The 71,787-nt window shown below is 46.9% G+C and overlaps 1 protein-coding gene across 1 annotated transcript; it reads left to right on the top strand.

The window, feature by feature from the left end:
* The first annotated feature begins 48,806 nt into the window (after nt 1-48,806).
* Nucleotides 48,807-71,025, top strand: DMBX1 (diencephalon/mesencephalon homeobox 1). The gene is given in 6 exon segments (XM_054833876.1): nt 48,807-48,926; nt 48,929-48,985; nt 64,089-64,254; nt 68,436-68,614; nt 69,800-70,154; nt 70,625-71,025. Coding segments are annotated over 6 exon segments (1,278 nt in total).
* Nucleotides 71,026-71,787: the final 762 nt, after the last annotated feature.

Below are 71,787 nucleotides of genomic sequence, written 5' to 3'. Positions count from 1 at the left end.
GGGCTTCTTATCAAAGGAAGGCTTGGTGGGTGTGGGGACCTGCTTTGAGACCCCGCAGCCTCACATCTGCAGAGGGTTGTATTCAGGGTGTGGCATGATGGAAGCCTGTTCCCCATCATGAGGAAGGAAAATATTCCCCCTCCAATTTGTTTAACGCTAGATTGGGCAAAGCGTTAACCCCACAATGCAGATTTACCTCCAAGCCTCCCCCACGCTCCTCCCAGAGAGGAGGGCTGACGGGCGTTTTATTAAAATCCCCTCCTTCTGTATTTACTTCCTAACCCAAATGCCAGGAGATGGTCGACAGCTGGCTTAAATCTCTGCAGCTCAGGAGATCAGCCCTCCCCCTCCGCCTTTTCTAATAAAAATTAATTTATTATGATCCAGAGAGTTGAAATTAATCTGCCTCCGGAGAGGCTGTGTCTGGCAAGGCCCGGTGAGGAGGGAGGCAGAGGGCTCCGGAGGGCACATTAACAGTATTGTTGTGCTTAATGTTGTGTAGCCGCAACATCTGCTAATTTAATGCACGAGCAGCCAGCTGCCTCCGACAGCTCCTAACAAGAAGTGGGCAGTAGGGAGAGGGGGAACAAGGGGAGGTTTGCAAGAGGGTGAAGGTGTGAGGGGCTGGGGTGCCTCTCCAAGCCCCCCTCTCCAGATGCCGTGTAATGGCAACGTTTGCTGATGTGCCCGTGATTAAATCCTTGGGGGATCGGCCCAGCGTGGACGTGCTTGTTGCTCCCGCAGTTGGGATCTGGGAGACGTCCATGCTCCGCAAGGGCAATGGTGAAGGGGACACTGGTGGGTTGAAAGCCTCGTTTCACCCTCCATCTGATGGGACAAACATAGCAAGTAGTGAGGCATGTGCTCTGCTTAATCCAGCTGCACGCAGAGCAAATGGAGTGAGGGATGGATGTCAAGCCAAAATGTCATAGAGATGGTGTAAAGAAAATCACACCTGTACCGAGCCAGGTTTGGTGTTATTCCCAAGCAGTTTATCTGAGCAGTGGGTTCTTGTGAGCTATTTTTGCAAAAGTGATTCTTCTTCTGCAAAATGAAAGAAGCTTAAGGAGGAAAAAAAATCCCAACCCTCAGATGACAAGAAAGGTTCCCCACTTACGGGATGATAATCAATATAAAGGTTTTCAGTAGCGTCATGAAAGCAATGTCGTCATCTGGGACTCGTGTGGCTGGCATGTCTCTGAGCTGGATACACTGAGCCTGCAGAAATACATATGGAAATTTGCTGGCTGCTCCAAACTTCACTCCCTGGATACCTGGGTGTATGTGGCCCCCCACTGAGCACAGGCAGGGACCTCAGAGGCTGCCCTGTGCAGGGCTCAGGCCGATGCGGGCTGGGGGATGGCTCGGAGGTTTGCACAGGGCCCAGGAGTGCAGCCAGGTGACCGTCCAGCTGCAAACTTTAACACGATGGCACTGCAATGATCAGGGAGGAGTTTTTCACTCGTTATAGCAGTGCGAGAAGGCTGCAAAATTCAGTTGCAGATCTTGCTGTGGATGAAAGGAAAGGCAGAAGGGAGATTTTGAATCCTCCCGTGAGATGAGTTGCTCCAAGAGTGAGTCCAATCTCCTTTCCTAATCACACCCAGTGATGCCAGTGTCCATGCCAGATCTCCATCATCTAGGAAGAGCCTGAGGGTTGACTCCGTGCCTCCCATCACCACAGGATCCAGCACACATGAGAAGGTATCGGCCATTGGAGAAGAAGCCAAGGTTGGGCAGCAACCCTGATTTCCACTGGGAAATGGAGAAAAAGCCCTAGGGGTTTGAAAACCAGGAGTAAAGAAGCCATGGCATGTTCTCTGATACTTGGTGGTTTCAGATAGGAGATCTGGGACAGGTTACCTTGCAGCAGCTGCTCTGCAGCAGCTGTGTGTGGACAGGCTCTTACCCTCAAAAAAGAGGTGATAATTCAAAGGTGCTTGCTGTGTTGTGGAGGAGGAATCAAGATTCATATCTAGTAGGAAACAGCCAGCAGTAGCTTCACAGGGAGAGTGGGTGGGAGAAGCCAGGGCTGTGACACCCCAAGCAGTCAGACTGCTCATACCCATATGGTGAACCCCTATAGGAATATGAAGTTCTTGGTCCTTAAAACTACTGGGACACCCCCCATGTCCCTTGGGCAGAACAACTTCAGTGCCCTGGCAGATCCTGCCTCCAGGCGAACCAAGAGCAACACAAACAGAGTGGGAAAAGATATTGCATTGGGCTAAAAGAATATGGTAAACCTCTTAGGGAAGGGAATGAAATGATTTTTCTCAAATAACCAACATAAGGATTTGGAAATGAACATCTCTTAGTATTAATTTAATTAAAGCAGCATGCTGCCGTTACTTATAAAGCTAGAAGAATCAGTCTGTTTAATGGGTTCTCAGCTAATCAAAAATTAATTAAGCGTTTAGTGGGGATTCCAAATCCCTGAATTGGATTTAAAGAAGCCTGTTTCCATGTCTTTTTCAAGTGTTGCTTGTTTTACTATAACAGGAGACGTGTTTGATTGTGCAGACCTCCCATTATCCCTGGCTTGCAGGTGATCAGCCTTGAAATTCATTCTTGTTAGTTGATAGCTGCTCCGTTCCCGAAATGACTGTGACAGAGCATCACTAAGTCTCTGCCAGCCCTAAAAGAGGGCTCAGAGCTTTCCTTTGAGCATTGTGCCATGCATCTCCTCGCTAGTTCACAGGTGATAAAGAACGAACAGCAGAGCGGGGCTGAGAATGGGGAAATCCCCCCCCTTATTTCTGAGGCTTTTTGGTTATGCAGTGAGGAATGGCAATACATTAAATGGGCTCTCTCCCTTCACATCTTTGCTTGCAGATGTCCTGATGCCTTTGCTCTCAGTAAATATTACCTATTTTACCTATTGCACCCTTATTCCCTCTCTCAGCCCCTTAACAAGACAACATCCACCACTGAGTGGTGGGGTCCACTTGCCTGCAGGCAGCAGCTACCATAGCCCAGCCCTCAGCTGGATGAAGATGACTTTCAACATCAATGTGTCTCAGAAATGCCTTCTACCCAGTCCCTTTTCTCCCTGCCCCTTGCCACCACCTCTCCTGCCCACCACCCATGTAATCCCTTCTGTCTCAATGCAGAAAACAACCCCAGGAGCGGATCCGGCTGAAAAGCAGCCTGTCCATTGAAAAGAAAAAAAATAAAATAAAATAAATTTTAACTCCCATCAGTTCCCCAACCCATTTCCCAGTGAGAACAGCAGGAAGGGCAGATGGCCCTGGGAGGGAAGGATGGTGCACAGGGAGACGTGCTGGTTGCTGCCTGAGCCGGCTGCCTGCAATCACCGCTCGCCAAACTGCACCCTGCGATGGAAACCATGGCCCCAAGCCTGCAGCTGGAGACAGCTCGATTTGCCTTTCATCTCCAAAAATCTTTTTTTTTTAGCTATTCAGCATGCTGACAATGTAAATAATACCAAAAGAAAAAAATGCATCAAGTGTCAGGCAGGATGCAAAATTTTCTTGCTTTTTTTTTTTTTCGGATGGGGGTAAGGGGTGGAAACTTAATAATGCTGTACCTGAACCCCTTAAAGCACAACATCTTTGAAGTAGCAAACTGGCAAATACACTCAATCAATTATAAATGAAATAATCTTCTTAAAATATTAGAGATTTGGGTGCTAAGCAATACTGGAAGATTATGGAGAGAAAATCAGTTTTAGAGCTTCCTAAAGTGACAGAAAGAGAATAATCGGAAGAAATGGTGAGAAGTTTAAAACGATTATGTAGATTTGTGTCAGTGAAAATGTCCCAGCAATCCTTAGCCGATCTCTCGTACGCTGGAAATAGATTACGTTCAATCCTTTCTTAAAGGGGCAGGTTTCTTTCAAGTGTGGGGGTGGTTTAATTTTTATTTTTTTTGTTTTTCTAAGCACCTTTGCGTTATTTTTAACCTCCAAATGAGGCTGGGCCCAAGGGCACGTCTGTGTATCTTTGCCTTGCTGTACTGGAGGTGCACGCGCAGGAGCAGGGTTTGGGGTACGCTGATGGGTATGGTGAGCCCCATCTTCACCTTGCAGCATGAGGCCCCGCACAGAGCAGCCACCAACTGGAACGAGGTATCAAGCCTGAGATACCCACAGGAGCGGGGCACTCAGTCCTGCTTCTGCTTGGGCCAGGCAGATATGGAGAGACCTCATCAAAAACAATGGTTTTTCCCCACTGGAAAACACCTCTGAAATCAAGATTAGATCCGTCCTTTCAGGGAACAAATGCTTCTTGGGTGACTCTGGAAAAACTGAGGTACCAAGGTTTGAGCGAGACTCATTCCCTGTCCCGCTGTGGCACGAGCAGCACGAAAAGAAGAAAGCAGAAACCTGGGAAGGGAACAGGAGGACCCAAGGGGCAATTTGACCCTGGTTTTGACACAAGCGGGTTATGGAGAGTCTGCACTGTGTTTCCTTTTGTTGGTGTTGCGATTAAGATCCTGTCTGCTCCTTTACTGGCTTCTGCATTTACATTTACAGCCTCAGTGCAGATTGTTAGAATAATTTGGGGCTTACCCTTCACACACTCTTATGCTTTTTAACCAAAACTCCAAATATATACCCAGCACAAAGGACTACACGACCTGGAAAACAGCTATTCCATACAGTCACCTTCTCTGGTGTCATGGCACCGCTTGGGCTTGAGATATGAGACCAGGAGACTTCATGCCACCGGTTTGATGCTTGCATGGGTGTGGGGAGGAAACTCCCAGACCCAAGAGAGGAGGGCGGGAGCCCATCAACCCCCCAGGTCCTCAGTGCTGGTGTTTGCAATCAGAAGCAACAGAATAATTCAGAGGAAGAAATTAAAATAGGAAAAAGGCACGTCAACATCAGGGCTGCTTTTAAAGATGGTGCAATTAAGCCGAGGGGTTTGTGAGAGCTGTTGTTAATTGATAGCAAAGGAGAGGAGGCTGTCTCCAGGGAGAAGTAGGTAATGTAGGTAATCTTCAGAGAGGATTTGCCTAAAGAGATGGAGATTTAGGAACGGAAATTCCTGGAGTCAAGCGGGGGTGGAAGAGGAAGATGAAATCTGGTTTGTCAATAGCCAGCAAGAAGATGTGGAGCCATCAAAAATCAGCCAGGCTCTCTAAGAAGATATTGCTGCCTTCTCTTAGGACCCGCACATCAGTTCATCTCTGGAGCCATGGATATTTTCAGTAAGGGAAAAAAAGCTTTTTTTTTTTTTCTAAATCAGATACTTTTTATTTAAAAAAAAATTATTTCTGACAAAGTGTATTTTTTTCACTTAAACAAGAAAAATCTTTATTCTCATGTTTGGGCTTTTCCCCCCTCGTCTACTTATTGCTTTCCCTACCTTTTTTGCCCTTACTTCTTCCTTTCCTAAGGGCCAAAGTGAAAAAAACAAACAAAGATAGAAAAAAATTCCCAAATGAAAACCTTTCCTAGAGGTGCTTGCAAAAGGTAAACGTAAAAGGCTTTCCTAAAGATGCTTGCAAAAAATAAAAGTGAGCACAAACCATAAGATTTTTAAAAGGTCCCTTTTTTTCAGCATCTCTGAGCACTGGAGGTGTTTTTCTTTGGGTTTGGGGGGATTTGGGGGTCATTCCAAATTATGGCCCCTCTCTCTGCTGCTCTCCCCTTGGGTGCCTGTGGCTGCTGCGGTCTCACTATCTACAGCAGCTTCCCCAGAGCAACTTTGTCTAATCCCAGCTCTCCCCAGGGATTCAGACAGCTGGAAATAACAGCCCTTACCTGTCGCCGATGGAGAGGGTAGGCAGAATTAGCTAATGTTTGTAAAGCTCTTAGCAGATGACAGTGCTGTTGTGTGGTACTACTCCCATATTATAGCTGGATGCTGCTTGATAGTCAGGCATGGAATCAATTTTTGAATAATGGATATTAAAAATGTCAACTATGACACCCAGCCATAATGCCTGCCGCGCACTGAGTGCCTATATATTGTTTCACACACTTAATATACAGTGGAGGCACTGTAATTACTCCTTGCTAATCCCCACACTCTATAATCTGCCCGTACGTACAAAACCTGGCCGCCTCTTCCCACCTCTCTGCAAAGATTTCAGAGCAGAAGCTGCACCTAGCTGTCACTGTGCTAAGACACCGCTATATTTTTTTCCCCAAAATATTGTGAATTGCCAAGCAAAGATTTACTAATTGCACTTATCTGGATCCCTAGACCTGCTCTCAGCCTGCATCTATTACCGACAGTCACTTAGCATCAGTGGGATGGAACAAGTTGTCTATCCAGACAGTGAAAGGCAGAGCTTTCTTTGCAGAGGCCCTCGGATAAATACCTTCAGAAACAATGCACAAGGGAAATATGTTTATTTGCAGCCTAAGCTGTGGGAAATGTGGGCACGGAGGGCTCAGTCTCACTTAGAATTAGCCATCTGAAAACTGAACACGGAGTCTAAACAAATCTAGGCAAGTTGTCTCGACTTTGTAGTTACTTGGGCTACTTTGAGCCAACTTCTGCTATCAGCCTTTCCTGTCAGTTTAGGGAGATTCACCCTGTTTCTGTTAGACCCATCAGCAATATACATGAGGGGTAGGTGAGGTCGGGACAGGGACACTGAGTAGCTGGGAAGTAACCATGAATATTCCCAGGCTGGGAAAGAAAAACCTTCTCACCAACAGAAATAGTTTGAAACAGTCCTTCCAGTTAGAGCAGAGGGGCCTGAAACAGCCAGGCTAAGCTTCAGGTAGAGCTTGATGGGATGATGGGAGGGATAACAGAATAATTTAGATGGGTAGGGACTTGTCCAGCCTCTAGTACAGCCTCCTGCTCCAAACAGGGACCACTTTGAGATTATATCCAACATCAGTGTTAGGTCAGGTTGCCCAGAGCCTTGTCCAGCTGAGCTTTGAGTATCTCCAAGGATGGAGATCCTGCAGCCTCTCTGAACCCTTTTGTAGTGTTGCCAACAGGACTGCACAACATGGTGCTTGCATACAAAGAAAGATGCCCAAGAAGCCAGGAGGTACCATCCTGTACCTCCAAACAACTGGATGTGGGAGAAGATGGCCAGAGAAGGAGCACAGCTATTCAGAAACCCTTTGCTGCCAGCTGGTCCACCTTTCAGTGGTGTACGTGGACCTCCTAGAGCAAGGCTGTGCTGGCCTCAAAGAACAAGACAATGCAGAGACAGGTATCTTGTGCTGGACTTTCGGATAGGCCTTTATATTAACGCAGGGATGGCAGGGATGGCAGTGGAGGGGGGAGGGAAAGGGGAGAAAGCCCAAAATATCAGCTTCCTGCTTCTGTCCAGCTCACCTGACGCCCCCACTCTGCTGCAGGAAAGGGGGTGGTTGTACATCTTCCATCCCTTCGGAAATGACCCCGTCTCTCCTCCCGTCCTCCTCCATCTCATTGCCTCCAGGCAGCAGCACAGGCTGCAGAGGAACTGCTGTTAGGGAAAATATCTTTATTAATTAGATCGCGGCCCAGTTTCCTCACAGGAGAAGGAAATTACCTGTGCTTGAGCTGAGCAGGAAAAGCTTCTTTTCTGGTCTTATTGCACATTTCATCTCCCCCTCCACCTGTGGGTTTTATGCTGTGGCAGAACTCCTGTGTGGACAGATCCTGGATCCCAGCTGGGGCTGGGGCACCGCGACACCCCTGCCCACCGCACGGGACACCACGCAGGGGAAATGCTCCTGGAGCATCCTGCTTCAAGAGCTGCAGTAACAAAAGGGACTTCCTGCCAACAAGGCAGAACAGGGAGAACTTTGCTGGGATGGTGCCTGGATTTTACCCCTTGAGCTCCATCTCAGACAACACTCCACTCCTTAAAAGTATTAGGACTCAATCAAATTTTAGATCAGAAATTCCACAAGATATCAGGCAGAGCCGCAACACTGGTGACCTGAGGACCTTGAGGTAGCCTTTGCTCACAGTCACCCTAGGTATGAAAACCCACCTGGCTTTAGAAAACAACCTGTGGCTGTCATGCATGGAAACACCACAGAGGTACCACCTCTGTTTCAAAGCAGGGGAATAATAGTGTTTACTTACACATTGTAGAGGTAAACTGAGGCATGCAGCAGTGGAGAAAGAACCATAAGCTGGACCCAAAGCCTGAGGGCTACATCTGCAACCCACCTCCTTTTCTTTTTAGTGGAACTGCTTGGACTTCTGTCTCTTATCAGCTCCAGGAATGAACCGGGGCCCCAGGATACTCTGGCTGACACACAGCAGAAAGCCAGTCTCTGCCCAAGAGTCTCTCATTCCCCAGCCATATTGATGGAACAGGGGTCAGAGAATAGTGAAACCTTCTGTTTGCAAGAAAGTCACAGTTTAAAAAGAAAAAAACACATTTATAGGCCTGTGCAAAATGTGCTGCTTCTGCATGTGATCTGTTCTCCGTGTTCAGCCTCTGCCTCCTTAAAGTCGCTTATGGGGTTAACCCAGAGTTGCAGCAGACTAACACCACTAGGTCTCAGTTCACAGCAGCGGAGGATCCAACTTGCTTTATTTTAAACCTAGGGAGGGCTGGTATCAGCACCGTGGTTCCCTGCGCACACACGGCACGGTTGCTGCCCGCTGTGCCGGGAGCCAGCCGGGACCTGCGCCGACCTGCCACGCACAGACCCGGCATCGTGGCCCCAGAGCTCTGCGAACCTAGCGAGACAGGCAGCACGCCAGCCTGAAACGGCTCTGAGCCCAAAACTCGATTATTGCTTAACTTTCCTGCCAAGCCTCCAGGTCCCTCTGTGCTAAATCATTCCCCATCGATCCGTTCCCATTATAAAGCTCCTGTCTCCCCCACGAGCATGCGACTCCATACGACTCGACTTCCAGCACAATTGAGCTCGAACCCTAAAAATCAATACTGCAGCAACCCAAGGATCAGAGGCCAATGAGGTCTTTAACAAACGTGTCTGGTGCTCTTGACTTGAGTAGGCTTCAGCCTACTTTGAGGTCCTTTCTGATCCATCATGGGTTTGTTCAAGTTGTCATAAAGCAAATTTGCAGTCATTGATCCAGGCAGAATGAAGTTGTGAATATCAGATGGGGGAGGGAGGGGGGAGAATAACCCTAGAGAAAGAGTTTTAATAGCTTATAGGCAACACATGTCTGAGCCAGAGGAAAGCAAATTAGGAAAATGCAAACGAAATAAGCTTTTTGTATTTTTTTTTTCAGTCTTTCTTCCCTCTGGAGAGAGAAGCTGCCTTGGCTCTTAAAAAAAACACAAAAGGAAACAATAAATATTATTAACTATAATATAGGGCTGAGTTCATTCTAATGGATGAGGGCTATGGCTACATATACTTGAGATATTAACCATAGACCATGCTATATAAGGATAATTTATAAATATATAGAAAATAACGGGCCAGATCCTTCCCTGCCATGCAACCATGTGGCTCTGCTGAAGCCAGTTCAGCTCTTGCCAGCAGACAGGACCCAGGGAAACTCATTTCAGAGCAAAATAACTGCAAAGGGAGGAAAGTTGCTTTCCATAAAGTGCGATTCTGATGACAAATGACCCAACCACCTGCAAAATGTATTAACGAGGCTTCACTATGCAATAAATTGCACAAAAGCCAATTGAATTTAATATAAGGGTCATTCATCTCCCTGGCTTTTTGTTACTCTTAATTCAGCTCCAAATCTTTTCAAAACTCATTAAATGAAACATAATCAAAATTCACATTTCTGTACCTTTCCTTTTAAGTCCAAATCAGGACCCTAGATCCAACGCTCCCAGCTTGGCTCAGCTCTGCTTTCAGAGCCACCACCCATCCTCCACAGGAATAAAGGTATTGCAAGGTTTGAAGATCACTTGGAAATGGGGATGCAGAGCGGGATTTCTTGTGCAGGACATGTCCACTTTACTTTCACATTACCTAAAATATTGGCATATTCAGAGCAAATATGAGATGTTCACTGAAATTTTAGTGGCAGGTCTGGAAAAGGAGAAGGAGAGAGCAAAATAGCAACCCTCCTGAGCTCTGCTCCCTCAAGCCCTGGGGAGAGGAGCAATCCCTGCCTCCTCGCCCACAACCTTTGCCCTGGTGTTTGCCAACTGGCCTGTTGAGATATTCAAGACAAGTCCCAGTTATAACCCTCGTTGGGCTGCAGTAGGTTTGCTCCCTGCCATGCTGGGCTGGGGGATTCCCGGCACCCATCACTCCCACAGCGATGCCGCAACAGCAGAGCTTAGCCAGGCAGCAGCCTGGGTTGTTCATCCCTCTCCCCATCACCACTACCCTCCCTGGCCAGCCAAATCCCTACCCCTCTGAACAGCTCTGGGTTTGGGAATCTGCAGCCTCCTCCAGCCGGAGCGGAGGCAAGGCCAGGTGAGCAGCAGAGATCACCCTGATGTTGGTGGGAGCCACCGAGTACCGAAGAAAGACAGCTTGGCCCTACGGAATGCTGGGGGTGCTGGGAAGGGAGCTATTGCAAGCACGTTGGAAAGCAGGGGGTCTCCATGTAGTTCAGCAACAGAGTCATCATGGGTTACCCCGCGGATAATTTCATTCCCCAAACTTATGCACCCATGAGCATCAGCACTGCTGCAAGGGGTGCGCTGTCTCTGTGCACGCCGTGCCGTGTTCATCACATCCCCCAGCTCCCCATTCATTTCCAGGTGCGATTCAAAACTGTCTGGTACCGCAGGGTATCATGAGCTTGCTCCATCCTCTCACCTGATCTCTGACTAGCAGCTTCTGTCTGCCCGCGGCTTTCCCTGTCACTCAAGATTTGTCCCTTAAGAAGTCCCAGTGAAACTACCCTTGAGTTCAGTCGTCACTGGTTAGGCCCAGAAATCCCAGTCCGAGAAAGCATTTCAACTTTTCTCCTGTCACTCACCATGGCTGAGTAGTAACAGGATTGTCCCTTTTACAGGAAAACCCATGATTTTATTTTTCCTTCCAGACCAAACCCTAATGAAAACAAAATGCACTGAAATTTCTCATGCTGCTCTTCCTTAGAAAGTAAAAGTGAGTTGAGGTGGCTGAAATTAAGTTTCCTTTCCAATTTTGTTCACATTTTTCACAGAATAGTTTTGGTTTGATGTTTATTTTAAACAAAAACATGAAAAAGCTGTTCTCTCACTCGTGCATTAATGAGACTAAAACACAGTTTCCCCTTCCGACTTGTTCTTCTCCTCTAAAACCTTTTGCTCTTCTAATATCAACATTATCCAGCAAAAACAGGCTCAGAGAGAAATTTCCAGCTGGGTGCATTTGCATCTTCACATACTTGCCCATTTCCAGGGAAGTCAATAGGGTAATGCAGCGATTTAAGCACTTCTCTGGAGCGGAGCCACGGTGCCTGTGCTGTCCCCAGCTCTGTTTCATATTGCAGTGATGGAAGAGCAAACAAGATCTTCATTCCCGATGAACAGAGAGAATCAAAGTTGCCTTTCACCGCCCTTGATCCATTTGTCTGAAAACATCCCTCCCTTGAATGCATTCCCCTTTAGAGCCATCTTTCCTCAATTGAAATTGCTCCTTAATTCCTCCTTTTCAAGCGCACCTGACTACAAGCTTTTCCTCATATCCATCAGTTCTCATGCTCACCATAATAGTCTGCATGAATGTTTGCTTATATTACTGCTGCTTCCAAGTTATGCTGCCTCCACCTTGTACTCTCTGCTCCATCTCCATCTATTGCTTTACCCCGCTGCCTGTCTGAGAGCGGCTGCACACACTTCTGCAAAGCGTTATCTCATTATTTCAATTCTATCTGCTAAAGCGTTTGGAGAGACAGTGTATTAAAGACACTATATAAAAATAAATTGAATTGAGAGGAAATCTATATACCTAAAGTTGTAAAAAGGAATAGTCTCCGGTGATGACTCCATTTCCAGCAACGGCATGGTAACAAGCCGGAGCCCATCTCCCGGCTGAATTTTGAATAGATCTGCTCAAATTGAGCAGAGCTGGCCAGGGCTGGGGCTGTGTCCCGGCGAGTAGGGGGCTCAGGGAGACCTGGGAGAGGGGTGCAGGGAGCAGGGGACCGGTGCCACAGCCCAGCCTGCCCCTCTGCTCGGACTCCTCCGGACCACATACCCACCAGCACAACTTGCCCAGCTCAGCTGGGAGCTGCAAAGAGGGACACGCTGCCTCTCGCTCAGCCGATCCCTTGGGCATCATTCTCCCCATTCGGCATTCCCTCCATCGCTAAGGTAGCTCCACAGTGCCAACCCTGGTAGTTGCCCATGTGTTGGCCACTGAAACACAGCCCAACCTTCCTCCCTTTGCCTTGGCAAAGGAGACAGGCACAGTCCTTACGTGTGGAAAAGCAAGGGACTGGCGGTTTCAGATCCCTCTACAACCGCAACGTACTGAAATGTGTTTGCCACTTGGCTAAATGGCTATAAGGCAAGAACTTGGGTCGGACAAGTGGTCCAACAGGGACCCAGGTGCAGGTTTCTGGGCCACGCTGCCAACCCAGAGCCAAAAGAGGCTGATGCAGTTCCTGGGTCTATAAGGGATCTTATCTCTGCATTGCGGAAGAGAGCTCTGCTGGGTTGTGGAGAAAAAAGGATCGGAGGTCCCAGTAAGGGGCTTAGTAGAAAACAGCTCTACACATGAAATCTATGACAGGGATGAGAAACTCATCCCGGAAATTTTGGGGGCACCCCGAAGTAAAATAACCTCTCTGCATAAAGCTGTGCATCATGGTCTTAGCTGAGCTATGGTCTACGAGGAATCTTTCTAATTCCTGATTATTGTAACTCTGAACTTTCCTCTGCATCCCTGGGGATCTCTAAGATACATAAATAGGAAGGCTTTGTCCCACTGGTTTGTTCTTGTCCTCACAACACCAAGATCTTCACCAGTAAGTGACGGGGAAGGAAAAAGCGTGCCGTGAACTTGTATGCTGCAAGAATGAGCCAAGTCACGGTCCAGATACTCCGCAAGATAGGAGGTGATCCATGGGGAAGGCTTTCTGCCAGTCAGTCCCAGAGCCCTGCTCCCTAATTAATTCATCATTTGCCTATTTGGGGGAATGGCTCAGCTGAAATGACGTCTTTTTCAAGTTAAAAAAGAAGAGAAAGAAATCTGACTTACGTCATGGGCTCCTCCACCCCTCCTAACTCAAAGTGTTCTCAATTCTCTATTTCTTGCTTTACAACTTCTAATGTTAGCATTTAAGCAAATTGAGGGAAACACTTGCCTCCCAGTAATTCAAATTAAAATGGTAAGAAGTAAAGCAGAATTTTTCATTACACCTGAACCAAAGTAACTACATCACTTTCTCTGTTCAGGAAGATTTTGGTTTTCATTTTTCCCTTGGTCCTGTTTCAGAATCATGTCTCAAAATAAATATTCCCAGCTGGAAGAAATATTCCCCCACCCTTGCACCGTGACCACCAGCACCCATATAATCCTGTTGCAAAGGAGGAGGGACCCATAGCCAACCATGGGATGCTTCCAGCACCTCATGCTACCTGCAGCCCTGAAGAGCAAGCAATGACTTGACAAGGTCTTCCCAGCGTCTTTTACTCTGTCTGTCTTCCCAGGACCTGAAGCTCAGTGCCAAAAATAAGTTTGCTATTCTTTGACTTGTTCAGGGAATAACTGGTTGTGACCTGCATCCCAGGAACAACCCAGTTCAGTAGCTTTGCTCAGGTGGTGAAATTCAGACCCTTGAATTGCTTAGGACTCCTGTATTTTAATAGAAATATTAAATCTTCCAAACTGCAGTGAAGGAACCAGTGGGGCAGGCTATAAAGTGGCAAAGCATCTCTCCCAGAAAAGCAGTCTTTGCAAGTCTGGATCACAGCTATGGCCAAAAAAAATAGTAATAATAAACCAAATGTCTGGAGGAATTTCTCCTCCCTATCTTCCTCTCTTTCCAGCTCATTATTTCTTTATAAGGCTCATTACTAGCAGGTCTGAGACTCGGGCACTGACCCACGAAGGCCTGGAGGGAGGAAAGCTTTCAAATGCTGTCAGGCCCAGCTGGACCAATTGAAGAGCGATGCAGAGAGGTGAGCAAGGTGACCACCGAAGGGATGGGTTTCCTGGGGCCCTGCACTGGAAGGGGCAGGACCAGGCTCCACTAGCACTTGCCTAGCTCCGCACAGTCTCACATTTTAGCTTCACTGGAAATATGTTTTTCCAGTATGCCAGACCCTGAATCCAAAGGGGATTTACTGAAATCCCAGTGGAAAAACTTTAAATTAACAATGTCCAACAAACAACATTGGCCTTTTCTATAACCATTCACCAGTTCAGGAGCGGGTTCTGCTCCAGCTGAAGCCTACTTATATCAGGACTGTTGTGCTCTGTTCCCATCCCACTCTACATTTCTGTGCATTCCTGTCCCCTTCCTCATGCTCCTGATGTGACAAGTCGTGTCAGTTCAAGGAATCGGTCTGGCTGAAAACTAAAAAGGGAAGGGGGAAGAGAGAGCGAAAACCAAGAGGGTTTTAAAAGCAGAACAGACTTTCTCTTGGAAATATCACTGTGTTTGAGTGCCTTGCTTGTTGTTTGGGTTCCCCCTGAGCAGCCAAACGCAGGGGTGATTCTCAAGCCCTTGCTTTGATAAGGCACCATGAGCCCAGCACTGAAGCTGAACAACTCTGCAGGTGCCCCTGCAGGACCACTTCTCTACCCTGACCTGGGATGCTGGGATTTAAAGATCTTTTTGGAGGATTTGAAACCTCCCAGAGGACTACAATGATGGTAGCCTATTTACATTCATGTTCATGTGAGAACTGGAAAGGTTCTCATCCTCATTTTGACTGTGTAGCCTAAGTTTTTCTGCTGGATCCTCCACTTCTTTCCCCAGTTTCTCTCTAGACCCATTACTTGATTCCTTGGCTGAATTTCCTCCTTGCAATATGCCCCTACCAGCTTGTTTCAATCTGTTGTGTTGCTTCTCCTTGCAGTGGAGGTTATACCTGCTCTTTTGCATTCAACAGCACACCACAGCCCTTCTTGCATCTGAATTTTGTTTTTGCTAGCAAGTGAGGGGCAACACTTAACTGAGTTTGCAGCTGAGTAAGCCTTTCTATGGTGAACTCTTGGGAGAGAATATTATCTCCTAGTTGTGTGCGAAATGCCTCGGAGAAGGAGCCACAACAGGTTGGTGGAAAAACACTGTAATAAATAACATGCCTGATGGTCATAACAGGCAAGTGAGGACATATGACATAATCAGGGGATAATAAAGAATCTCACCAGGCTTTCAGGAGTGTGGGGCTCGGAGAGACACAAAGCAACAAACCAACGCCACTGCCGGGCTCGTTCCTCGCTGCCAGGAGTGAAACAACTTCATTCCAGCACTGAGAGGTGGTTTGTGAAAGCCTTGGATATATTCACCAGGGAGAAAATTACCTGTCAAAAGAATGATAAAGCCATGGTGTGCTTTGCTACTGGAATCCATTTGTCCTGAGTGGTGACGGGGAAGAGCTCAGGCTGCGTCACGTTCCTCCGCTGAGTCTTTTGCTGCTGAAAGGATGGATGCAGGGGAAGGTATTAAAGAGTCGCATCCACATTTATAGCATGGCAAGATGTGTATTTGAACAGCTCTCTTTTTTTAAAGTATGCAATCCTCTGTATTGCCATACTTAAGGTTAAATCCATGCACTTGTCTGCAAGCCTGAACCTACAAGTAGCATGTACTTTGTAGGGGCTGGCATGGTTCTTGGTGTGGCTGTGACAGGGGAAATGTGTCATATATGCAAACCAAATCACCAACAAGCATCACTTGTACTAGAAGAAATCAGGGCAAATCACACCCATTTACACTGTGCCCAGGAGCATCTCTGTTTGCCCCATAGATATTTTTGTAGGCAGTTGGGATGGTTTCACAGTGTGGGTCACATACTCACAGAAGTTAGGGCAGAAGGCTCTTTAAGAGGTCACTTGTTCCCATGTTTCTCTACTGCTTTAGCCAGTGATGCAGTGCTGATAGATGGATTTTGTCCATCTTTTGGTCCAGATACTGTTGAATTAGGACTGCAGCAAGGGGATCAAGGGAAATTATCATCCCCTCTGCTCAGTTTTGGTGAGGCCACTGCTGAAAACATCCAGTCTAGGATCTGTGGGTCAAGAGGGAAAAAGGGTCTGGGGCATGTCCTACAGGGAGCGATGAGGAGAGCTGAGCTTGTTTAGTCTGTCAAAGAGGACTAAGGGGGGATCTAATGCTACTTGCAGCTAACTGGAGGTGGTTAGAAAGACAACAGAGCCAAAACATTCTCAGTAGTGCCCAACAATGTAACATGGAACAATATCCACAAATTGTGGCTTGGGAGGTTCACGTTGGACAGGAAAAAACAATTAAATACCACACAGGTGGTGCAGCACTGGGACAGGACACCAGAGGTGAGGGATCTCCATCCTTGGAGGTGTTCCAGTGCTGGCTAGACACAGCCACGGCCAACCTGGGAATAGGCGTGCTCTGGATGAGAAGTTGGGCTGGACACCACAGAGGTGCCCTAGCACCACCCCAGGATGGCACTAATTGTCCCCTTCTCACTGCCAGGCCTGGCGTGGCCACCTGCAGTGTGGTGGCACATGCCCTACTGCAAACAGCTGGGGAACCTCTGAGCAATCCTGTGGGACCTGGGCACAGGGACACATGGGAAGGGAATTGTGTCACACCTCTAAATCCTCTTTGTAATGCCTCACTGGTCAGGCACACCTTTGAAATCCTTACCTAATCCATTCCCCTGGACACCAGTAAGGTGCTTGAGGATGCTCTGCAGATCCCATGATATCTATTATATGCATGCACTCCTCCATCAGCCTACAGCTGCAAGCCCCCCCATCCTCCCAGCTAATGAACTGTTTGAGGATGAGTGGTAAAATGAAACCTTTGTATCCCACATGTAGTGATTGGAAAACAGTAATGGGGAAATAAAAGTCAAGGCAAAATTCTTCAGAGCAGGCAGTAGGAGAGAAATGAAAATGCTGTTATCATTCTTCCACACACAAAGAGTGACAAAGGAAGACCTCTCTCCCCGCCCTTCTGGGTGCTGCCTAGATTTTCCAGCAAGGTCACAGTAATAAGCAATCAGCTGATTGAAATGCCGCATTTCAGTCAACCAGGAGAATAAGCGGACTTTCTATCAGGATTCTCCACAACAGAGCACTCATTGTGATAAATGAACTGGAGAACAAGACAAATGAATATAACCTACTGCTGTGCATGGATTCATCAACTCAGAGAAAGCTTCTGACAGAGAGCGAGGGAAGGAAAAGTCACTGCACAGGGAGATTTGGTAGGAGGAGGCACACAGGAAGGTTGCACTGAGCTCCTAGGAAGCACAAGTTGGAGAGGAGACCTCTGCTAAGTGCCTCTGCAGAGGTGACCACAAGGTTATGGGGGCAAAATAGGAGTCTTCTGAGCTATGGCCACTCAGAACTTGTTTTGGGCAGAAGGGAACTGCACCACTTATATGACAGCTCCTTGGTGTCTAATCGTGACTCCCTGATGTGTGCAAATTGATCAGACCAGCCAAGACAAGGTGGTTCTTGAGCAGGCATAAACACACAAAAAACCCAAGCAAATTTCCTGTATGATCCTGCTGTTCTCCGAGGGAAGCTCTGGGACGACAGGACCTTCACCAATGGATGCACCCTTTCTGCTTCCCATGTACCATAGCAGGATCGCAGTCTGTGGTTCCTTCACCTGGTATAAAGCACTTCTTATTCCAGAAGACAAAGACATAACAACATCCAGAACTAGCAGCTGAAGTCAGCAAGGTTCAAACCAGTAAGAGCATGCAATTCACTAGCAGTCAGAGTAATTACCCATTGAAATGGGTTACTAAGAGCTGGAAGGAGTTCTTCATCACTGACAATCAGGAAATCAGGAGTGGAGACTTTTTAAAAGACACAGCCAGACTTGCTGGGAGAGGTTCAGGAAGGAGAGAGAAATCTTTTTTTATGGGGTGACCTTAGAAATTTGCAGTAGGCCTTGCTGGCTCTTTAGATGGAATGCTGGTGACCCCCATTATGCCGTTCTGCAGTGTCCAGCCAACAAATGGAGCTAGCAAGGAGTCAGATTCAACAAGACAGTGTGAGAAGCCATTGAACTTGCCTCTACTTCCAGGACCACACTTTTGTCCAATGTCTGTGTTTTACAAAGAAATTTAAATTCATATCATTGTAGTTCTTTGAGTGATTTTTCCCCCTCCTTATGATGTAAAAATAGCCTGCAATGAGACTTTGTTTAAAGCCATGGAGTTAATTTTCTATAATAATTGTTAACAGTTGGAGTTTTTCTTTCTTCAAGCTCAAGGGAGAAGCATGGACAGATTTATTAATGGTGTCCCCCTATGTGATTGATGGGCTGTCGAGCAGGGAAACTTCACACCTGAAAAAACTTGGAACAAGAACATATATACCAAAAATAATGTCTGAGGCTGGTACCTCTGCAAGTCTCTCTGTAGTGACTTGTGGCTGAGCCTTCCCAGGGGCTTCTCTACTCCAGTAGCTCCTCTGTCGGTTCAGTGCTGTGCTCTGTTCTTCTGTTGCTACAGAGCTAGATACACTCATGGCATCACAAATATAGTGATGGATGAGGTGAGAGAATAGGGCTCGTGTCTCCAAAAGACTGAGCAGGCGGAGAAGAGATTCCCTCTTGGGATAATTCTCTTAGAGTTTTCTCCAGCATGAGTGTCCGTCAGAGCAAACAGGACTCATGCACGTGATTTCCACACATGCACTTAGTGATGCATGGGTAGATCTTAACTCTTAGGTACATCCCTTTCACCATCGTTGGTAACAGGTAGCACCTGATATCAGCCACACTGAGATCTTCCAGTCTCTAGAACAGATTACACGCCTCTGCTCCAGAAAGCACCAGCAGCTCTGAGGTCAGGTTGGGCAAGTAAGAGTATGATAGCCTTTGTCTTTGTTGGCTGGTGGCCACCAGCTCTCTATCCTGAAAGCATCTGCTGTTTCATTCATTTCCCAAGTCCTGTGGGTATCAGGTCCAAGCACCAGGAAGGCCAGGGCAGGCACCACCACTGTAGATGGCTACAAGATGACTCCAGCATGTTCAGCTAGATCAAAACCTTCTTACAAAAGGGATCTGCAGATGTTCTGGCAGGATGACTGTGTGGTTCTTAATTCACATATATATACCAGCCCTCGTGTAGTCCACAGAAAAGCACCTCTGACATGCTGTTGCGTTGATGAGTTCATGGGCCTATATCCTTCTCACTGCAAAGGAAACCAGGCAGCAGCATGAACAGGAGGGAAACTTGTCCGACTGGAGCAGGTCAACAGAAAAAAGGGTTTGATCCCTTTCCTTATAGAGACTGCACACACATGGACACATGAACCAGGCTATTCACTGTGCCTCTGCCTCCTTTCCCAACAACCATACAGCAATGGGTAGAAGACAAGATGACCAGAGTCCCCGAGAAACACCTTGGTCTCAATTTCTGCCATTTGTTTGAGCTCCTCTTTCTGCAGGCATTTACCCCACTGGTATATTCCTTCCCTGAAAGACCAGATAAGCACTTTCTTGACACAGTTGGGATGAATTTTTCACAACACTACTCCACTGCCTTGGTTAACAAGGTCTTATGGAACACCAGCACACCCCCAAGCACCAGGAGAGCCAGGAGTGTCTCTAGGGGCACCCAGGGTAACTACTGAAAGGCACAAGACCTTGTGAGCCCTCATAAGTGAAATGAAGAAGCACTGGCAACTATCTCAGCATGTGGTAGGAGTGAGGAAAAGCTCAAGCCTTACCCACTGATCACAACTTCTGCTCCAATGGCAAAAATAATCTGTTTTAATAATCTTAATCTTTCTCTAGCATCCTTTTTCCATATGGCTGGTAATCTGGCTTCTTAGGAATGAATTATAAAAAAATCCTCAAATAGGGATCTGATGGCTTAGCTCAGAGAATCAAACAAATTAGAGGGAGAGAAGCCCTATCAGGCCACTTACTCCTCCTTACCCTCCAGAACTCCTTCCATCAGGGTCCTACTGGGCTGCAGTGACAGTGTCGGATCAGACCCCCAAGTGGAAACTGTGTCCTCTTCCCAGCTTTTCCCCAGCCTCTGGTCACTGTGGGCACTTCTCTCGCTGCCTCATTTCTCCTCCCAATTATTAAGACTATATTTTCTTCAGGACAGTGACTGTCCCTTACAATGAGTTTACACACTGCCCAGCAAACAGGGACCTCAATCGGGGGGCAGACCCTTCCCATGCTGTGCCAACAGTGACAATGAAGTACAAAATCCTCCTGCAGGCTCTTCCGGGGCTTACCGAGGTCTTAGAGGGGAGCCCACAAATGTTTCTTCCCATCTTTGCCTTCAGCACAGGATGCGGGCAAGGAGGGAGCTGAGCCAGCTGCCCTCTGGTGCAAATCAGCACAGCTCACTGACTTTGCTGACATGACCCTGGTCTGATGAGAGGATCCAGCTGAGGCCAGAGGTGCTGCTGGAAGGAAGAAGCTCATATCTCATCTATTTTTATTTGTGAAAATTCATCCTGACCAAACCAGAGTCACCCTGGCAACACTGACACACAGAGAGCCATACCAGAGTGCAAACGGGACCTTGTGCAGAAAGCAGAGGCTGCGGGACCCTGGCCTGCTGGTGGTCTGCAATGGGCTTTTAATTTATTTAACCATTGGTAAACAGATGTAATCAACATAACCTTCCCCATCTCCTTTGGCACCACATCAGAGCCACAGGCAAGCTCCGCTGGGGACCGGCCGTCACATTGGGATGAGACTGTGAAGCCTTGAGGTTATGAGACCACTGCTGTGAGTTTTGCCCAAATCTTTACATGCCCAGTTGGTCTCAGCAAGACACCATTAACTTACAGAGGAAGAAGAAAGGAGCCCCATCTGGAGCTTAGAAAGCACAAATCTGCCATTCTCTCTTCGCAGGCTGGGGCCGTCTGAACAGAAGGTAAAGGTTGCAGGGAGATGCTTTCATAGGGAACAATGCATGGGAAACACAGAGACAATACGCTTTTCTCCTTCCACTCCCCCTAACTATTTCTCTGCAAGAGCAGGTACCTAAAATTGAGAGCAAAGAAAACTGCAAGTTAGGAACATCAATTCTGCTTTCAACAATTCTTCCCACGCTTTTCTCTGAACTAATAAATATTTTGCAGTATTGCACCAGTGCAGCATTACCAAGTCCTCTGATCGAGGAAAATAAAATCTACCCATGCACTGATTTTATATTGCAGCAGCCAAAACCATAAAACGCGCATCGGCAACAGTCACTGCAGGTAGTGAATTACATAGGCTTGCTCTTAGGGGAGCTCCGGGTGCAGGATTTTAAAGGATTTTAAAGAAGTAGACTGTCAGAAATGCTGAAATCTGAGTGTTTTCTTTCCCTTAGAAGCTCTCCAAATTGACAATAGAGTTTGTCTGCTCTGCTCTGAATAAATCAGCAAATGAAATTATTTTCCTCTTTTTTCCTTTGGCCTATTTGCAAATCTCTGCATTCTGTACTTATTTTTGAAGCATGAAAATTTGCCAGTCACTTTGGGAAACAAATCAGGTGCTGCAAGTCCTTTTTTCTCCTGCTCGGCATGTCCGAGGGATGGTTGCGCGAGGTGCGTAATAGCTGCTTTGATTCCAAATAGGAGAGAAAAATTTCCTGGCCAGAAAAAGATGCCCTGATTTCCTCAGTTGCTCTAAATTTGGGAGGCCCAGCCATTCCTTGGACTGGCTTAAGAAGTTTCTGCTGCTCCATCCCCCCACAATGATCAGCCGATTGATCCAGCCTGAAATCTGTCCTCAAAAAAAAAAAAGCAAAGGAGAAGGGCATTTTTAACCTTCATTGTTTTGGTCACTGAGATAACAGCAGTGCCCCGGTGCTCAGCGGGGCAGGCATAGGCGGGAGGGCAGGCAGGGAGGAAGATGTCTGCTCCCAAGCCAACATGACGCTGGAGAAGAGGTTTCATTAAACAATGATGCGTAACTGGTGGTGCTTGGGTTTCTGCAGGTCTCCTCCATTATATGTGGTTGATTATTCCCTCCAAATATTCCTCTTTTGGTTGCAATTTTAGGTGGCCAGGAGTTGCCATATTCTGAACTTGCATCCCTGATCGCAGCCAGGAACCAGCACCAGTGACTTTAGCAGAAGGTGCAATAACACTGCTTGATGGCAAACGGTCCGTGACTGCACAGAAGTATCCTAACACCTGGAGATCGGTTTAAACCCTGAAGCGTGAGGTTTCATATCCCTTGCAAATCACTTGGAAGCACTAACTGTGGATGCTGAAGCTAACCACGTAAATGTCCAGGTATTGGCACCAGAGACATGGCAAGCTCTTCCTTTTAATAACACATTGCATGGGGGGAAAAGACTTGCTACTGATGCTGAAATTTTCCCAGCTTCTGACATATCCTTCATTGTTGAGCTATAATTAATGTTACTCAGCTAAAACCTCACCCAATGCTTTCCAGACAGGTATCGCTATTCAGGATTTACAGCATGGGGAAACTGAGGCGAAAGACAGCCACTAACCTGCGCGCAGCCAGCAAGCACATCAGCAGAATAACTCCCTGAATAGTGGGCTGTGTTGCTTCTCTCTCCCATAAATAAACCCCAGGAAGTCCAACATAACAGTAAATAAAAGCTGAACCGCTGTGTGCTATGATTCACTGGAGGAACAGAGGAATTCAGTGATGATACAGGGAAAAAAACATATGGAAAGTCCAGTTGCACATCCAGGAGGGGAGAGGGACCAAAGGGGAAGGCATAATCAGATGGAAGAAAAATCTGAAAGCAAATGCTTTTTAATTATCATCATTTCAAGGGAGCACAGAACGACTCCACATGGTCCCTCATGGTTGTAGAGAAAGACCCAGGTCAGGGCAGAGGGCAAATCCAGGGTCAGATTCTTATTCAAAGTGAAAATTGTTCTTATTGTGCTTAACACCAGCTTTAGGAATATTAAAGAACAATTTGGGTTTTGTCAGTTAATACACTGTGGCCTGTGGTTAATGTGGCACTAAGATAGATTTTTTTTTTTTAAAAGGCTATTAATCTAGCAAGATTTTAAAGAGCTCAGCAAATATAATGTGACTCTAACATACTCCATCTAGAAATTACCACCAGCCTCGTTCACTGGTGCAAACCTAATGGTTCTGATCGACAGGTCGTGGTCACCGACCGCAGAGAGGTTACAAAGACTCGAGGCAGATCAGCTACCAGTCTCCTATTTATTTAAAGGCACTCTAGGGTTTGGGGGTTTTTTTTTCCGCTTTTACACCACTGGACGAAGCCCAAGGGATCTTTAAAAGCCTCCAGCCCTCCACCTCGCTCGTGTCTACACTCATCATCCTGACCATTTTTCTGTCACTAGCAGATGGCCTTATCAAAGGTGCTGTCTCTCCTTAGAAAGCCTGCCCCCTTGTCCAGGACAGTAATTTCCCCACTAAATATAGTCCCATCACATGTCGCTAAAAAGCACCCTTAGATGGGTGGGTGAGGTCATGAACAAACTCACGACTTCATAAATGCATTTTAGTGGAAGCTCTGGTACAAGATTCCCGGACACAAACCACATTGGTTTAGTCTCCAGGAGCAGACCACACAGCTTTGCTTCACTAGGGGAAAAAAAAAAAAAAAAAAAAAAAAAAGAAAACCAAAACAGCAACCCAGCATAACAGTGAAGGAAACCTCTCTAAAACAGAGCTGGATCATCAAAAGGGTACATTAACAGAGGGTTTGGCTTGAAATTTTACCAAATTGTCCGTTCTCAGGAGAGACGTACTATCAGAGGCTGATCTCAACAAGGGAATCCTCCTGGGACTTCTGTGCAACCCAGCCCAGCATTGATTCAGTTTCTAAAAACATGAAAACCCAACCATGGGGAATCACGAAGGGCTGTAGTGAATCTCACCAGTGTCAGCTCTGCTGAAGACCCATGTCCTGCGGTTGGAAAGGTGTCCATTCCTCGGCTTTGCCAGCGCAAAGTCCCACCTCCTGCCTTCAGTGCTCATGAAGAGAAAGAAGAGTAGCTCCTGAAGGGGTAAGAGGAAAGGGGATTTTTCTGCAGAGACTTGATTCCCAGATCTCCTCCAGTGGCACATTCCTGGCTTCTCCCTGACCCTGTGGAGGCACCTCACACTCCCAAAATGGGAAGGTTCCCTGGGGTGTTTGAGAACCCCTGGAAAAGACTTTCAAAATGATACACATTTTATGCAGCGAAGTAAGAAACAAGGGCTGGAGGGGTCAGATCCAGACCCTCTCCCCACTTGGCATTTGTGGTCCATTTTTTTTTCTCTCCTAACTTTCCATTTCTCCTCTCTTTCCAGTAGCACCCAAACCCTATATATAAGCTCCTCTGGCCCCATCCTCAGCTGGGGGAACACGCTGAAATTAGATGGTTGATGTTACTGGGAACATCAATCCCATTTTCCTTCCCATCTGGCTTTACTGCCAGATTTTTATTGCTACTGCTTTTTTCTGGGGACACACTTCTCCTTATGGCACATCCGAATGGCCTTAGAAATAAAGGAATGAGACCTTTCAGCCAGCAAAAACCTGTAAATAAACAGTTTGGGCTGGCAATCAATGGGCAATCTCTCTAAGCCGTGGGATTGTTCAGTTAGATTAAGCCTTTCTAATGAATTCCTCATTGAACCGCTGAACAGAAATGAAGCCTTGTTAGCTCATTATCTTTCTAATTAACCCATTCTAAACCTGCTCCTTCCTCACCAGGAGGTAGCTGTGCTGTTTGGGTTTCACACTGAGGTTTATCAATGACCCCCTGAGAGCCTTTTGTATCAGTAACTGAGATTTATTTGAAATGACTGAGGAAGGCAGCTTCCAGTTTATTCCCTGTGCCAGATGAAGGTCCGAATACTATGTTATCCTCGGGCTACAATTTCCCAAGGACAAGGCATGTGTTGTGAGCATCTCCAAGCCCTTTTCTGCAGTGATGAATGCTCCCCCCCACCCACCCTTGTTTGCATGCAGATCGCTGGGCTCGTTAAGCTGACGAAGGGGCCTGCCCTCCCTAATGGGGGCATGGGGTTGTGTTGTGTCTGCCTGCAGATAGCAAGAGTATTTCACTGCTGGCATTGGCTGCTCTTGGCTTTTTTTTTGTGTTTATAAGCCGGGTCCATTTCCAGGCAAACACAGCAACATGTCTAACAGAGGGAGAGCCCTCTTCCCAAAGGATGACTGCAGCAACCCCATTAATTGGGCCATTTGGAAGGAGACAGGCCATGCAGTAACATCCAGTAGAGATCAATCCTGTGTCAGGAGAAGGATAGAGTGATGAGCCTGATGGGTTCAAGCTTGGTGTCCCCACAGCCCATGTGACAACAATCTCTGCTTCTTGGCTTCTCGCTGGAGAGCCCCAGCACGGAGCAGCTCATGGGGTCGCATGCTCAGAGGCCTCGGCATCACCAGCCTGCAGCTCAGTGACCAGCATTGCCTCCCCTTCTCCCCATGCTCTCCATCGCTTTTCCCACTTTTGCCTGGATCATCTGCCAAACAGCTCTGACTGACCAGCCACAAGCACTGAAATATGGATTTCAATCCCAGGTCAAAGCCCGGCACATTTTGAAGTGCCCATTGTGGGTTTTGTCAGTAGAACAATACCAGTCTATAAACTGCCCTTAGGATGGCTTTGGAAACCTTTTTGAAGCAAATAAAAAATTAAAGCCTTTGGATTTCCATTTCTTCTGCTATTTTCAATTCAGGTTTCTCCCCTTACCTTCCTCCTCCAATCCCTACCCAGCCCAGGGCGAGCTGTGACCCCAATCCAGCCTGCGAGATTCATTCAGATCCTGCCTCCAAGAGCAACGTTATAATAACCCAAGCAGCCAGGGATCTCTAAATCTCTCAGAGGAAAGGAGGCAGTGAGGATATAAACAAAAATATGCTTTGCCTAATTGTTTCTTACGTCGTCACGAGCAATTGAAAACAGCTCCTAGGGCGATATCCATTACATTTTGTAACAAAGGACTCTAAATGAAGGAAGCCCAGGCGGAACAGCAGAGTCAGAGCTAGAGACAAGCCTGGCATATAAATCTGTGCCAATCTGCCCCCACCACCACCCTAAATGCTCCCACAAGACCTGGAAACTGGCACAGCAAGAAAGAAATTCCAGCACGTGCCACGCTGGGATCTCTGTTCATCGGGATACCCGGCGGCTGGAGAAGCCCCCTTCCCTTCGGGAGGGCGGCACAGCCACCTGCCCACCCGTTCAGCCCACCACACCGAGAAGTTCACATCCCACGCCTTCCTAACAGGCTTTTGCCAGGGTCCTCATCCATCCGCAGGGCTGCAGGCTGGTTCTCGAGGTGGGAGCTGGTGTAGAGGGCCGCGTGTCAGCAGGGGACAACTGAAGAGGTAAATGCTAAGCCTCTCTGTTTAGCTATTAAAAAGAAAAAAGGGGGGCAATTTAGACGACATGCTATGCCAGATCACTGCCTGGGTCTCTGAAATTATTCTGTTCTGTATTTAGAATAAAATTCACTTTGTAATGAAGATGTTAGTCCATCCTGTCATCAGCATCTCTCCATAGAGGGCTGGAGTGAGACTTTGTTTACACTCCTGGTCTATTCTATTCTACATATTGAGTATAGCATCAGCTGGACTTTAAGAAATCCATTAAAATAGGTACTTTTTTAATATTAAAGCAGAGTAAAAACTGTAGCTATGAGCTCTTCTACCGAACAACTTTGTGGAGTAACAGGGAGAAGACAGCACAGTGATGTTAAGTAGGCAGACAAAGAATATCAAACATGTTTTCTGATTGAGATAATTCATTTTTTTTCAGGAAATTTCTGAGTTTTGGACTGATTTTTCCTTTTGTTTCACTTACTCCAAGGAGTCCAACTTTGTGGTTTGAAGACAATATCCCTGTTGTTGGCAGGTGGATTGGTTCCTGCATGAAGCAGTCTTTGCCTTTCAGAAGCTGCTTCTAGAGGCAGCTGCCTAATTCCAGGCACAGGCAGGCTATTGCAAAGCAAAGTGATTTTCATGCTTTTGCATGCTCTTTCCGTCATGGGAACTCAGCTTTTTTTTTTTTTTTTTTTTTTTTTTTCTTGGAGGGACTCTGCTGTGGCTAAAAATCTCTGCTGTGAGCTCTCACAATTTGAATCCCTGGCTCTGGTCTCTTCAAACCTCAACTCCTGCAAGACAGGCAATTCAGCTTGTTTGGGCTCTTCCCCTTCCCTGTCCGTTCTTCTTCCCCTTCCCTTTCCTCTTTGTTTTACCTATGGTTGTCAAAAAGCCTTGCAAACGTGACAGGCACAGAGGGCAGAGCTTCAGAAGTCAGATGAAAAGGCAAAAGAAACCTTACTACACATTATTTTTATAACCTCAGGACTCATTTTATGACAACTGCATGTCAGCATCAGCAGCTTTTTCACGAGGTGTTAATATTAGAAGCAGATACAGATGTTAAAGCATAAAACCACTCTTTGTGCATGGAAAATGCATCAAAACCTCCTAGATCTGCCTTAATATTCTCACTCCCAAACATTTAAAGTCCCATCAATGTCATGAGAGTGATTTCATGAAATTCTTTCATTTTTTATATGTGGGCTTAGGAGAACAAGGAGATGATCCTGAACCTCCAAAATCAGGAGGAGCTTAGCTGTCTGGGGGGTCCTCCAGCTGCTTTTCTACCATCCCCTGTGGGTATTCTAGGGTGGGTACCAACGGCATTAAGGCATATCTTTTGATGTCCATCTATTTTTGCAGACATGTTGGTTCACCCTCTTGCAAAGGAAAGCACCCAGGCCAGCTAGGCTCCACTTGTAACCAAGACAATGTGTATCATTATTTCTGTGCAAGGAATGAGGCAAAATTAATACAATGCAGCACCATACCCGAATGCTGGGACAGCCCAAGGAAATCAGCATTGTGCTAACTCTCACAGCACTTACCTCCCTTCTCCTCTTCCCCCGCTCCCTCCTCTGCCTGCAGCTCCCCCCATCCAGTCCCGCCAGACAAGTCCAGAGGGATCTTTAAAACTCTATAAAAAACATAAGAAGCTGTTTTCGACTATTAAGAGAGACTGTTGATAACACAGTTCCAATAAAAAAAAGTCTGTATATGTGCTTTCTACAGCTTCCCTTGGAAAATAATTCATTTCTCCCTGCATTATATTTCATGGTAACCTAGAGACTCAATATGTTCTGGATTACTGCATCCATTTCTGTTTCTGCTCTAATGGCCCACCAGAGTATGAACCTTCCAACCAGAGTCCCCTAAATCTGGTGACTGGGGAGCTAGTTGTACTTTCTTGTTTTCCACTTGATAACTAGCCCCTTCCAGCATTGCTTTTATGGCAGTAATCTTCCTAGGCTGGTTGCAGATTGCTTGTCCTGTGTGGTTGGTTTTTTTTTTCTTGCTTGCTTTTTTTTTTTTTTTTTTTTTGTCCTCCAGCCACTGGAGCCAATGGTCACTGTGGACTATCCATCACGTTGTTTTTTATGTCAAGCTGGAGTTCCCCAGGTCTGTTTATTCCTTTACCCCTCCCACACCCCCCATCCAAATGCCACTGCAGTCTGGCAATTGCTTGTGTCAGTGAACTGCCCCTTCTATTTAGGGAGAAGGGATCTGAGATTGCCAATGCCTATCAATAGGCAGGAGATATTCTGGCTTTAATTTTGTGGCTTCACATTACAAATGATGGGGCAAATGGAGGAGGCTAAGCAAACACCTCTCTCCCCTTACTGCTTTGGAAAGTAAAAGACATTAGAAACAGCATGGAAGGTATGGAGGAAATAAATCAAGCCAAGTCCCAGGTGCCCATCGGTACAGCCTTACTCGGTGTGGGGAGCCCGGCTCCAGGCACCAGTCCCAACTGTGTTGTGGAGTCTGCGTGTTGTTGCACAGGACAGCCTCCATCCTGCCCCATTTGCATTTGCATCTGACATCCAGGCACATATACAATCAGCTAATTTTCTTTTTCTTTGTTGCTCTGAAAAAGAGATCAGATGGAAAACTTCAGTGCTGCGGAGGGGAGTAAATTAGAGTTCAGGAAACCAGCCTGAGTGAAAAGTTAGGGCTAAACCTTCACTGATTCCTTCAAGATCAGATCTGAATACATACTTACATTTAAAAATTATAGGTAAAACACTTTGTCCCCAAATATAGGATAAAAGAATATCTAAACTTTTCAGAAAATTGACCTGAAAGGATGTAGCTTAGGAACTTTTCTCAAAGCCATTTCTAGGAGAATGAGAACTATTCCTTCTACAGCTCTTTTTAACCCACACATCTCACCACCCGTTGTCAATCACTACACACACACAATGTATTTGCTACACTTTTCCTCTCCTGTAATAATTCAGATCTGCAACAGTTTTACTCAGTCTTAAGATCACTCCTAGGGCTTGACTTCTCCAGTGTCTTAGTGCTGGTGCTTTTCCTCTTCAGGACACTTGCACTAGAAGTGTTTTCTCCTCCTCGCTGCCATGTAACTATGCCTCTGAGAGAGTGGCAGAGAATCAGCTGAACTCTTCATAGCCTTGCTCTTCTGTCTGCAGATTTGCCTTCAGGTCCTGCCAAGTTAAAGGTGTGACAAAAGCCATTGTGCAGCTCTTCCCAAGGCCAATTCCTAGGGTTAGGCTGATCTTAGCATCCGTACCGTGTTTACAGCTTCCATTTTCTAGAACAGGTTGAGTTCATTGGCATTAAAAATTCTCTGTAGTGCATCAGTCTTAATCCAATTTTAAAAGGCAAGGCCAGCAACTGTGTTAAAGGGATTAACTCTTATTAAATATAGTGTATTTGAGTAAGCCCTAAGGGAAGGACGCCAGTTGCTCCTGTTTGCAGAGATGGAGGCAGTCATACCAAGTTACATCCTAGGGACCTGGCAGTAAGCTCAAGCTACTAATTACATCATATTACAGGAAAATAGTTTTTAAAGTATGGAGGTAATTGGAAAGCGGTGTCCTCACCAGGCTTTATAAACATTAAGAGGCAAACTCTTCATCTCCTGTAAATCCACATGGGAGGAAAAATGCAAGTGAGAAGTTAACCTGTCATGGCAGAGAAGCTGCTACCCAGGTCTCACAGCAGAATGTGGACAGAAGATGTAGCATTAGGCTGTTGAAGGCAATGGAAAGGGATGCACCTGTGTGTAATCCAAAGGAAATGGATTCCAACACTGAAAGGAAAACACCAAGATTTCCCTCCTACCTCCCCATAAGGGATTGTTTTTAACTCCAGGGAAACTGAAGCAAGAGGGAGGCAGAGCTGAAGCCAACCATCCCTGGGTCTCGGTGACTCCTTCCAGGCCATCCATACCAATGACAGCAAGGGCACAAACCTGCCCAACCTTGGCCCCACCAGCTGCCCCATCTGCATGCAGATGCCTTTAAGGATGCGGTCAGGGACCAATCTGCACAAAGGCTGTTTCCAGTTCACAACCTGGTGCTAGGGAAGCGTTAGTAGCCTGGAAAGTTTTGTTTCATTGCTCCTACAGACCAGACTGGCACTCTCCTGGTATGTCCCAGTCTAGGGATGGGAAACAAATTATGTTGATTTAAAGGCAACCTAACATTGACTAAGAAAAATTGACTTGGCAAGCTTGAATGTGTGAAAGCCCCTCTTATCCACCCCACGTGGTGCAAGCAGTACATGTGAACAATACTGAGTACCTCTAAAACAATGGTGAATTTGAGACCAACTGACAAATCCCTGCTTATTCATTCCTAACGGGAGCAACAGAAGATATATGGATTTGTAAATATTTTAACCTAGCTAACAACTGCCGCCAGGGATTTTCCAAAATCAAGGCCTTAGAGAATGACCTTAATTCTGCTTCAAAAAAAAGACTGCAGATTAAAGAGAAACTTGTCATCAGCTATTCCCTATAATTAGTTTAATATGATCAGCTCTCCATGATAACGAAAGACAGCATCAGAGCTGTTCATAGAGAAACTTCCAGTGGATAATAAATACTGACAGATTTCAACCAGATGGCTTTACCAGACTGCAACTTTGCAAGTGATTTTGAAGCTCAAACATTAGTGCTTATTACTTAGGATCAGCCAATAGCTGAGAGAGACCTGCAAATGGTTCCAGCTGGGGTTTAAAGGCAACTGAGACATATGGATAAAGACTTTGATTAAGGGGTAAAAGATCGTTTTTGAAAATTACTTTCACTGAGCACCCAAAGCCTTGGGACTATGACACACTCCTCTTCGGACTGGGGCTTCACCTCTACAGATGGGCTATTAACTGAGCATCCCAGTCGGCTGCCAAACCCAGCACGGGTGAGGCAGCACCCAGCAGCTGCAGGTCTAGCATCAGGAAGCACCAGGATGTCACTTCTAAGCATCTTTCCCAGACTGCTTCGAGTTGCCTTCTGTCCTGAGGAGGACACAAGGAAGGGCTGGGCAGAGGTGGGGACATCTCTGAGATCCTCTTAGGGCAGAGGTGCAGGAGGGACCACACAGTCTCCACAGCGATGCCCTTTGCCTTTGTTCCCACAAGGCTGTACATCCATGAAGACAATCCTGTATTGCCTTAGGGTTGCTCCAAGGACAGGGTCACCATCAGAAACAGCCTGCAGCTTTGATGTCAGCAGCAGAAAAAAGGAGTATAGGTCCCTGATCCAAAATCTGGGGTACGAGATCTGTCACATCTGCCAGGCGCAACTGCTGAGAGCTTAGTGAGGTTAATCCGAGCTGTAGACAGGAGAGAAGTCCACCTGGCCCAGTGGGGAGCTGGAGGCCCTGGAAGACCCACATTTAAGAGGACAGCAGATCCCTTTCCCCTAGCTCAACCTCAATTTAATACAAACCTCTAACATTTAAGCCCGTAAAGTGTCACAGTCCACTGGGACAGGCACCAGTGACACCAGTTGCTGGCCAGGTGAAGTCCAGCCACTTTCCTTCCACAGGAACCTTTGGAATCACATGTTACTGGTGACCAGAGTGAAGTTTGCAGCCATGGGACACCTGCACAACCCATACAATTAGAAAGGCCAAAGGCATCCCCCACTGTGTCCTACCCACACACCTCCAGGACAGAGGAAGGAGACACCCTGGCGAGAGGAACACCAGCTAGCACCAAGCCAGCATCCTCCCTTCCTAACCTCCTTGGTGGGGACAGCCCCGAGCCACTGGGTGCTCATGCCACCAGCACCCGCTGTGCCAGTGCAGTGAGATGGACGCAGGGAGTAGGAGGGACACCACAACAAGCCATTTTTCCTTGCCTGAGTTCAAAGATACATTTCAGCTGTCTACTTACTGCTCCAGTCGGGTGAAAGCTCCTGGTGTCTGAAGGGGCTTTCTTGCTTCTCTTGGCATTATGGCCAAAATATCATTAAGACTCCTGTAGCTGGAACTGAGCTGTCAGTAAGAGAGAGAACTTGACTGAAGGCATTTTTGCAACCAAGGGATTTTAATTTTTCCCCCTTCTTCTGCCTTATCCAAGAGAAAGAAATATAACAAAAAACCAAGACAGGGATTTTTCAGCTAAATTTATTTCTTCCAGCATTTGCTGCAATGGGGACATGTTTGGGTTTGCTGCTTGCTTGCTTTTTGCAGGGTTTTTTATGAGCTATTCACATCAAATGTTAAGAAAAGCAATAGAGGGTAGAAAAGGCTGAAGAAGAGAGCTGGATGCTCTGTGCCTCAGACTTGAAATGTGGGACCAAAACTCTGCTCCCAGTCGCTTCATTAAGGTAAAAAATAGAAGTGATATTGCAGTAGTAGTGATACAGTGAACTCCATAGATTTCAGGCAGGTTCATATAGACAACAAAGGAGTTGATTTTACAATCTTACAAAATATCTCAGCATGCTGAATAATTGCATTAAGCCTCAAAATGTTCCCACCGGGTTGTTCAGTGCCTTTGTCCATAGCTTGGACTTTTAAATCAAGAGATAAGAAAGAAAAATAAAGCAAAATGACACACGTTTCCTTTCTGGTTTTCAGACTTTTAAAATGATACATAAGTGCCTTTCTGCAGCTTGATTAAGAGTCAAAGTGGAGAGTCCAGAACCATCACATGACTCCTGGACCTGGAGATTTAAGGGTGGAGGACAAATGGGACTGCTGGCCATGTTGTAGGCTTTTGCAACTTATTTTTCAGTGAACAGATTACCAGCAATGAGCTCAAACCAGGTATTCCCACACTTCTCCCTGAACAGGGAAAAAATATAGATTCAAATCTATATCTAGGGACAAAAATCCCCCACTCCCAGTTGCTACCCAACTTTTGAAAACAAAGGAGATGCCCTCAGTCCACCAGACGCTTTTTGGGATAAGCCTTACCCAAAGAAACGTCTCTTTTTTTTTTTTTTTTTTAATACAGATCAAACCCCTAAGACAGAGCCCCAGTGCAAATTCCCTGATGCTTGTTTGACTTCATTAGCACAAAAGCAAATGAAGGCGTTTTCCCCATTGTCCTGCTCCAGTGGAAGAGCACTGAAAAGGCAGAGTACCAGTGACCTGTGGAAACTCTCCCAGGCTGCTCCATCAGAGGGACAGAAAACATCCCATTACCTCCGCAACTCTCAGCCGAGCTCTTTCGAGCCCCTTTTACCTGCAAACTTTCTGCAGCTGTTTTGGGAAAGGCAGAGCCCCCAGCTCCAGTGCTGCGTTCCCCAGGGCATGTGACAATCACAGCTTTCCCAAAGACTAACAGTTAGGAGAAGCATATTGGCGAAAAAAAACCCAAACCAAACCAAAACACATTTATTGCCTTTCAAAACCTTCATCCCACCCAACACTTGCTCTCCTGGACCTGATCGTGGGCTGCTGTCCTCAACCCGCTGGGTCATCCCTGTCCTGCGGCGTGGGGCTGGGATGGGGGGGATGAATGTTTGCTCTGGGGTTCAAAATGTTAAATTTCCTACTGATCATGCTTCTCCTCCACTGGGGTTTCCCTCTTCCACATCTGGTGCTGAATACGAAACAAAATCAGCAGGTGAAACGAGATGCTGTAAAATTAACCTGTTGCTGAGCGGTCTGATGTCATGCTGGCCAAGCCAAAGGCTGCTTCTGAAAAATCCCAGCCCTGTGGTACAACACCTCTGCAGGGTCATCCTTGCCTGGTGGAAAAACACCGCTGTCTGAGTCTGCAGAGGAAAGATCAGGTCTACAAAAGGCTCCTTGCATAAGCCATGATGAGGGCTCCGCTCAGCACCTGCCATCTCTGCCGCCTCTCCTTCCCCTCCTCAGCGGCATGGCCGCTCTGAAGGGTGTCATGAAAAGATCCCACCTCGCTTTAGGGGGAAGAAAAGAAAATGGCTTAGCTGTGGAGGGAAAGACAGCTACTATTTGCTGTTCAAATCAGGAGTCATTTCTGGGCACAGGTCAATGAGAAAGGGAAACTTTCAGGCTGAAAGGATATAGACTTTGGAGATTTTCATCTAGAAATGGTGTTTACCAGTTTCATACACCCTCCGCAGGCAAACACACCCCGCAATGCCAGGCAGACTTCAAAAGGGCCCTTTCAGTGTGGCTGAGCAGAGGGAAGCTGGGGGTCTTGCGGGAGCTTAGCCAAAGATTATACACGTCTCTCTAGTCGAGGACAAAGCTCCCGCGCGCGGGCAGCCAGGGCTGCAGGGAAAGATGCTTTTTCTCACAGATGCACAGCGGGTCAGGTGTGCCCGCTGGGGTGCAACATCAGCACCGGGTAAGACCAGGTAGAGCATCTTGGAGGTCATCAGTGGATTTTCTCAAAGGTGAAATGGGGTCCGCGGCTGTTGGTGCAGGCTGGGATGAGCAGCAGCAAGGAGGGGTTTGGGGCATCCCTCATGAGCTGGGTCCATGGGGGATGCTCCGAACGCCTCAGGCAGAACCACTCCCCATCTGACTGTGATCAGCCAACACGTGGCAAAAACATGTCGCGCTCAACAACCTTTCATAATGGGAAAACATCCAAAGAATCTGCCCCGACTCTCTCAGCACGCTGAGCATCAAAAGTGCTTTATTTCAGCAAGTTTCCACGTGAGGGGGAGTTTCCTCACTTTATTTAACTTCTACTTTTATGTTATGTCAAGATATTCCCGCAGCTTCAGTTTTATTTAATACACTGTTCGTGCCACATTCGGTATTTACTCATGTCCTTTGACGTCATGACACTAAAATTATCCACAGATAATTTTGACTTCCCAGTAAGATTTGCACCAAACCACATTTCAAAGTGCTGGAATTCCCCTGGGGACAGAAATATTTTTTTTAATTTTTTTTTTTGCTGCTCCCCAGCTAGCTGGAAGGAAGGATCTGTGATGAGAAAAGGTCCCATCCCTGCTCTGGGGCAGGGTCACAGCAGGGGAGCGGGTGGGTGGGCACCTCCATCCATCCCTCCCTCCCTGCCCAGGTGCATCGAGGGGACAAAGCCATGGCAATGTCCCCCTCACATCAGCAAGGTGTTCAGGCTGTATCAGACGTGATGGAAAAATGTGGGTGCAGGTTTCTCCTACTCCTCCAGAGCAAAGCCTGAGTAAGGATGAAACCATGATGCTGTAACAACCGCACTCTTCATCCTCCTCATCCTCCAGACAGATTGCTGGATGCCAGACTAGACACCGAAGGAAACCCAAAAATCCCCACCCTTCCAAGTGTAGAGATTTAAACCAGAAGATGAAACCAATGTGTTTAACTGGTTTCCCACAGCACCCAGGGAGAGGTGAGATGGGTGCCTGCTCACTGCTGACACCCAAACCAGCGGGGTCCCCAGGGGACCAGAGTCGTTCCCCAAGACTCCGCTGAACTCAACATTTTCCTGCGTCTGAAGCCAAGCAGCACTAAACCACACACACTCTGAAGCCCCCAAGCCAAACCGTAACACTTCTCCTTCCTCCTGAAAGAAAGAAAAATTTTAAAAGGGAAGAAAAGTCAAGATTTAGTTCGCATTTAGAGTGAAAGCTTGGCCTGACTGTTTAAGAGCTTGATTACTCCTCGCTACCATGCTTACACACACTCATCCTTAAATTAATAAAGAACTATAACGCAGTCAAAGTGGCTTCAGATGTGAGCCACTTCAGCAGCCCATTATCAGCATCGTGTTTGTTTTTCCATATTGACTGTGTGTGTAATATAATCCTTGTTTATGATAATTGATTTTCCTTGGACTGCCTTCCTGGGAATAATATGCACACTTTTTAACTCTCTTTTTAAAGATCAAATGGCATTTAGGCCTGGTGATTTGAATCTGAGTTGGTCAGAGCATTTAATACAATAAGAGTGAGCTTAAAGGAAAGCAGTTAAACCCTGGATATTTTTCTTATTGCATAGCCTGAAAACCCTTGAATTGAGAGGGAAGTTTGCATCTATTTTCTTGTCGTCTATTTTAAAAGCTGTCAGAGTTGGTTAGTCTCTCTTAAAATTAGTCCTTTGGATCATCTTCTTACTAAAAACAAAATCTGAGCTTTTTTTTTTTTTTAAAGCGATAGCGGATTAGGGCAAGAAGCTTTGTTTAGCTAAAGCGAGGGATTAGAGGAGATTTGCCCCCATAAAGTTGTGGTTTGATGGTGCTTTTATCCCTGGATGTTGCTAAAGCTGTGTTGCTTCAGGATTAGGAGCATACAAAGAGTCTCCTTGTGCTGTTTCACAGCCAAGAGAAAGACGGGGGGGAGAGGGAGAGACAGGGGAACACATGCAACAGAATTGGGAATTCCTTGGTCACACAAATCTAAAGTTTAAACCCCCTGACACAAACTTTGCCGGACACGTTGTGAATGCGAGATGGCCAGACCTCTAGTGGGAACGGTGGATAGCGGAGCGGAGGGGGTGAGACCGCCTGAACTGCCACCTCCCAGCCTCCCGACAGTGACTTTCCTCCAAAATCAGTGAAATTCGGCTGGGGTTGGCAAGAGAAAAGCGAGGGAAAGGCAAGACCTCGGTGGGGCTTGGGCAGCATTTCTCCCAGGTGAAACTTGGACCATCATCAGCAAACCCTGATGAAAAGAAGCCATAGCGGTTCTCCAGACATGTTGGCATCTGACATCGGGAGACGAGGGCATCTAATTTATTCAAACACCAGCCAGCCGTGCGGGGGGCTGGCAGTCCTCAGCCTTCCCATCTTTGGGGCATGCTTAAATCTTGGCATGTGCCGATGAGATGTCTCCACCAGCCAGAGCCAGGTCCTGGGCCAGCTCTGCTGTGAGTCTGAGAAGAAAAAGAAAAAGTGGAAAAGCCCCACGTAACGATAACCTGCTGCAAAACAGCTTTAAATAAAATAGAAAGAAATCAAGACCAGGCACCAAGTGGTGATGGCACATCATTTCCCCTGCCCACAGGCCTTCCAAGCATTAGAAGACAGCCTGGCTCTTTTTGGCAGAGGCGAAGAACTTCCAAAAACCTGAGGTTTTTTACATATGGGATATTTACCCCTACCCAAATCAAAAGACAAAGGGGTTTTGCACTTTCCAACCACTCCTGCATGACAAGATCATTTCAAAAGCAGGGACGAGTGGCAGGAAAAAACAAACCCCAACTCAAATCCAGCAAAACTCCTGACAGGCAACTTATTTCCATCCTGCAGCAATTTATGTACATCCCCCTGCTTTCTATTTATTTTGGGGGACACAAGGTCATGCCTCGATAGCCACAGCCCTTGTAGCGAAGCTGTGAGAATACACGTTCAGCACCACATCAGGCTGCAGGGTCTAGGGGCTCCTTGCCCTGCGAACCCCGGTGCGTGTGACCCTGCGTAGCTGTGCCGGAAAGAAAAAAGAAGCATCCTTGCTTATATAGAGTGAGGAAATCAGGCTCTTCTCTTCAAAAGAGGAAATTAGATTTCATTAAAAGAGATAATAACAGTTAAAAAGAAACCCTAAAAATCCCTCTTGTCACTAGCAGACTATTATATGTGATTTTTCCGGAAAATCGAGTGATTCTGAAGGTCCGTGACTTTATCAAAAGACATTCCAGATGATAAATAATACAGTCTGGAGAGTGTAGTTTATACACATGCACTTGTATATGTATCTGTTCATGGGTATACAAATATGTGCGTATGTATATCTTTAAGTAAACACCTTTGCTCGTTTGACTTGATACCCAACGGCTGGTTGAGAATTTTTGTTAAAACTAAAGGCATGCTGAGTCCAAGCAGGAAAAATACCTATGATAGCACATTAGCCAGATTATCTTTGTTTAAGCCTTTACAACTAATGGATACAATCAGCAGTTGAGAAAAAGAAACAAAGAACGATATGAGAGTGGTGTTATATGAATAGAGCAAGATTTTCCCAAGCCAGGGGAGAGGTACCATGGGTTCTCACTAGCCAGGCTCCATCCGACTGGACATGGATGCTGAGCCAAGGTCTGCTCCAGCCACGCTCAGCCCTGCCGTGAGCTGTGTCTTCATCTTCCTAACTCCTTGGATGGACTCCTCGCCATTTCATCTCTCAGGCTAGAAATCAGAAATAACAAGAGCAGCTTGTACCATGTGAGATTCAGAACACCCATCCGAGGGAAATCCGGCTGTTTTGGCATTTTTCAGTCCAAAATAGAGCTAAAGAAACTGGAGATTTCATGTTTCCTGCAGAACAGCAATCGTGGAGGGCGGAAGAAGTACACTTGGAAAAGTCAAAACATTTTATTTCTTAGGTGAAAAAAATAACATTTCAGTGCTTTGAAAATCTGTTCTGTTTTGGTTTTCCCTTTTCTCTGTCATAAGAAAATTAAACATGAAGTTCCACGTATCTCTGATGCATTTGGGGCTTTACTGCCTGGTTTACCTCTTCTCCTGCAGCTCCTGCTTTCTAGCCAGGCTGCATTTCCAGTGCTGGACCAAAGGTCAGGCAGGTTCCCTTGATCCACCAAAAAAAGTCAACTAGACTTAAGCACAACGCCTTCTGGTTTGTCCCCCAGAAACACCAAACCAGTGTGGGCCCACACGTCAGAAGTATAGCTCTCTGACAACAATGCTCCATTGGGAAATAGAATTTATTATTATTTTTCTTGACTTGTAAATACATGTTTTGCAACCGTTAAAAGAAATCCCAAATATTCAAAATCAGAGTAGATCAGCCCAAACCTGGACCCACCTCTCTTTCTGATTTTTTTCCAGTGGCAATATTTTAGTCCACATTTCCCACCTAGAAGAGTGAGCAGGCACAAAAATCATCCATCAGTTCTCACAGCAGACCTTCCTCCTCCCTTTTGCTCCCTTCAGATGTGCAAGCTGACAAGATGCCCAAGGCTTTTCCTTCCTTGTTTTGGGGTGAAACAGAAGTACAAAGTCTCAGCAGCAGCTCACAAACTGGGAGATGCAGATAATACCCTATGGACTTGGAAGCTCCTTAAAGCTGGTGTCCCACTCCTGCTGCTGGAAGGGAGCATGAGATGGGGACGGGACCCTGGGTGGGCTGGATGACCCCAAAGGGACCACCTGATGGATTGTCATTGGATCAGAATTTTGCAGAGTGCTGGGATGGGTGGGAAGTGCATCCCAGGGTGAGCAAAAGATACTCACAGAGCTGCTACTCTGGAGGGAGGTTTCTCCTCCTCATGCTTGCCGGTTCCTGTCCACTCCTCCCCATCACTGTGTGGGGGAATGCCCTTCCCCTCAGCTCACAGGAGGGTGAATGAAACCCTGGGCTGATGTGGGATACAGATGTCATCTGTTTCTGCCCACCCGTGCATCTGAAGGCTGAGTTTTCCTCCCCTTGCAGGGCACTCGCTGGCAGCAGAGCGCTGTGACTTAGGGACAAACCTCCCTAAACAGCAAGCATTTCCTCTCTGACATCTTTGCATCATATGACCTTCAAAACAAATCAGAAGGTAAAATAAACACATAAAAGCAGCCGGGGTATTTGGCCTGACTGAACTCCATCAGGGCTGTGGAGCTGGAGGAATGCATTATCAGTTCCCAGCAATTTTTGATTTTTCCCCAGTGTGGGACTGCAGAAGTGGCCTTATTGAAAGGCCAGAATCTGCTTCTATTTCAACCAGTGACAGGTACATTTATATTAAGTTGATTCCCCCTTGAAATTACCCAAGTTTAAAGAATTATCTGTCTGCAAGGGAAAAAAAAAAAAAAAGAAAACCGTGCACCAGCAGTGGCTGTTCAGGATGATGTTCTGGGTTTGGAAATTACCTATTTAAGTCAATAAATGGGTTAGGAGGGGGAGAAGGAAAGGAAGGTAGAGTTTGTGGTTCTTAATCATAGCTTCACAGGGTTTAGCTGCTCTCCCACTGTTGAAAAATGTTTCAAAAAGCAAAATAAATGATCTTCTAGTTACTAAAGTATTGATTTTGCCTACATCCAGTAATAAAGAGCAAGTCACCTGTAGGTAAAACTCTTGTAAAATATATTTGATACTATAATAGTCTGGAGATAGAGTTACATGCAGCTGAGAGAGGCAAAGGGATGACAAATCATTTCTAATAAGGTATTTACCTAACATATTTCATGTCATGCGTTACCCAAAACTAAGCAGGGCCCGTTTTCCTTTCCCTTCCTTTGTCTCCACCTTGAAGAAAATCACCGCAGCGGTGGGGTGGCACAGGAGACGGCATCATGGTGGGTTGACTTTGCTGGTGCCTGCAGTCAACGCATCCCCGCAACAGAGACCAGTGCAGGGAAATCGGGTTGAAACACTTCCCCCGGATGCTCAAAACACAACACATGGGCTGGAGCCAATATTGCACAAGTGCTGGTGGAGGTGGCCACTGAGCCACACTCCTGATCTGGGAGGGAGAGTTTATTTTCCCGTTTCCTCATGTCCTTGAAATTTCTTCTGTGGAAAACACAGCTAGCCTGGCTTTGTGCCTGGGAGATGGATTTTATCCCCCAGGAAACATATCTATCATTTTGCTCAGAGGTAGGTACAAAATAAATGCAGTCATGCATTTGAGCATCCGTTACCAAAGGACCAAACATAGTGTTAAATGATGTAAATCTAGATAAATATCATCGCTTTTGAATAAATTACTTTGGATTTACACCAGTGAAACAGAGCTGAACTGCATCCAGCCTCGCTGCCAGGACAGGCGGAGCTTGCACTGATGTCCACGAGACCAATATTTGGACTTCTTTCTGAAAAGACGATTGGGGAGGTCCGATTCTGGGTCTGATGTGCGAGGTAAGGGCTAGATCAATGGCAATGGCAGAGCCCTCCTTTGGTTTCAGTGACGGTAGGTTGGGATAACCACACTCCCAATATACATTGAGCCTAGGTCCATGCAGATGCAACCAAGCTGCAAGAGCAATCTCTCTTGCAAGGATAAGCAGAATCAGTGCTCTGAAGGACAAACCACAGCAGACGGTGATGTTGGACTCGGAGCATCCTGCAGTGCGGAGTTAGATCTCAAGCTAAGGAAATGGAGGGCTATTAGAGTGGCTTAAGGGTTTGGGAAAATCAGGGTCAGAAACTTTTTTGTTGCCTCAAAGTTCTTATATGACCTGTACCCACATAGGTAGGTGCATTGTGTCATTCCCAAAGAAAGCAAGTCCTCTTGGGGACTTACCCTGGGCTCTTGAAAAACAAATTAAATATCCCTACAGCTAATGGCAGCTGCCTGAATCACGGGGTGCTGCAAAGGTAGGCAAAGCAGAGACTGAGTTTCCTCTGCTACTCACATGGGATGAGGCTCTAGCTAGAAAAAGCAGAGTCTGTCCATGCCAAGCCCATAGGCAGGACTTGAATTTAAGCAAATTTCTGGAATTTCTTTTCCGCTTGGATAACATTTCCAGCACTCCAGGAGCTGGAGAACCGGCTCCAGGAGCTGTAACATCCCTATCACCACCTCCCTCCACACCTGCATTTCTTTCCATGAGTCCCATCAGGGTGTGAATAACAAACTGGAGCGCAGCGGCCACATGGAGAGCTCCCCACCTCTCCAAGAAGCAAGGAACGGCTTTTCTGGTGAGGAAATGCCTGTCAAAGGAGAGGCAGCATCCCACTGACGACCGTGGAGAATATTAAAATCACAGGCGGACCCAGGCCATGGAGGAAGTCTGTGAAGATGGGTGGGTGGATTTGTTCATGTCAGGTTTTGATATGACCATTGTAAAGCCCCAAGAGATTGTTCCCCCCTAAATTAATCCGCGGGAGAGACAGTCACAAATAAACACCCCATGTTTCCCACCCTTCAGGAAGGGACTGGGCAGATCAGGCTTCCCCAGTTCCTCCTCCAGCAGCAGCAGATGTGCTGAACCTTCAGCCTGTGCTCAAGCCCTCCCAAACTATGGGTCTGACTGAACAGTGGGGTGTTTTCAAATGTTTCATCGTATTTTTTCTCTAAAAAAGATTCTCAGCAAAATACACAGGCAGAGGGTTTGGAATGACATTAAATTGTAATTACTCAAACCTCTTGGAGGAGGAAGAAAATTTTTGTCAGAAAATCTCAAAACCAAGGATCTACCAGAGGTCCTGTTTTGCAATGTGGTGCTTGATGGTCCAACCTCCTGTTCACGCTGTCTCTCCCACATGACCTGGGAGATGTCATCTGCCCACAGCGCTCCATCCTCAGAGGAGAAAGGAGATGCCTCGCACCCAAACTACAACTGCAACACATCACAGCAGCAGAGCTGAATCAGAACCACCCACGTTTCTTCCCCAGTTGGCTTTTTTTTTTTTTTTTCCAGGCTATTTGGTTATTTTGAGGGTGGCTTCAAATTCCTGATCAAAATCCAAATCTTCTGTAAGGGGGACATTTTTTAAAACAACTCCACTCATTTAGATAACCTTTTTTAAGCAAACAACAACATTGTTTGCTTTAGACTGATGGATAAAAATTGGATGAGGACAAGGAGTAGCTCAGACACCCAATGCTCCCAGACTAGAGGAAAGCCATAGATGAAGGGCTCTGAATCCAACCCAGATGTTAACACACAGAGAATTTTGGGTGCATCAAGTTGAAAAGAAAAAAAACCAACAAACCAAAACAAAAAATCCAAAAAAACCCCGCAACATTTTAAATCAAATAGGAACATTTCTGACATATTATTGCAAAATTTCTTTTGCTGATTCTTTCTAGGCAGCCTGTGAAAAGAAAGGAAGAAAACCACCTGTGTCTTTGCAACAGAGCAGTCCAGGCGTGGGGTGTCCCTGTGGGAAGCCGGAGCCCAAAGGCCATCGCTCCCGGGAGAGCAGGGACACGGCCGAGGGAGGCCTCTCTTCCCAGCTCTGCCCCTGGCGCTGCAGGCAGCGCTGGGCACATCATTCCTCTATTTATTTGCCTTTTCTCATCACCTTTCCTGTTTATCTCTTTCGCCCTGGATGCCCTCCTGTTCCTCACTTCATCTGCAGCTCCTGGGCTAGAAAAGGCTCCCAGTTTCGCTGGAGTCTCTGAACACAGCTGGGATTCACTGAATAAATAAATAAGTAGATCTGCCCATCATAACTATACTTTAAATTCCCTGCACGGGAGAGACTTCCCCTTTGCATTCTCCCATCTAACACTTTTACCAGGAACCAGAGGCTGAAAAAATTGATCTCTTTGGCTGTTTTCACCTAATACTCTTGGTAGATTTGATTCCTTACAGGTATTTTTTTAAAAATAGGCTAAACTAAGGAATAGCTTATTACAGATACAAACTGCAGTTAATAGCAAAAAAAAAAAAAAATCCCTTGGCTGCTTTTGTGAGAAGGATGAGGCCAATGAGGGAATACGAAGTATTTTTACTCAAACACATAAAGCTAATTATTATCCCAATTAAGGAAGAATAGAAATGGGAGGAGGAGCTGAGATTGCTCCATATTTCATGATATTCGGCTCACCTTTTCCTCAAGGGGCAAAATTATAAACCCACATGCGTCTGCAATCAATGTATAAACTTCAGGTCTAAGATGGAAGAGATCTCTAACTCTTGTCAGAGGAATGAAAGGCTAGATGAAGAATTGGAGGAGGTGTAAGAAAGCAAGCAGGAGAGAGAAGGTGTTGGGTTCCCTTTAAAGCAGGTACCTAAATCTGAGGATTTTTTTTAAACCCTCTTTAAGATGAAGGCTCTGCTAATAACATGTCCAGAAGATGGCTCCTGGCAAATTGCTTTGTTATTCTTGTCAAAAAAAAAAGTCCCTTGGAAGCAGTCAATTTTAAACCATATATCAAAATGATTAATTGCCCTTAAATGAGCAGATGTTGAAGTACCCTTGAATGGGGCTAACGCCTTTTTGGATTGCAAACATAATGTATTCATGGACTTGGAAAAATATCATTAGGGCTATTAATTAGCTATAAACACCAAAAGCTTTGGTGACTCCAAGGTGTTCACTTTCTTTTTTTTTCTTCTTCTTCTTTTTAAGACTTAAGGGGGAACAACTGGTTTTGCTGGAATAAGGTTAGCAGGTATTTTTTAATGCTGTGCAGAAAACCTTGCCAAGTAAGTAGCTCAAACTGGAAAAGCTGTAAGAAATACTGGCTGACCTCTAAATATGGGTAGGAACTAGCCACAACAGCCAGGACTTAAGGAGAGAGCACAAGTATAGTAGGGCAAAGAAAGAGAAGGAAGGGAATAAAAGAAACCTGACATTGCAGGAGGCTGCTTAGGATATAATTCTGCTCTCAGCCAAGGGAAAATGTGCTAAACCGCAAACATTGGATGAAGGTTTGAGGTGATTTTTGGGGGGAAAGGTGCTTTGTGTCCTCGTAATTTTGGGAGAAAGGAACTTTTATTGCATAGTTGACCCCAGAGGAAAAAAGAATATAAATTCCTCTTCCCACTAATCTCACTTTCCTCCAAACCTCCAAGAGCAAAGGGAGAAATGGAGCAAGCTGTGGCTTGAGACTTTTTAGTAACAGAAAATCCCTAAAAGTGAGCCTGTTTTGCTCTCTTTTCAAATACTGCATCAAATATATTTTCAATGAATTCATGGAAAAAAAAGAGGCAGGGAAGAGAAAAAAAAAACTTTTTAAATCTGTTTAAGTTTATAAACAAGATTAAAGAAACAATGTCAAGGGTCTTATGGAAATGGTGATAGTGCCCCTTTAAATAAGAGCAAGTGGAGATTTTCTATATCACTGTGCAGTTTAAATCTTTCTTGATGGACCGGACACTAGTCCTCCTTAAATCCTTCAGAAAGCTGCTTTAAGGAAAAAGGCTGCGAGGAATTTCTTCTCGCTTTAATTGCTTAAGAAACGGTTCCCACAATGAGCTGTGGCCTAGATTTGCCTCTCATTTAAGTTCTGATTTTTAAAAGTTCACAAGTTAATCCCCTTTCGGTCTCACACGAATGCGGTTGGCGTCGGGGACAAAGTACTGGACAATGTCTGGAACATTTCAAACCCCCAAAAGATGCCCCATACCAAAAAAACCCAAAACCAACCCCAAAACAAAACCAAGCAAAGTGGCCTTGATTTAGTTAAGTAGCTATTCTAAGACCTTGTTGCCGTTATAATTTGAGGAAAGTAGAAATCGTCTTGCACTGTATCTGCCGCAGATCCAGGGGTAAGGAGGTTTGTCAGTGTTTGCAGTTTTCTTCCTTGTGCATCTTCCAAGGACGGGGCTTTATTTCTCTTTATTCAACCTAAAATTAAATGCCCGCATCTCTAGCACAGTTTACTGCCCTGGTAAGAGGTGTGATAAAATTCACAAAAAAACCAAAGAGGCGGAGAAGGAGGGAGTTAATGCATTAGCCGTTTAAAACATAACCAGCTAGGCTTTGATTTTAGTTCTTCTGAAGGAAACAGCCACGATTCCTTACACATGGAAACACACAATTGTCTGTGTATGAGGATGGGGGGTAAAATACTCAGCATACAGAAATTACACGTATTTCCACATAAAATGAGGAAAGCACAATTTTCTTCCAACATTATGCCCTGATCGTCCCACTGATTTTTATTTTTTCCTTCCAAATAGCAGTTTCCAAATTAAAAGTTGCAGCTGTCCTCGCACCCGTCATGCAGGTGAGGGTTCTTAGAACCTACATGGAAACCTGAAATTCCCGGTTCACTTAGGAAAGACATTAAAAATGTTTTTTGAAGGGGATTTTTTGGTACATGTGTAGACCCAGCCAGTTAGTCAAAATATTACCGTTAATAGCACGGAAACTTAAAATGTCCTTTCTACTTGGTGAACTAACAAATTCCCCTACCCCCACCCCCTTGTAGTGCAGGATCAAGTCGGGGTGGTAAATTTATGTATTTTTATATTTCATTTTATTCTGCGATGCAAAACTTCCACACAAAAAATACCCGATTTCTGCCCTCGTGGGTTTGGGGTTTTTGTTTTAATAAACTATTGTTATTGTTGTTATTATTATTATTTTATCGGCGGCGGTGGAAACGGCCATTTCTTGCCCAGCCAAGCCAAGGTTTGGTGTCGGACCCGGTGCCGGCCGCAAGCTTGCGGAGCCCCGGGGAGGACGGGGCGGCTCGGGAGGGAGCGGGGCCGGGGGTGGGGGGGTTCGTGGGGGACCCCCCGCTGCAAATCGCCCTTTGCCGGGGCTGCCTTTCCTCTTGCTGAGCCCGCATCCCTTCTTCGGCTCCCCGCGTTTTGGAGAAGAACCCCCTGTCATCTCGACACAACTCGTACCGATTTCCTGACGCTTTGCCCACATCGATACCTCAGGGCGGGGGGTAAATGTGACAAATCAATTGTGCGGACAAACTGGGGTTACTTTTCCGAGCTGCCCTAAATGCACTATTTACTCGTTTCTGCAAAGACGCGCTGAATTAAACGCAGTTATTTATTCATAAGGGCTGGTTGAAGAGCAGAAATCCCGTCGCTGGAGAGCTCGGAAAGATTTTCTGAAGACAGGAGGAAACTTATTAATTCTTCGGGGGGGAAAGCGGGGAATTAAAACTAAGGATTTTTCATCGAAGCAATCACAAAATCTCCCGTACTTAATAGCTCAGCGAGCAGAAAGGCGAGACAATGGTGAAATCGCGGTCGGAGGGGTTGGGATTTTGTGCCTGGGCTGCAAGCGACAATTCAGAAACCACCGAAGAGACCCGCTGCCCCCACCCCGACGGGTACAGCCCCCCCCTCGGCACTCGGGGAGACCCTTCCCGGCTGCAATAAACGAAGGAGCCCTGCAAAGTTTGCCGGCTCCTTGAGCAGGTTTTTGTACCCCGGGGTTGCGGTTTGTGCCCCAGTTCCTGCGAGCTACAGGTCCGCGAGGCTGCTCCCAGCCAGGCTTTGGGAGGCGATGGGGGGTTTCCAGGGGGGTCGCTGAATTTTGGAAAGCATCGCCTGGCTGCCCCCCGCCGTCCCCCGTTTCAACTCGTTGTGATTAGCGGAGTAGGGAAGGTGCCGGTTGCAAACTCGGGGAGGGGGGGAAATCCCTTTGCAGAGTCACCCCCAAAAAGCAAAGAGGGCGATTCCCCGTGGGCTTTGCGGGGTGGTGCCCAGACCAACCCGGGCACGGCGCCCCGAAAAACGCCCCTGAAAAAAACGATAACGGCAATCAAAACGGCGAGATTCGCTCAATCGGTTTCCCGGCCAAAAACGGGTGGTTATTAATTAGAGGGTGCAGGGGAAAGGTAATGCAAGGGGCTCCCCTCCTTCTTGGGGAGCAAGAGGGACTTTGGTGGAGTGAGGGCTGGAATAGATTTAAATAGATATATCTCCTCCCTCTCTTTCCCGGGACAGTCACTTGGTACCCCATAACCTCTGGAAAAAATATATATACGACAAAAATAAATACAAGAAGGTGGCACTTGGAGCCTTCTGGTGTCCTGAGCCAGACCGACGCCCTTTTTTTTTTTTTTTTTGGTCAGTATTTTGTACAAAATATCAGGCTCAAATTAAAAGGTGTGTCCCCCCCCCTATTCTTTCTTGTTCCCTTAATTCCTGTCTAAACGGTTTTGCTCTGGGAGAAGAAATCTTTTCTATAGGAGGGAGAGAGGAAAAAAAAAACCTTCAAGAAGAGAAGGGTATTATTGTTTTAATCCTCTTACCCGCAGTCATTTTAAAACAGGGTGTTTTGGAGCCTGAAATGGCGTCTCGTCTCCCAATCCCATCCTAAATCCTCCTGGGCTGGGAGAGAATCTAAAGGCAAGGAGCTGGCATCTATTAGCAATCTCTCTAAAGGCTTTAAACTGCTCTTTCTGCTGCGAAGGCATGGCAAAGCTGAAAAGCAAACACAACCACCGCTCCAGTTAGTGAGCTCTGCCAGATAACCAGCCCGACCGCAGGACGGGAAAGTACCTGTGAAAATCCCGCAGAGAGAGAAAGAAGGAAAGAAAAGGAAAGGAAAACCTGGTTTTCCTCTTTTACATCCCGAAAAAAAATATTTCGGGGAGAGTATAAAAAAAAATTAAAAAGCGGGGGGATGCGTTAACCGGTCGTTCCTTGTCCGCCGAAGCCCCGTGGCCTCCCCTCCTTGCCCGCTTTCCCTCCCTCTGCCTTCCCTGTCCCCCGTCCGTTCCCCCCCCGCCCCGCACCGGCAGAGCTGCCCGTGTGCTCCCGGCTGCCGGAGCGGAGCTTCCCCGACGGGGCGGGCTGCGGACCCGCCGCCCCCAGTTCCTCTGGGCTCCTTCCATTATTCCTGATTTTATCTCTATATGCCGTGTCCGTATCGTGTGTTCCCCCCCCCCCCTCTTTTAAAGAGCAGCCGAGGGGTGCAGCAGGCTAAGCTGGGACAACGAGGGGGTCAGGAGGAGGGTGGGGGGGCCGCGGCGGCTCTGTAATTAACGCCGGGAGATTATCCCCCACTAGCACCACCACACAGAGGCCATCAGGGGAGAGGGAAACTTCAGGGTCCGCTCCAGCGTGGTGCTAAGCAGTGGGTGTGAGGGGGGGGGGGAGGCAGGTTTCCCTCCCCTATGCTTTATGGACCCCATCACCCCCGCCAGCCCTAGGTCTAGCCCTCCTCCCTCCACCGGCATCCCATCCGCTCTCAGGGATTTAATTAGGCGTTTACACCTCGGCTTGGAGTAAATGACTGGTAAGAAGTGGGGGGGGGTGGGGGTGTATCAGCAGCCCCGTTTTGATTGACAGGGTGGAGGACCATTGAAAATCTTGCTGGGTAGCTCCCGGGTCGCTATGAAGCTCCTTTTAAAAATCCTTCTTCAATGCAGCCTCCCGGTAGATGGCAGCTCCGCCGGGCGCGGAGGCAGCGCGCAGCCAGCGCGGGCGGAGGGAGTAGGGCGGGCCGGGGCGCAGCACCGCGCCCGCTCCCCGCGCGGGCCGGGCTCCCACGCGTGTCCCCGCTCCCACGGCGGGCGGAGAGGCTGCGCCGCAGCCGCCCCAGGTAAGAAACACACACACAAACACCCGGACAGCGCGGCTACGGGTGGGTCGGGGGTGCAGGGGGAGTTCGGGGCTTGTTGTGAGGAGAGGGAAACTCTCCGTGGGGGCACTCCGAGCACGGCGGAGGAGCCGCTGGCAGGGATGCGCGCACCGCGGAGGAGGGGAAGCCCAGCCTGGGCTCCAACGCAAATCCCATCTGCTCCTGTCCCTCTTTTTTTGATTTATTTGGAATATGCTATGCTTTCTAAAAAAAAAAAAAAAAAAAAGGCAAAAATCCAACTACCAGCCCAGGGCCTCTCTCACGCAAAGCGCAGCGTGGGCTGGGGTCGTGGGCCCGCTCCGGTGTGGGTTTAGGCAGCCGTCGGGGAAGAGCGGGGTGCACCCGAAGGTGAGGGAAGCGCATCCCTCCGTCTGTCGGGCTCCAAGGGGGGGAGAGTGCAACTTTCCCCCCCATTTACATAATAATGTTTTAATAATGTTTTAATAAGCTGCGCAGCCCGGTGAGAGCTCGCCGGGTCAGAAACCACCCTGAGCGCGGCCGGACGATGGTCCCGCTTGAGGGGGCGGCTCTGGAGTTGTGGGGTTTGGTTTGGTTTTGGTTTGCTGTGGTTTTTTTCTCTTGTGCCGCTGGAAGTTGAGTGCGGAAAGGAAAGCAAGGGACGGCAAGACTCCGGCAGCGCTAGGAAACCTTTCTAGGGAAAATCACTCCCTCACACCGTCCCTTTGCAAGGTCAGACGGCAAAACGGACGGGGATCCGCCTGCAAAGCTGGGGGGCCGGTCTGTGCCGTCCTCCACCCCCCCCCACTCCCCCCGGTCTCACTTTAAGAGGTATATAAATCCCGGACCTGCGCTGTCAGGCTCGCTTGATAAATTAAGGGCTTCGCAGTCGAAACCTATTTACACCTCCATTATAGGGCTAACCAAATGGGGATCAGCATGCATATTTTTACCGCAAGAGATCTCATACATCTCCGCCAGAGTCGCCCCTCGGGCCATGGGATAACAGATAGGGAAGGGCGGGGGGGGGGGGGGGGGGGGGGGGCTCCGCCGCAGCCAGCACTTGAGCGGAGTCCGTGTCCCCGCTCGGTGCCGGCTGCCCGGGGTATCGGGGACCCGTGTCCCTTGCAGGGGGCAAGGAGAGGGCGGGGATGACCTCCATGGGAGAGGGTTCCCGCTTTGGGACACGGGCTCCTCTAGCCCAAAGCAAGGCTCTAGGGGAAGTTTCTCCTCCGAGGGAGATGCGGCTTGACTGCGAGACCCGCTGTGGCTGCCCCTCTTTGGGGGGAGAAGGGGCAAGAAACCCCCCACCCGGGGACCTGCGGGCCTCCGCGGCCGGCGCCTTGCCCCGGCCCCTCTCTTCATTTATTCCAGGCGAGAACCTAGGGCGGCTGGGGGGGATCAGGGTCAGCGCATCCCGGGCCGAGTCCATGGTGTCCCCGAGGGTCACCTCGGCGAGCCCGGACAGCGGAAAGGAGGGAGCGGGGACTGTACCCAGTTTCCCGGTGGGATGCGCTCATAGAGCGCTACCCGATCCTTTTGGAAACGAAACGCGGGCGAAGCGACGGGGCACCAAAGCCGGGGACCCGGGGAGGGCTCGGCCCAAACCCCCCATCCCCGAGGGAGCCCCCCGCACCCGCCGCTCCAGCCGGCCGGGCTGCGGCTGCATCCCGTGCTCCGGCTCGGCTTCCAGAGCTGGGGAAAAAGAAATATTCCCCCTCTGCCCCATCCCGTCCCCTCCGGCGGCCCCCTCCAGTTCCACTTGGTTAGCTCAAGTTTTCCATGTAAATGACAGTAATAAATATCTAATCATGTCCCGCAGCTATCGGCGGCTCGCCGAGCAGCCGGCATTAATGAGACATCCAGGGAAAGTGGGGGAAAAGGAGAGGAAAAAAAAATTAAAAAGCAAGAAGGAAAGTTTTTTCCGCTCTCCCCGAAACGGTTTCTAACAGCGAGGCCCGGCCGCGGTGGGGAGAAGATGGGGGGGGGGGGGCCGCGCGCGCAGAGCCCCCCGCTTCCTCCGGAGCGATCGCACCTGTGGGTCGCACTCGGGTTCAAACTCATCCGCTCTAATTAACCCCCATCCCCAAAAACCCCAGCAATCCTCCCTCGGGGGGGAAGGGGGGGAAGCGGCGGGCCCGGTCGCATCCCGGCCCGGGGGCTGCCCTCCCGAAAGCCCCGCGGAGCTGCGTGTGCCCGTCCCCGCCGCGATTCCCAAACAATTAATGGGGCTGCAAAGAGCTTTAATGCTGATGGGGGGTCGAGGGGGGGAGGCTAAGGCTGAAATCAAACCATGAGAGTTGGATTTGTTCTCCTAACGCTAAACAAATGGAGTGATTACCTTCTTTCCAAACGCATCAGTCATACTACATTAAGTAGCAGAGAGCTAATTATCCCAATTAGGAGGCTGATTTATAATTAATGGCTTGGACCAAGTGATAATTGGATGTTAATGGATAACAGTTTTGTCTGAAGTAGCCTCCCGCTTCCCCAAAGGCAGGGCTGGAGGTTTTTTGTTTTGGGTTTGGGGTGGGATTTTTTTTTTCCCCCCTCTTGTCTCACCTTTGCACGGAGCACAAAGCAGACGAGGACCGAAATCTGCTCTTAGCTGGCTCGGTGGGGACCGTCCTCCGCCGGGGCGGGGGGCGGCAGGTCCCGGGGAAGGAGGGGGCCGGGGTTCAGCGAGGTGGGCTGCGGGGGTAACCTCCAGCACCCCCCTTCCCCAGCTTTCCAAGCAATCCCTGCTGGTTTGTGTTTTGGTTTTGTTGTTGGGTTTTTTTTTTCCCTCCCCTCTGAGTTTCCAAGCCGTGGACAGCTGACCTGAAGCAGCCGGGTTGTCCCACGCCCCCAGTGGGTGCTGGGTTCCTCAGCCAGCCACGGGGCATGAGTCGGGTCCTCGATGAGGGGTGAAGGCTGAGCCCCAAGGGGTGCCCCGGGGCAGAGGAGGCTATCTGCCTGCCCTGCCTGTCCTAGGGAGAGCAGGATGGGGCTCACTCACCCCGCAGAGGAGACGTTTTACACCATCCATGGTCCACACTCGTGCAGTGGAGGGCACAGAGTGAGTCTGCAGTTTTTCACTGCTCTGTGTTTCTCTCTCAATACCTGCATCTCAGATGGCACATTGACTGGTTAGCTTTTCCCTTCCATGCTTGCTTTTCACCTACAAGTAAGTCAATAGGAGTCAATCCCAGTTCCTTGTTTGCCCCAGCTGGAGATACTTGGACCTACAACCCTTTGGCTTCCAGATCATGTTTCTAAGTTCATTTTTTCCATTCTAACTAAGAACTGTAAGGGCAGAAAATTCCTGAAAGGATAAGAATAACTTCAACTCTGAGTTACCCCATGACTGATGAGAGGTTGTATTAACTTACACCAACCTACTCAATGCAAAAAATGTCCCAAATCACACCAACAGTACATAGAAGGCCAGTTTAGATTGGCTGTTTAGCTTTCCATGCTAATTTAAAGAGATCTTGATGTCTAAATGGGATGGCTTCCTCATGCTCACACAAATCAGCAGGCTCCTGCAGTGATATTATTGCCGCCTGAGAAGATGCAGCTCTGTTTCACGGAGCTGGGGCAGATGTTGCTTCTCTTTAGTGCTGGGGTCACTACCTGCATCCAAGAAACACAGCCAGAGGAGCTTCCCACAAGTCAGAGAGAAGGGCAGGCTGGCCAGGCAAATTTTGCACAATGTAGTTATAAAGGGAGTGACTGCAGTGGGGTTTGTTCCCAGTCTCTTTATCCTCTAAAGGAACGCTTCACTGAGAAAGAGGGGAATCGGATTAAAAGAAGCCAGAGTGAACGGTTTCTCTTCCCTCTGTCATTGTCACAACCAGCCCTGCCAGAACAAAGGTGCTGCAGAGAAAGTCCAGGACCAAGCTCTTCTGATGTGGCTACCTACTGGTTTTGCTCGTGAAGCTATGAGTAAACCCTTTAGCTAGAAGCAGCCCATGTTTTCTAAGACACAAGTTATTCTTCCAGTGATTTTTTTTTTTGGAGGCATCCCAAAATTCAGCTTGTCAAGTTGGAAATTCTTCTGCTGAGGCACTGATAAATGTCAATTGGGTTTGAACCCTTTCAAAAGGTTGAGTGCTGATTTCTACCGCTCGTGTCAGAACAGAAACATTTGTAGCTTCCTCACCTCACTTGGCAAAAACATAGAAGTAGGGAAAATGCCGAATAACGTGGATTCAGTAAAGCCCAAATTTTCCAATCCTATGTACCTACTGATAAACTAACCTGCTTTGGGGGAATGTCCATCAAAATACGCTTGTTGCAAAGAGGATGGAGAGTTCTGAAATGCAGCTAAATAACCAGGAATTAATTCATGGTGCACTGGGCTTAGCCAGACCCTGGGTCTTTCCTGCCAGTCTGTTCCAAGCCAAAAGCTACTGTTTTGTTGGGGTTTTTTTTCTTTTCTCTTGACTTCATCAGGGTTTGGATCAGACCCATTATGATTTCTGAAGCACATCTGGTACAGAAATAATTCCTGGGAAGGAGAGAGGCTCTGAGGGAGGGCTGGGACAAGGAGAGACCAGCACTTCTCCAAACGGTGGCAAACGGGTGTTTACAGCCAGAAGTTGTGGGTGGACCACAATACAGATGTGATTTCTTCCTGATAGCTGCTGGCACAATTCTTTTAGGACCAATTGCAGCCTCTGCATGGCTAGAGCAAACGTACATGAGAAATGCTGCTTTAAACTGTCCAGATGTTCAAACTTAAAGTATGGGATGTGAAGGGGGTGATGCTTGGGAACAATGCTAGGATCCTCCAAAAAAAGAGAAACAGTTGGGCTGGAAGAAGTGAGCTGATGGATCTCAGGGGGCAAAAAATGCTCCTGTCGAGGGAGCTGCAGAAACCCCATGTCTGCAGCCGGTTGATACCAACTGCACTGAGCGCTGGGGGAAAGCAAGCAGGCAGCAGCTCTGCGTGCCCTTAGCGTGTCTTAGCCCAAGCTGGGTAAACGTGCTTCTGCTGAAGGACTGCACATCTCCCCGCAAAACCCAGCGGACACTTAGCTGCTCTGCCTGTTTTACGAGTACACAGCTCTTTAAAGCTCAGATCACCTGCTGGTGGCCAAAATATATTGCTTACCTTGGCAAATGGGCTTAATTCGGTGTATGGATCCAAACGCTTACGGGAAAGGAAGCATTACGTACACCCGGTGCTCCCCAGCCCCTGGCGCTGCTGCTAACGCCAGTTCATGGCCCTGTTTTAAGGTGGTACAAGTCTTTTCACTCCCTTGTAAAAGTTACTGAGCTCAAACAGCTTTTTTAAATGGTAGAAAGAAAATTAGTGTTATCACTTGTAAAGAAGGAAACCTCAAACTTCTGTCTTGTTTTTTTAAGGTATTAGAAGTGCCCTACAATTGCATGGCTTGCTGGAGCTGCCTTTCATGATTTCTTTTTTTTTTCTTGGGTTTTTTTTTTTCTTTTTGACTAAGGTAGGACTTATCTGTCATTTTGTGTTATAGCTGATCTTAGTCTGAGCAGAAGCAATTGCCACCATGTGTTTTGCGACTAGTTTTGAGGGCTATGATCATGATTTGCAGGGGCAGACCCAGGGTCCAGCTGTACTTACAGAAACATCCTGGATTCAGACTCTCAGCTCCTGTCTCCTTCAAAATTTGCTTGTTCTTTGGATCTCTCCAAAATTAGCTTTAAGCATAGTTGCACTTGGTGTCACAGCCTTGCAGCTTGTCAGCTAACCAGCTGAAAGAGCACCTAGGAAAGTAATTTTGTGCCAAGTAGGTCAAATTCCAGTGATGTGGCACAAACCACTGCATTTTACAAAGACACGTTGCTCTCTCCTCCTCGTGTGCATATCTAACTGCTCTCAGCTTAACACCCAGAACGCAGGGCTCCAACTTACATGCACTTGATGAATAGTGATGGTGGGTGGAGAAATTACCCTCCCTCCGTGCCTCAAACCAGTTGCTTCCCTTGGAGACCATCGCACTGGGAGCGCCCGAAGCAAGCACGCGGTCCTTTCTGCCAGCCCAGCTACGATGCTGGCAGCACCTGAGAGCAGCAGGAGGGGATGTCTTTAACCACCTCAGCAAATCTTTACAAAGCTTATCTGTCAGGGCGCTCTTCTGCCAGCACTTTTTGCAGTGATTGCTCTCTCTTTTTAGGGCTCAGGGCTAGGAGGTTAAGATCAGTGTCATGATTGTGGTGCTCAGGACAGACAAAGGTCCTGGTTACTAAATGTTGCAGGCTTAAAAACATATTTAAACACAGAACTGTAGATCATTGTCCTGTTAATGAGACCATGTCATGGGTAAAATCCTCCAGGTTATCGCTCCATCGTCCAGGGACACTGGAGATTCCCAAGCCCCACCAGCAGCCCCAAGGAGCTGCCTTCAAGCCAGTTGATTTGCTGATGCAAGCGATCTGCACGACTGCAGGCAAAACTGGTTTGGGGGCAGAGAGCAAGCGGTGAGCTGCCCTTCGTGCTGCCAGCAGCCCTGAAGGGCAGAGTTTGGGAAGTCTGGACCTCTTCCATTGTCCGGTTTGGAAAATTCCCTTTGCCAGCGTTAAGCCAAATGAAATGATGCTTCTCAAGCAAAGCCATTTCCGCAAAAGTGAGAGGAAGGGCTGAGCCAGACAAACCGCGTGCAAATAGAACTAAGCCAGAAACATGCTTGTTTTGGATGGGGTGAGGGGGGGAAAGTACTTTTTTTTTTTTAATATATAAACACTCAAGTTAAACGCTTTAAGCTGTGAATTCAGTAGTTTGATTGCATAGTGCTTCCAGGTTTAAGGCAGAGATGCTGTAAGGTCTCAAGATGTGAGAACAGAAAGGCAGCGCAGGTATGTGAGAGCCTGGCTGCAGCGGGATGCTGCTGCATTGCACATCCACAACCGTGGAACAAGCAGCAGCAATGCTGGCAGACCTGGTCTGTACGTATTCAAACTCCTCAGGGTTGGCCTGGGCTGCAGGGTTCGGTTTCCGTTGTTAATCATAAAGAAATCTAAAATATATGATTATTTTTTTTTTCTGTTGACCGAGCTGGAAGCAGAATGAGATCCTGAAACTAAAGCCAAAGTGATGTTCATATTAAGAGCTTTTCTTATTTACCCAGGAAAGTGTTTCTGCTTCAATATAGATTACAAGAGCTTTTACTGAGGGTTGAGCGCTGCTCCGAAGGGGAGAAGGGAGGTGCATTTATACTGATTTGATCTGTAAGCACTGATCATCACGTGTAAATTACAGCAAGCAAGAGATTTAGCATTACGGTGATGTTTAGTGATCCCAATCCCAGCTCTACGCTGCAAATCACTGGGCTCCAAGCCTTAAAACTGGCTCAAAAGCAAAGACTATGAGAGTATCTGTATTTTATTTCAGACCTTGTGAGCCTGCCCTTTGAAGCATGCCTCTGCAAACAGAGGCACTGGGAAGTCTTTTGCTGGGAACTGTCTAATCAATCACTTGGTTCTGTTATCTGGGGCTTTGGGGGGGGAGAGGAAAGATGATTTCACAAAAGCCTTAAATAAAAATCACTGCAACTGATGTGAGTTACCTGCCAGCCAGGGCCTGTTAACTCAGCTGCTCACAACCTGGTGCCTGAGTTTGTAGAACTCTACAGTAAAACTTCCCCATCTCAGCAGGATGCTCTGAGCTTTGTTTTATAAAACTCACAAACCCTTTCACATCCTATTATGCTTCTGCTACAAATAAACGAGCATTACAAATACACTCGCTGTGCTCTTCAGCAACGCAGCCCCAGAAGAGGCAATTATTTGACAAGGTCTACCCAAAAACTGTGTCCCTAACTGAAAGTATTTCCAAATTTCAGCTGTTAGCAAACCTCCTGGTTTTAAGAAAAAGATCTTTTTCATTTATACTAAGGTCAGTAGTAGTAGTTGAACATGAGCTGCAAGAATTGGTGTAATCAGTCAAGTTTTGCTTTCAGTGGTTTGCAACTTGTTCAGCCAGACCAGGTCTAATTAAGATCCCACTCTGCACTAAGAAAATAACTGCACTCAAATCCAGGGGTTTAGACAGATGTAAAAATTTTTCAGGAAGATTAGAAATGGGGAATCTTGGTTTTTTTTTTTTTTTTTTGAGAGCTATTCTCAATTCCTTTATTTCAGTTATAAGAAAAGTCTTTTGGAAGCCTGTTTTTATGGTGCATGTTTCTCTCAGACTTTGACATTTGAATGAGAAAATATGATGTGTTCCAGTATTTCAAATTATTTATATTTCATCCACTACAAAGGTGAGATTGTTTCCTTAGACATTCAGCAATCTCACGTGAGGAACAAAACTGATTTATGACATGCTGGTTATTATCTTCCATGATTTTGGACCTTTATATACCTTAAAGATTTAGGGATATTTAAAAAAAAAAAAAATTGAAGAAAACCTCTTGCAAGGATCATTTATTCAGAACCCCTCAGGTATGTAATTCATTTAGTATCAAATACATATAAAACTGATGTCTGTGTATAGAGTGAGCCTATTTTCCTAGACTGTCAGATAAGCAGAGACAGAGATTCATTATTTATCTTGCTGATTTAAAGTGTTTCTGAATAAGGACTCAAAGCATAAAATCATAAAGCAGAACAGCTCCAGGAGAGGGGGGAATATTTAGTTGTGATTTTATTTTTGATGATGTTTATTGCCAGCGGTAATATGGGGGACATTGTTAGCACAAACCATTTGCACATTCCCTGTTAGTAATGAACAACGGGTTCCTGTGCTTTGCATGAACACAAGCAGCGATTTGTACCACCCGAGCAGGCACTCAGGCTGGAGGACTGCAACTTTTCTTTTTACCTTACAGACCTGCTCCTGTTTTTTTTTTTTCCTGTCGCCTTCAGGACCCTGAACACCAGACAAGAGCACCAAACTTGTCTTCCATGATTTTTTTTTTTTAACTGATGCTTTTCCTGTGCTCAAGCTGTGTCTCGCATCAGGGTGCAGACCTGAGACGGTGCCAAGCTCTTCCAAACTTCAAATGCATCTCTGGATATCTCTCTCCTCATCAGAAAAGAGCTATGGTGTTAAAATTCACTTCTACCAATGAGTTGTCAAAATCCAGGTGTAACTTTTTAGTGCAGCTTATTTTTCACATAAAGAAGGCCTCATATATCCCCCCACCATCATCAACCCTCCCCAATTTCTGGAAAGGTTTAATGAAATGATAACGTAACATCCCCACAGTGCCCGCCAGTCAAAAGCAGGCTCTGGCATCCCCTTCTTGTCTCCTCTAAGAAAAACTTAGTCTTTATAACTCTGACCTGATCGGTTTTGTTACCCCCATTCCTCGTGACGGCACCCGGACTTCTTCTGTACGTCAGTACTTCTGTAGTCTCAGGAGTTTTTTGAGTTTGGGATGACTCAGTATTGGGGGGGAACAACTGAAGGGAAAAGAGAAAATGGTTCAAAGCCCCTCCAAAGCTGAGTCCTACATCCAGCCCCAAACCCTTCTCACCCAATGGCCTTTGCTTGAGAAGGGCAAGAGTCTTGTCCTAGATGGTTTTTTACTTCTACCTGGGAAAACTGGCCAGAATAAGCTATTGAAGAAAATTCCTCTATCTCGACACAGTTTAGATTTGGGAAAAAAGGGGATGGGTGTTTACTCCAGAATAACGCACTTGATCAAAACCACTGTCTTGGTTTAAAATTCCTTTTCTCCAGAGCAGAGTCGGCACGGGGAGCTGCCGTGGATGTCCTCATTCAGGACAGCTCAGCATGGGGACAAGCTCTCCAGCGTTGACACGAGCTCTGTGGCCAGCACAAGTGACACCTGAGTTTACAGGCTTCAGGGATCGATACGTTTCTCCCTTAATGAGCTTTGTCAGTTCTGTATTTTTTGTTAAATGTCTTGTGTGTGACTGCAGGTGAAGCCAGGTACAGACTGATGATAGGAGGGGGGTATGGGGGTGAAATGAGAAGAGCAAGCAGAAAATATCTCCCATGTCAAACTCTTGTCTGCAGTTAATACAGCTCCAGGGTGGGTTTTGTGGTTTGGGGTTTTGTTTGGGTTTTTGTTTTTTTTTTTTTTTCTCCCTGATAGAAGGGAAAATATGGATGTTTTGTTACAAAGTACTCTGCAGAAAATGTCAGTATCTCATTTTTAAAAGATGTCTTGTTCTCAGAGCTGTTTCAATTCCACACATACACAAACATAACCCACCAGGAATAGGGGTTTTCACCTAGCAAGGAAATTTGCGGTTGTCTCCTCTTTGCATCTTCTCTCAGGACAGAATTATATGTCTGGATGCAAAATTAGTTACCAGTTAAATAGGGAAATTTAAAGCCTTTTACACAAGTTGAGAACCCAAAGCCGATAACACTAAAGCCCAGGGCCAAATTTCCTCTATAGGCAACACTGTTAAGCGGTGTACAATAACTTGCACCGCTCTTGTGCTATGACTTCATGGGAACCTGAGATTTTCGAGGCCACTGCAGAGAAGGGGCAGATGGGAGCTGCGTTGCACCAGGAGCAATGCAGCTTTGCTCCCGGATGATGGGCTTCCCGTCCCTGGCTGGTAGATGTGCAAATTGTTTTGCATCAGATTGAACAGCAGCAGCTGAATGAAGAGCGGTCTGCTCTCTGGATTAGTCTGGGATGGGCAGAGACCTGCATTGCCTGGCCCCTAAATGGTGCAGAGGATGGAGAAACCTGGGTTTCCCATAGCCAGCAGCAGTTAAAGCTAAGGGGAACACTTGGTCCCCTCTGTGAGGCCAGATCCTGGCAGGCTACAGCAGACAGATCGGGGCTCTGCAGCCTGAGGGGTCTGCGGGCTTGGGAAGAAAAATGGGCACAGCATTCCTGAGACTTCCACGGTGAAAACTTAAGTGAGAGGTAAAATGTTGTAGGACAATTTTTGGGACTGAGGTAGCAATGTTGGGGTTGCAAAGGCAGAAGCAGCGGGAACCCCAGCAGCGTCTGGCCCAGGGCACAGAGCACGGTGTGGAGACCCCGCAGCCTGGTGCTGTGAGACGTGGGTAGCTGGAGAGAGCATGTCTTTTGATGCCGGGGTTGGGAGAGTCACCGATGTGGCCCTGAGGGGCCGTGCAGAAGGAAACCACCCGCCCCAGGCGGTGCCAGCCCCAGGCACTGCACGGAGGCATCCATCCCCTTGTGCGGAGCAAACGCTGCAGGATCAGCCTGCAGCCTCTCAGCAGGGGCAAACCCAGGCTAGCCTCACCCCGTACAGAGATTTTCCTCTCATCTATCGTTTTCCTGCACCTTTTCTCAGCTCCCATCTCCTTTCTCCACCGCTCTCAGCTCTTCAGTAATCTCTGATGAATGAAATCAGGGTGAGGCATCCCTTTTCTTTCAGGATGTACCCTACGTTACCTTCCCAGCTGTATCGATGACCGCTCAAGCCCGTACCCTTCACAAAGCAGGAGCTCAAACTTTGCTCTCATCCTTCTCCCGGCTGTGGCTGTTCCTGAGGCCCTCCAGCCACCCAGAGACATAAAAGATGCATTTGCAGATTTTGAAAATTAAAACCATCTATACAGCCAGTGGGGAGGGATCAGCTTATTTGGTTGCTTAATGAAATATAAAGATTATTTTAACCAGTGTAAGCACTATTCGACAGCTTGTGAAACACAGCGGTGGCTTGATGAATGGCTTTCTCCATTAAAAAAAATTGCTGCATGATGTCTTTTAAATATTTAATTTATTGGGGTTGGAGTGTGCTCAGCGCTGACAGTTAAACAGGAGCTGTTTGCGGTCTGAGTTAACTTTGCTTATTAGGCTGAACAGTCTCGCTCAGTAAATGCAAGATATCTCATTTTCCCTCATTTTTTATACTGAATCTGGGATGATACATTTGCTGCACAAGAGGGTAGGAAGTTCTGTCTGTCATCTGCACCGCAGCACGCCAGGCAGTTATCACTAAAGCGGTGATGGGTATTGACCCCCGTCATAAGTCCATCATTATTAAGTCCTCTGCTTTTTATTTATTTTCTTTGTTTTTTTTTTTTCTTTTTTTTTTTTTAATTCATACGATCTCTTCTAGGCCACTCAGAAGAGTTTGTTCAAACACAAATGTGCATGTAAAAGCATCTTTTAACAATCAAATAAACTGAAATCGTCCTGGAGCAAGTGTTTCAGTGGAAACACTGGACTCCAGACACAACATCACTGGCAGTGTCCTCGGAAGACTGTATAGCGTGGGAAAATTCCCCCCTCTCCCTCTTTGCTTTTTCCCTTAATGTGCCGGCTTGGTACACAACCGACGGCATGCAAGGGGGATTAGGAAAGAAACGTTTCTGTGAGTTGGGGAGTCTCTCTTGGCCTCTCGCGTATCTCCTGGCAAGGCTGAGCCCCGGTGTGGATTCTCCAGCATCTATTAAGGACGGAGGTCTGGCGGCAGCCCAGGGCAGTTAATAGGCTCTGTGTCCTCAAATGGTTTTCATGAAACACGCAGGAACTTAATAAGCTTTGAGACCTCCACCCCGCCAGCCAAAGCTGGTGGAACCGGCCAACCGGTTCACAAGTTAGGGGATGGGAAGGGAAGAGGTGAAATGAAGTGGCAAACCTCTGTTTCCGTGCCTGCGTTGGCCAGAAGAGCCAGTCTGGTTCTTGAACTGTGAAAGCAAAGCAGCGAACGACTCTCTGGCTGGCTGCGGCAGTCTCGCTGCCGATGGGAACCAGCTGCGCCGAGCCGGCTTGGTGTGTGCTGAGCGCTGCTCTGCCGCAGGCTGGGGCGGGACGATGCTCTTCGGAAACGAACCATGCCGAGGATGGGGTGAGGCTGCTGCAGACACCGCCAAAACCGTCCAGAGAAGTGTCCGGGTTGGGGACATGCAGGTCGTTCCCAGTTGATGGGACATGTCACTGGGACACGGTCCTGTCCCTTCGTACGTGCCGCAAGCAGCAAAGCTGTGCATTGGCTTTCTCTCCTGTTAGAGTGAATAAAACCGTGATGGGGTATAGATGAAAGTTATTATTTTGTTTTGGGGATGTCCTTGCTTTTCTAAAAACTAGGGTAAATTTTAAAATGAAACATTTTGAAAATAAATTAAAAATTAATTGTCTGGATACCATAAAACAAAGCGATCTGATTTTTCCCTGCTTTCCAGAACTAACTACAAAATATGTCTCAGGCACCCTAAAAATGCATTTTTCGATAAATCAGCTATTCATATAAAAATCGTCTGCCTGTACTTTGAAGTAGGAGGTGGGGAGGGGAGGTTCTTATACTCTTATATAGTAACTTTCTCTGTGAGCCATAAGGATGTGGCTGGCATTGTGCAGAACAAGGTGGGATGTGAGTCCCTTCCAACTTGAGATATTCTAGGATTCTGTGTAGGTACTGGATAGCCACCGAGCTTTTTTTTGAGTCTAAAACTAAAGAATTGGGGAGTGAATCCAGAGTGGGTGAACAGGGGGACACAAAACAGATGAAGGTGGCATCAGAGCATGTATCAGATCTTCAAGGTGTAACCACACCTGGATCTGTCACCCTCCACCCGCACTCTTGGCACTGAAATGATGTGGTGGCAGACTAGAAGGGACTGCGGAAACAGGAATGAGGTTGAGTGCTAGATTCCCAAATTACTGATTTATAATTATTGCAGCCTCTTTGAGAAGATAATCCCAAAGGCAACACTCACACTCATGACCCAAAATCACTCTGTCAAAAGAAAACATCCCAGAGCAATGAGGACCTCCCTGAGCTGGCAGAGTGTTTGACCACACTCCAGTTGCGTGGCTTCCCTCCTCCATTCCTGTGCACCGCGATGGGGAGATGCTTGCGAGGGTGAAGCCAGAAGATGCCGCAGGTCTTTGCTAGACCCTACAACACAGAATTCAGCTCCTTTTCCCAGGAACTACAGCTTGGTCTCTGGATGTTAAGCAAGGTCACTCCATGTTTGTGCTTCCTACATCAAGGTGGTGTGGGAGAGAATGGGAATTCAGAGCAGAGGGGGTAGTGAGACCAACTGGTTTCCATTCCTTCCTCTTCACTGAGAGTCTGTCCTCCATGGTTTAGGTCTTCTACAGGCAAAAATGAAGGTCTTTCCTCAGTACAGAAAAAAACAACAGATAATTTTTCATTCAAGTTTTTGCTGTTCAATGCATCCGGTTTCTCCTAAAATCATGGGAGTTGAACCACCTGCCCCCAGTGATCAAAACCCTTTTCTAAGAGATTTCCTAGATAACCTGTCTGCTTTCCTTAAGTTAGTCCAGCTGGACCTCTTTCTGTGAATGCTCTGACTTCTCTGACTTTCCAGACAATGACTTGCTTATGTAAATGGTGCTTTTAAATTTTTTTTTGTGTGTGTCAAATGTTTCACAACTTCCTTTCCGATGTCTTACAAACTACACAAATGACATCCTGGAGGCCCTTGGTCATTTTTAACAGGGATGAATGAAGCATCACTCAGCTTTTGAGATCAATATTAGCTCAGTTTTACAGATGGTCTGTAAGGAAAAACAGCTTGAAGTTTCATGCAGAGCTTGCAATAGAAAAAAAGCCATTAGTTTTTTGAAATAATTTCCTTGTTATTGAGCTATGAAATGTCAGTATTTATTGCAAAGCCTAATTCCCTCTTTAGCCATAACATTTTTGGTCCTATTACATTGCGGATTTATTTTCTTTTACATGACATGCACTTTTTTTTTTTTTCTCCTGGTATAATTTGTGTTTTGTTAAGAAGAATCTTAAGAAAAATGAATGGAAACAAATTATGCTTGAGTGGGTTCAGATAAGAAAGATTATTTGACATTATATCAATGGGATTATGGAACAGACCACTGTAGGCAATGACAGGGACAAAATCCCAGCTAGTTCTGGAATACAGCTAGGTCAGTTCATCACAAGTAACAATAATATGATATATTTTATTATGGCGTGTAAAAAAAAATTCCTTTCTTATATTTTGTTCAGCATATTGTGAGTGGGATATAGTCAGACGCTGATCTCTAAGCTTGGAAGCCAGACTGGTGTCACTGGTGCTTTAGGAGGTACTTTGACTCCTGTCCCAGAACCTGGTGGAGCTGGGAGGTTGGAAGTGAGCCTTGCCTGCTGCAGTTTAAGTTTGAGCTCGGTGTTTCCAAAGCTCTGCTGAGACACCGGGATGATGGAATAGCACGTTCCTAAGCACCTCTCTCCTCTGGCTGCTGTTTTTCAGGTTTATGTCGCCATGCAGCACTATGGAGTGAATGGTTACTCCCTCCACGCCATGAATTCACTGAGCGCCATGTACAACCTCCACCAGCAGGCAGCTCAGCAAGCCCAGCACGCCCCCGACTACAGGCCCTCGGTGCATGCCCTCACCCTGGCAGAGAGACTGGCTGGTAAGAACAACTCACGGCTTTTGCCATTTCCCTGGGGGAAAAAACAAAACAAACCACCCTTGTTGCTTGCTCCGAGTGAAACTCTTCTTCGGGAGTTGGCGTGTGACGTAGCCAACTGGCACGGTGTGGTCCCGAATACTGGACATGTGGCCAAGCTCTGCAGGGGACACGTGCCCTCCAGTGTTCGCTGCCAGCGGACTGCTGTCCCTTGCTGCAGACTGGCCTCCGATGGCTTGGGGAGCCCGGGGGTGAGAAGGGACACAGCCCCACTCTATGGGATTGAATTGAAAAGACACTGAAATATGTTTTAATAGGTGAACAAAAAACAGCAGAAAAATTTGCTTTCTTGCTAGTAAATAACAGCACAATGAATATGAGCATGCAGTGAATTGGATTCTCCCACCAAGGGGCCCAGGACTTGCCCCTTCTTGCAACTATTTTCCATTTCTTGTCCTACCAAACACTTTTTCTCTCTGGAAAATGATCATCATTTGGATCTTCTTTGGGTCTTACCTTGACCTATTTCTTCCTGGGCATCCTAACTCTTGGCTTGGGCGATGCTTTCTTTGTAGGTCTCGCTGGCTCCCTCTGTTGCTTTTGTATTTTGCCTTCCCTAAAAGAGTTTCTTAGGCTCAAAGAAACTCACATGTGACTTTTTGCCCAGAGAGTGTTATCTGTACAGCGTTGTTGATGGTGGAATGGGAGCTGCTGCTCCAGAGCATCTGATCTGTTTTTCTATGCTCAAGCATGAGTGTAACAGCACTACATTGATACTGTCATTAGAAGAAAGTGCAAAGTCCAGAGAGTATTTAGGATTTGGTAAGGGCAATTGTTCAAAAATAGTTGATGGAGACCTGAGAATATTTGTTACGACAGGGCAAATATACCTGCACTACATTTCAGCCTACCACAAAACACCCAGATCTGGCTGAGATTATCAAACGCTACTGCAATGCAAATGGTCAACAGCTGCAACATCCCCATTTTGGTCAGGCCTTTGATGCAGTGTGGCAGACCAGACCTGACAACCAGCATACTAAAGCTGAAGCAAAAAAATACTGTAAATGTGATTGTAGAGACCTTCCCAGAATGGAATGATCTTCCCTGACTATCTGAACATTACACAGGTGGTTTAAGATAGCTTTCTAGCTGTCTGATATTAAAGGGAAAAAAAAAAAAAGTGGAGTAGGTGGGAAAAAATATCTACCCAGAGAACTTTAGTGGGCTACATTTAAGAGACATGGGCTCAAGTCAAACTAAGGATGCAGAAGTTTCCGGGCAGTCCTCCTAGGTGGGTAGTTCATGAAGGCATGGTGGTAAAGGTCTTGGACTCTTTGGATCAGTGAACCACAAATGACTCAAATCTTCATGCCAGCAATGTTCCCTTATCCAGCTGCTAGTAGTGACCTCAGCATGGTTCTTCAGACCACTCACTGTGGCCTGTGGGATCTCTGGGGGGCTGTAGGGCAGAGCTAGGAGTCACTGTCCTCATCTAAAGGGAACAAAAGTTGGATCAAGGAGACCTGGACTCTAATCCTGGCTCTACTGCTGGGCTGCAGAGTGATGACAGGTGGGCCTTTTCCTTGTTCTGCTCATCCATCCCCTCCTTCCCTCATCCTTTCATCCTGTAGGTGGTCGGAGGGGAGCAGATGGTCCTGAATTCTGCAATGTGCCTTCCAGACCTTGGGTGTCAAGGTGCTCCTTTCCTAGATGCAAGGATCTCTTCAAAGATTTTTGTGATCACCTGTATCTTTTACAGTAGAGCATGGAGGACTTAAACATCTTTGACCCTAACTAGGGTAAAAGCAGAAGGAGATAAAAAATAGAATAAAAAAAGCTATTCTTATATTCTTGACTGGGAGATTCAATTGGTTTTCTGACCTCTTATCTTTAAAATTAATAACCCACCTGGAAGTCTTTCCAAATTAAATTCCACAGTCCCCTTGTCTGCTTATCATTGGCGGGGTAGGCATTACATACGTACAAGCTGGTTCCTTTGCAGTTGCTTCACATTCTGTTATTTCTGAATATCTTTCAGTGCAGGGTTATAGATCTCATTTGCCTTCCAGGGACAGTCAGAATAAAGCAGCACAAAAGCAAATGACCTTAAGTCAGAAAACAGAGGTTTCTGATTGTAACTGCAAAGTCTCACCTGCTATTTATATTCTTCTTCTTGCACCAAGCCTGAAAACATAGTTAAAACATTAAAATAATTGCTGGTTGGCTCTCGTTGGAGTGGCCAAACTTAATGCATGAGCTGCCGCCTCCGGGTAGCTGGTAGGTCTAACCTCTACTCTAGAAATTTGTGAATATTCCAGCCTGCAGGTAGGGTCTTTAACCAATGTCCTTCTTCCTGATTCTTTGTGCTTGAAACACAAATGTTAGCTTTGTAAAATATTTTGGGGTAGCTTCAATTTCTTGTCCTGGAACTTCCCTTCTCCTCGCCTGGCTGCATTGTGAGCTCTGTCTGAACGCTTCAAGGACGGCCTCTTTGCCTTCAAAGCGGCAGCTACTAACAGTGTTTTAACTCCCCGAAGAGCTCTGATACCTCGAATACAAAAGTCCCTTGTATGCAACCAACGCTATATTGTATTTGGCCAGAGACCTTTAGCCTGATCACGTCTTTTCCAGGTTGCCAAAACCACGTGGCTTTGGCAATTGCCCAGAAAGGCGCTGCAAATGCTGACCTAGAATGAAACAGCTGGAAGTTTGGAAGAGGAATGTTTTAGTGGTGCAAATCTGATTTGCTACGCTCGTTAGCCAACATATTTGGAACCTGGCTGTGTGGTTCTGGGACTGGCCTGACAGCAGGTTTTGTTTTATTGTTTACATCCATGCCACGATGCTTGTGACAAAAGCGCAAATAAACAGCAGCTAGAGCCTTCATCTGGCTCCGTGCACTGATAATGCCGACTTTTCTCCCCGTTAGGTTGTTCTCTGGCGTGTTCATTCCTCCTTTCTACTGGAAGTCACATTCTTAACCGAATTAAAAATGATACCAGACACTGTTCTTTCTGCATTTCCTCTTTGAGAGCAAACCTCTCGCCAGACTATTTCATTCCAATGCTGTAGCACAGCGTGTCCCGACTTGCATAATAAAGGGTGTTGAGTTGGGTTTGTTTTTTTTTTTTTTAATTTATAAAGTAACTTATTTTCATTGATTTAAGATCTTTCTGCTCCCACTAACTGTTGTGCAATAATAAGGCCTCTGGTAAAATAATAAGCCCTTTACTCTGAGCCTCAGATTTTCCCCAGTCTGAATTTCTTCTCTGCCATCAATTTTGCAAGCATAGTTTGCAAATTCAGACCTTCTGAGTAGCTCCTCTACTGAGCAGAGCTCAGCACATGAGCTCTGGGCTTGCAATCAGTGGGGCTGGGCTTGGTTCCTGGCTGATATTTCCACCCCAGATGCTGGAGAGTGTCCGCGCTCAGTAAAGCACGTGCTTTCGAGCTAAACACGCATAAGCACATGAGCTTAAGTGCTTTCCTGAACTGGAGCCCAGAACAGCTCTCCAATATCATGCCTTGAAAACTACAGTGAGCTACATACGAGACACTAAAGAAGAGCCAGCTCAGCTTGGTTTCTGGGAAGGTGCATGTCTTCTAATGCAGCTGCAGCCCACAAAATGAGCTAGAGGCAGCTGTGTTTGAGCTGCACGGACTCTTCCCACCCATCAGCACAGTGCATCATGGCAGCATTGAAGCCTACGGAAGTTCTGCCTTTGGCTTCAAGGAAGAACGTGACACAAAATGTTGGGCCCCTCTAAGGATTACAATGGTTACAATGATTACAACACTACCTTGTTTTAAACTGTGTTTCTTAATGAAAGAGGCTTATGCCACAGTGGGATCTGGGCATCTGTGTGTCCTGCCCCATTGATGTTGGAGCAGGTTGGCTTATTTCAACCAAATTTAGCATTAGAGTCTCAACAGTTTCCATAGCTGTCTTAAGAAGAGGTTCCCTCCCCAAAATAGGCTTTCTAGTCAGAGGTTTTATCTCCTCGGACACCTCAATTAACCAGAAAAATGTGTGTATGTGTTTTATTAGATCTAGAGCCATGAAAAAAAATGTTTTGTAGGTTCATCTGGTGTTAGCAAGTGCTTTATTCGACTGTCGGCGTACAAATTCCAATAATTAAATTGGCCACTTTTCTTGTCTTCCAACGGCTGTACATTTCAAGACATCATTTTGGAGGCACGTTATGGATCCCAGCACCGCAAACAAAGACGAAGTCGCACGGCCTTCACCGCCCAACAGCTGGAGGCGCTGGAGAAGACCTTCCAGAAGACTCACTACCCAGATGTGGTGATGAGAGAGCGGCTGGCTATGTGCACAAACCTACCTGAAGCCAGAGTCCAGGTACTGATATTTTGTGGGTTTGTGAGTGGGGATGTGTAGAAGAATATAGTGGGGTTCCCAAAGGATTGACAGCTCCCTTGACCTTTCAAGATTCTTCCAAGGTAACCAAAGATTTTGGGGCAGTAAAGTTGTCAAAGGCAGGAGTGGGAGGAATAAAATCATCTGAAGTCACACATCTGCTAAAGAAATTCTTAATCCATATGCACATTTTTTAAATTTAGGATTGTCTGAAGTGTACACTGGTTTTCATTTGTTCTTTCACATTTCTTTGAGGGAAATTTTAGAAACATCAACAGAAATTTACTTATTTATTTATTTGCAAGGCTTTTCTGGCTTTCTCAGAAGAGCAGAAACCCAAGTAATTCCAGCTGCTCTTTTCCACTAGTGTCAATATTTGTAACATCTCAGGCCAAGGATTGGTTTCATTTTTTTTTTAATTTCAACTAGCACAATGTGCTTCATAACCTGCTGCTGGGGAGGTCCTTGCATTGCTGGGCTTTGAAAGACTAAATAGTAAGTTCTTCAGTGTGAAGTGGATAAGTAGTAGAAAAAAATACTTCTTTCATATAAATGTCAAGACAACTTGATCTTTGAAATTTTTGTTTCCTCATCTAACTAACCAAACAACCCTAACAAGATTTGCAAACATATTTCTTCCAATCCATGTCTACTGATTTAGCTTAAAAAAAATATGGATTCTTTCCTCCTTCCCTAAATTCAGTTCCCAGATGACAGCCTATGCCTTTAATTACTTATTTTGGGTGTTACTGCCAGAGTTTTGGTATGCTTATAACTGAACGATTTTAGAAACTAACAGAGCACTGTACTGTAAGCCAATGTAATGTCATCAAACTCAGCTATAAGACATTCTGGTTGGACACAACTGCCTAACCAATTTAGGAAAAAACCCACAAAAGCCCAAAAAAACCCCCACCAGTGGAGTGGCTTAAAGAATCAACATAAAGGCTGGACATTTTAAAAAATGTATTTGTTGTGTTATTTGTAGAAGCACTGAAAACAGGTAGAGCTCTAATATCCAACAAAGTGGAATGACATTTGGGCACAGCAGGCTTGCAGTACCTCATTACTTGGGGTTCCCCCGAAGCTCCCAGGCTGAATGATGCCGAATTTGGCACCAAGCAGGATTTTCACCAGTTTTCCTCTTTGCTGTTTGTGGCATTGAAGGTTTGGTTCAAGAACCGGAGGGCCAAATTCCGGAAGAAGCAGCGTAGCCTACAGAAGGAGCAATTGCAGAAGCAAAAGGACTGTGAAGGGAGCCACAGTGAGGGAAAGACAGAGCCGCCTGTGCTAGAGACCCAGGCCACCACCCCAGACACCGAGAAGGTCCAGACCCTCCCGAGCGAGGTAGGCACGGACCTCAACCTAACCCTGTCAGAGCAGTCGGCCAGCGAGTCCGCACCCGAGGACCAGACCGACAGAGAGGAGGAGTTTAAGAGCGTCTTGGAGGAGGCTAAAGTGGACAAAAGCCCTGGTGTGGATGGCAAGGCTTTGAACTGCAAGAGAGCGAGCCCAAAAGCAGGTGAGGGGCAGCATCTTGATTGGGGTTGGTGTCAGGACCTGGCATACCAAGGGGGATGCTGGTGGTTGGGTATAGTCCCTTATTCCCTATGGCGCGGGTACTTGCAGGTAGGCTGCCCAGACTTGTCTTCTTGTCCATGGCACTAAACAGGACCCATGGAGGGCATGATGTCTACTGTAACAGGAGTACAGAAAGACCAAAGACCCTCTGCTCAGCTTAGAGCTTGGGGAGTACAGTGCCCAGTGGCAGCAGGAAAGCCATAGCAAAGAGGTCAGCCCCATTTCTAGGAAGTAAGATGCTAAGTACGGAACAGACATGTTTAGCCCTCCTGCGCTAACGCAACCTCTCTCGTTCACCCTCCCAATGCAAGAGAGAAGCCCATGCTGCAGTCCGAACCCTACTAGGGTGCCGATCAGCACCTGCATCCAGCCTGTAGAAATAACCCCCGTCCCCTCTGTCTCCTGCTACAGAGTCCCCTATCAGCGCGACTGTGACACCTTCATCCAGCAGTGGCCTGGCTCAGACTCACTCCTACTCCTCCTCGCCCCTGAGCCTCTTCCGCCTGCAGGAGCAATTCCGCCAGCACATGGCGGCCACCAACAACTTGGTCCATTACTCCTCCTTTGAAATGGGGACACCGTCTGCCATGCCCTACTTGGGCATGAACGTCAACATGGCGCCACTGAGCTCCCTGCACTGTCAGTCGTACTACCAGTCGCTCTCCCATGCTCAGCAGGTCTGGTCCTCACCCATCCTGCAGGCCTCCAGCTCCCTTCCAAGCCTGAACAGTAAAACAACGAGTATTGAGAACCTAAGGCTCCGGGCAAAGCAGCACGCGGCGTCCCTTGGGCTTGACACCCTACCCAACTGACTGCCGGATGAGCTACCATTGCCCGTGAGAAGATGCACCAGAGGTTGGCACGAGACATGTCACTCCTTCAACCCCCACCCACCCTCATCTCTTCCTGGAGTAAGGTGCTCCCTTTCAGGGAAAACTTTGCACTTATTAATGTCATATTAGCACCATGATTGCATCAGACATTGCTACTGGCCTGGTCTTCGCTAAATATTTAAGGAGGAAGGGGGAGAGGATGTATGTTTAGACAGACGAACTGTCCTCTGGACTGCCATGAGTTAAGCCTGTAACAATCAGGAGAAGCCCCCTTTCCTCACCCCCGCGATAACGTGCCAACTATGTTATATACACCTTTTTTGTTGTTGTTGCATTCTTTGGGAAAGGAAAGAGTCCTGCTTTGTCTTGTATATAGTTTATAATGTTGACAGCACCCATCACCTGTGTGTTACTGTCAGTGTTACAGAACTGTGACCTCTTTTGCTTTTATTCCCCCTTCCTTCCCAATTTTAGTAGCTAGTATCAAAGTAACAAATCAGCCATCCTCCCGATCTCAGCTCATAGCTAGTTGGTCTTCTTGGGTCAGCATCCTAAAGGTGTTTATGGCAAAGAAAAATGATTGTGCACTTCACTGCTCCACTTCTCCCTTCTCTGCTAAAGCCAGTTTTATAACAGCTGGGAAATGATGTGAAGGTGAATTTCCTGTTTAAGCACTTCCTGTAAGGCAAGCATTTTTTGTTTACTTTTTAATAGCACTTCTTCAAAGAGAGAGGACAAACT

This window comes from Grus americana, chromosome 8 (genome assembly GCF_028858705.1).
Source record: "Grus americana isolate bGruAme1 chromosome 8, bGruAme1.mat, whole genome shotgun sequence".
NCBI lineage: Eukaryota > Metazoa > Chordata > Aves > Gruiformes > Gruidae > Grus > Grus americana.
The sequence above is the reverse complement of the archived record's forward strand: the minus strand, read 5'-3'. Positions and strand labels throughout refer to the sequence as shown.